Here is a 72,089-nt window from a genome sequence, read left to right as displayed (position 1 = left end):
CATCAGATTTGTAATTAAAATGTTGAAAAGTGTCCAAAGGAAGTGCATTTCATGAAATGGTGTGAATTGTGCCTAAGTGAGCATGCACGCAAACGTATTATATCTATTTAGACATGCGCCAATGGGTCACAGCCTCCGCAAGCACTCAATGCAAAAAGTGACCCTCCAAACCTCCATTTCATAAGAATTTGTCTAAAAACATAAAATATGGAGACTAAGAGCATATGCAAAATTTGGAAAGGTGTTTGGCCCTTGGCCACACCTCGAATAAAGTAAATAGACCTCAAATGAAAACTCATAACCTAAAAATACCTCCCAATGCAAAAAAAAAAATGATACCTAAAAACCTTAGGTTTCTCTATTGTCCCCTTTAAAAGCAATTTTCCATGAATAATGCATAAAGGTGAATCTAAATATAAATTGGCTCTTGGCCACATATTACACATTCAAAATAAGTATCAAAAGGTGTACTTACGTGCACATTACATGACTTGAACAATAAACACACGTGTTTGACATAGTAAGCAAAATGGAACAAGATATGCTAACATGTGCATATTCTAACATAGCAAAAAATACTCCAAGTAGTCTAGCAAGTCTAAGATTGTTATGTATCCCACATTATGGCTTCTTTACCTGCAAAACACCCATTAACTTAGGGGTGAGTAAACAAGTTTACTCGTAGGGAATGTATGGGTTTATCTTTGTACCAAGTTACAATCCAATACCATTTAATTCATGCTACCAAGTGACAATAGAACTTTCAACATAACACAATGGATTGTAATTTCATAAAGTTACCAACTTGGAATTTAAATGCGAAATCAAACCAGAGTGGATACTTGGACGTCACGCCGGATCAAACCGACAATGTGATTACTTTAGGGTTACTAGCCCATGGGTAACCTCCCTATGTGCACACTAGACTTGTAAAGGGACTTTCCCCCATACTAGAACCATGCCCTAGCCATAGTCATAACAATGACATCCCCAAGCTTCCAAAATCAACATTTTGTGCACATTACATATATGTATCAACATAACATATATATATACAATGTAAAGCCATCAACATGCACAAATCAATTTTGGAAACACAATACATGCCCTAAGTTCTCAACTAAAATGGCATGAAGAATATTGAATAATCATTCTGCAATTTGCCACTAATTACAACAATATCATTCAACAACAAGAACATTGCCTTACAAGTATGATATAAGTTTAAAATCATAATTTAAACAATTAAATAAAACAACTAAATTCCCTAGATTTCACTTCTCATCCAAACATACTCAATTTAATATATGTTGTAGTACATGTGATGGTTATTATATAAATCACTTCAAAACTTGATCTAAGTCATGGGAGCATATAAATAAAAAATAATTAAATTAATTCATTAATCCCTCTAGATTTTAAAACAACTCTAAATGACCTCAAATTAACATAAGTTATGAATCAAGCCATGGTCATGTTATTTATCAAGTTTAAAGTGAATTACATACAAGTTACAATTAATCATTTATTTCTCATTTTAATACAAGACAAACATATAACTTAGATATCACTATAGGAACAAATAAAATCACTTGGAAGATAAATGATAACACCCCCTACCTTACAACAGGATTGTTCCTCTTGAATCCAAGGCAACCGAGCTTAAAAATGAAAAACTAAACAAGGGTTTTGTAGAGGGGAGTGGTAGGAACCTAAAGTATTCCAAGTTCAAAGTTCTAGGATGACTGAAAGGGCACCAAAAATGAAGTTAAATCTACTAGTCAAGCTTTTCTCCAATGGTGGCTTCCTTAAGGTTCTTGAGAGGAAAGTGATGAATGAATTAAAATGTGCAAACCCTAAGCTAATTTGGTGGGCTTCTCCACTCACTAGGTGCTCTTGCACTACCTCTCACACACACACTAATGCAAGACTAAAGGTGAGTCCTACACTTGTCATGAATCCTAGTAAGCTTCCAAGATTAAATATTAACCCTACACTTGTCAACCATCCATGCCAACAAGTGCACCAATCCTAGGACAACAAGTGGGTGAATCTCCACCCTCCATGTGTCATGAAACTAAGCCTCCAAGTCGTTTCACCACAAAATCAACAAGTGGCACCATAGGAATGTGACACTTGTCACATTTTTCGTAAATTGCAAAAAGGTCCTTTTTAAAAATATCTTCCAAATTAATTTACAAAATGGTTCCTAAGATAAAAAATAATTACTTTACTTAATTACCCAAAAACCCCACAAGTTATGGATAATTACAAAAAGTCTTGTTTTCATGGCTTTTACAAAGAAAGTAAGCATTTAATATGCATTTCTATAAAAGTAAAAATGTAGATATCATGGAATTTAAATATCATGGACGTATGCAAAACCGGAATCAAATCCGAGCACAAAAAATGAGGTTATCGAAGTAAAAGTGAAAAATAAGAAGAGGACGAAATAAGGAAAAGACGAAACAATAAAATTTTCGAAAAAAGGAAAGAAAGAAAAAAGACTGAGTCGTTACAACCTACCTTCCTTAAAGGGATTTCGTCTCCGAAATCGAGCCGTACCTAAAAGAGAGAATAAATAAGGATACTGAGAGCGAACCTCCTGTTCGAGCTCCCAAGTAGCCTCCTCAACACCATGATATCTCCATAAGACCTTAACCAAGGGAATGGTCTTGGTCCGCAAGACCTACTCCCGTGAATCAAGAATCTGGATCGGACCTTCCTCGTAGGTCACGTCCTCATCAACAACCACATCAGTCCACCCCAGAACATGCGATGGGTCTGGCTCGTACTTCCTCAACATAGAGACATGAAAGACGTCGAGAACCCTATCTAGGTCTGGCGGCAATGCCAAACAATAAGCAACTTCACTGAAGCACTCCAAAATCTCAAATGATCCGATGAACCTAGGAGACAACTTGCTAGTCTGTCGAAATCTCAGGAGCCCCTTACGCGGAGAAATCTTAAAAAAGACATGATCCCCTACCTCAAAAGACAATGATCGCCTCCTTCTGTCTGCGTAACTCTTCTGTCTACTCTGTGCGGTAGCCAACCGCTGCCGAATCAACTTGATCTTCTCTATAGTCTTAATAACAATGTCGAGACCCAAGGCAACTATATCATCAACCTCGATCCAACAAACTGGAGATCTGCAAGGTCTACCATACAACGCCTCAAAAGGTGCCATGCCAATACTGGCCTGGTGACTGTTGTTGTAGGCAAACTCAACCAAAGGCAAGTAGTCCTCCCAACTACCCCCAAAATCCAAGATACAAGCCTGCAACATATCCTCCAATACTTGAATGGTGCGTTCCGACTGTCCATCAGTCTGAGGATGGAATGCCGTGCTAAAATGAAGCCCTATGTCAAGAGCCTCCTGAAAACTCTGCTAAAAGTGAGAGATAAACCGCGGATCCCTATCCGAAACAATGGATACAGGAACCCCATGAAGCTTGATAATCTATCTCACATACAGTCCACTTAGTCTCTCTGCACTATCTGTCATTACCATGGGTAAGAAGTGAGCCATTTTAGTTAACCTGTCAACTATGACCCAAATGACATCATTCCCTGCCTAAGACCTTGGAAGTCCCGTCACGAAATCCATAGTGATATGCTCCCATTTCCACTCAGCTACTGGTAATGGTTGCAACAATCCTGCCGGTCGCTGATGCTCTGCCTTCACTTATTGACAAGTAAGAATTGTGAAACATCCCGTTTCATGCCCTGCCACTAAAACTGTCATCGCAGATTGTGATACATCTTTGTACCACTAGGATGAACTGCGAGCCCAGAGTGGTGGAAATCCCGAAGAACGTCCTCACGACAAGACAATGGAACAAACATCATCCCTTTGTACCTGAGACCACCATCTGAATATAAGGTCCAACCCTCTACATTCTCGCCGCCTGAAATCCGAACATAGATGGCCTTCATCTCTCCATCCTCCAACTGTGCCTCAATAACTCTGCTAACAAGTGCCGGTTGAGCCACAAGGCTAAACAAAATAGCCGATGAAACATCTTCATAACACTATAAACCAAGATCTGTAAGCTCTTCTAGCATCTTCCATCTGTGAATGGAAATGCTAGCAAGAGTTCCCCGTGACTTCCTACTCAATGCATCGTTCACCACATTTGTAATGACCTGAATTTTTCGGATAATTTTTTTTCCGTTGTCTTTTCCCTTCTGAGTTTGGTTTCTTGTCGATTAGTGTCATCTCGAACGCTCTGGAGTGATTTCCAAAACTCTTTTCTATGGATTGACAACTTCCTTTGAGGACCGAGTCATTCCCACATTTTTCGTTTCTCGACACTATTCACTTTTTGTCTTTTTCCCTATTCTGACTTTTCCTCATTTGTCACTCTATTTGCGTAACCACACTTCTTGTGTTTGGAGTTGGTTTCTGACTTCACGTATCTTCATTCTCAGTGGTTTCCATGAGATACGTATCATTACTTTTGTGAGAAAGTACTCTTGTTGCTCCCGATGCCCATAGGGGCATAAATGCAAAGTTCTTTGGAAACTTTTTCTTTTCTTGGGGTGTTTTTCATAAATATCTTTTGAAGATATTTTATTTTAGGGGTATCTAAGAAAATATTTTTGGAAGATATTTTCATTCTGGGCCAGTTTCGCAGTTTTCACTTTTTAGAGGGGCCATTGTGCAATTAATGAAAGCTATTGCTCAATTGTTTTGAGCCTGGATCCTCGTATGGGATTCATTTTCATATTTCGTTGAGTCGTGGCCTCTTAGAATTTCCTCCTGGATGAAGTTTTCCAGTTTCAGGGTTTCTGGCCCCAATTTGCGCCAAACTTGTTTTGGGCATAACTCTCTACTCGGGACTCAGTTTTTGACGTCGTTTCTTCCGTTGTTCATATTTTCTCATTTGGAATCTTTTTGGTTCACAGATTTTTTCTGTTTGAGTGCGTCTGCTTGAATTTCACTTTTCCGAACTCGGCGGGGCCCGTTCGAGGCACTTTTTGAGCTTTTCTATAAATAGGAGGTCTTAGAAAGAAAAATTAGATTTTTCTCTCTCTCTCCTCTCTCATGGCCGGTGCAAGCTTCATCCATGGCTGCCATCTTCTCTCTCCTCTTTTGGACTTCTTCCCTTCATTAAAAAGTGGTGATGCCTTTGTGTTTATTGTTCCCCTCGGCGAGGCCTACGATTCCAACCAATTGGAATCTCGTTTTAACCATTTCTTGAGTTTGGGTTTGAAGTCAAGTTGTGTTTTTGATGGGGCTTCCTTGGGATTCATGTTCGTGGTGTTGTCCCCGACAAAACCTAGGAGTTTTGTCGGATTCGGAGCCGATTTATTTTGGTGGGGATTTGAGATTTCATCTGAAATGGAGGTAGGGAATGTTTTAGGATTTTATATGTGTTGTATTGTGTGTTTTCCATATTTATACAACCTATATGCATGCCATGTATCAAATCTAGGAAATTTTAAATATTTAATTCTTTGTATAAGATTTAATTTACATGATAATGAGAGACTTGGTTTTGAATTGTGGCATGTTAGAAACTCTTGTTTTAATATGTTGGTTAACATATATTAAAATGGAATTAATTAAATAAGAATTGCTCTTTTTAATTAATATTTATCTTTTGTGAAAGATTAAAGTTCATGGCCATACCTTGCATGAAATTGAGTTGTATTGTGCTTCTAAATTGAGTTTTGGCATGTTTGTTAACATACTTTAATTTGAGAGCATTTGGTTGAGTTTGGAAATCTAGAGACTTTAATTAAGGGAATTAATAAAAATCTATTTTGGTGGTTTCATGGGCCTAATTAAGCTTGTGTGTGAATATATGAAATGACCATGATATGTCTATTAACATATATTAAGTTGGGGCCAATTGGAAATGATTTGAAATGTAGAGAGTTTAGTTTATCGTGTGTATCCATGGATCTAATCATGTTTTAGAAGTTGTTTCTATTTTAAGAGCATAGATTTAGACTTGTGATGTATTCACTAGATTGTGTTATATGCATTGAAGAGCATTGTTGTTAAATTTATATTCATGAGAGTATGTTTCTATATGAGTATATTGTTGGCTTATGATTTCGTAGCATTATAGATATGAAATGCTTATTATGCACAATTGAGAGTTATATTGCTAACTTGTTACTATGTAGTAGTAATGCGTATAAGTTGTTAACTTATTTATTTGGAAGTTGCTTTGGACATTGTTAAGCTGTGATGGCTAGGGTTTGGCTCTAGTACGGGGACAAGAGTCCTCTAAGTCAAAAGTTCGCGCGTTGGGTAGGCTGCCTGGAGGTTAGTAGCTCCAAATTAGCCCTATAAAGTTCGCACGTTGGGTAGGCTGCCTGGGGGTTAGTAGCTCCAAATTTGCCTTATCTCAGCGAAAATCCGAGCTGTGATGTCCAAGTCTCCCACTATTTGTTTTCGCATTCAATTCCAAGTTGACAATCATGTTTACCTTGTTAACTTGTGGTTTTGGCTATTGGCGATTTTGATGTTGTTAAGTACATCCATACTAAATTGCTATATTTAGTTGATTTCACACTTTTAGATTTCTAGTTGATAACTTAGAGAATCTATGTCTTGATGTGTGGTATTAGATATTCTGATTATGCTAAATTGTTATGTTTAGTTGATGTTGCATTTTAGACTTCAAGTTGATATCCTTGAGAATCTATATGTTGTTGCTTGTGTAAGCATGCTCCTATGTTGTTGCTTTGTGAAAGCATGAACCTATGTTGATAAAATTGGATAAATGAGGTGATTGATGCTAGAAATGATCTTAGGTAACTAGGATGCTCCTTGAATCTCACCTTTGACATAAGCGTTAGATGGAATGAACCACAATGATTAAATCATGCAAACTTGTAAAACGTAGGTCGATGCATGCTCATTTCCTACGAGTAGCTTTATGTTACTCACCCCTATGATACTGGGGTATATTTCAGGTACAAGAATCAAAGTTGTGGTCTTCATTATGCTTAGATGGTTTGTGGACTTGGAGACTTCCATTTTTGTGAAGGCTGGCTTGGAATGCCAATTATAGTCTTATATGTCAACATGTGTACATTTGATTCCTTATATGTAATGTGTACATTAGTACATTCTTTACAATGTATTTGACATGTATGAGTTGAGGCTGGAGGCCAATGACATGTAAGTTGTATCCTATGTAAATTTTGATTTCATGGAATATTATGAAAGTATTGAAAAATATTGAGTTTTTGATTCACCATGTTTGCATTGGGTGTGTGAATTCTATTTTGATTCTTCCATTAGCATTCATTAATCATGCATGAAGTATGGCCAAGGGCCAAACGGCATTTTGAAACCATCTCATGATTTTAAATTCCAAGTTTTTGTTTCAAACTTCGTTTTTGGCATTTTGGCCGTTGGGGGGTCATATTTTGTATCGGATATATTTTTGGGCCATGGACCATTGTAGCATGTCTTACTAGGTAAGTTACGTTTGCGTACATGGTCGTTTCCGGGCAAGGATTCTTCTTTGGTGAAATGAGCCTCCTACGGACTCATTTTTCACTTTTGTTGCATATTCTGACCTAAGGGTATTTTGGGAATTTCCTTTGGGAAATAAATTCCATTCTTCACATGGTTGATTAGAAAATATGATTTTAGGGGGGATTTCTTTTTTGTGTTTTTCCAGAAAATGCCATGTTGGCATCGGAAATCGCATCTGAAGTTCAGTTCTCAGTTTTTAAATTTAGCAGCTTTTTGGACCCTCTGGATCGGTTTTCTTGGGAGGGCATTTTGGGTATTTCACTTGTGTTACGTAGAAAACTAGATTTTGAGGGGGGTGTCTTCTTTGAGTTTTTCCTAAAAATGTCATATTGGCCCTCAAATTTCTATTTTTCCCGGAAAAACCCCTGCTGCCAGGTTTTTGGGCTGCCCATTCTGCCTCCTTCACATGTAAACGATTACGAGGGGTTTTGTAACCGGTTACATGTGCATGGGCAGTGTTTTTGGTGAGATTTTTGGCTTCCTAACCGGTTAGGAAGGTCTTCTAACCGGATAGATGTTCTTGGTTGCCATTTTTTTGACCGTTTTGCCCCTTCTTCTTCCATTAGCCATATCTTCTTCATCCGGACTCCGACTCAAGTGATTTTTGAGTCGAAGTTCATTGATTTTTCATTGTCTTTCCAATGGTGTGCTCGGTGGCACCCACTTTTAGGCTAGAAATGACAATCTTACCCCTAGGTGTATTCTTGTCCGTTTTTGAAATGTTATTTCCGCATTTGATTCATTTGGGTCCCGTGACCTCGTTAGGGTCACAATGGTGTCTTAGAGTCATGTTGTATCTTTAGAGACCATTGTTTATCTTTTGCTTCCGTATTTTAGATCCATTATTAGATCATCTTTTGGTTCATCACTGACGCACCGAGTTGAAAAATTTGGGCTGCCGCAAGTGGTATCAGAGCTCCTAGGTTCGAAAACCTTTGGACGATGGGTTTTGGGTGCATATCATGCTTTATTTGCCATGCTCTATCTGTTTATATGCTTTATGATAACATGTTTTGGTTGATAACATGTTTATGTGTTTACGTGTTACATGTTGTATGTCGTTTGTTTAACATTGTTTTATTCTAATGTAAAGAGCACGACCTGTGACGTATGCTAGATTAGAATTGTATATGCATAATTATGTTGCATACTTGACATGACACGGGTTTGGTCATTGAGGCACGAGTTGAGGTTGATGGTGATTGTAGTCACAGTTTCGTGGTAATATAGGTTGTTATTGACCTAGTATTAGTTTTGAGGTAGGTGGATGGTCACCTTTTGTTTAGGCTCTTATTAGATGAGTCATTTGGCGTTACCGTAGTGGTGGATTTGTTGGTTTTGGGCCATTATGAGGTTATGGACCTCTTAGGATCCTTGGTTGATCAGGAAGATTCCTCTGGAACTTGCATTTTTCGTGGGTGGGTATGTTTGTGGATGGGTGCATAGCACTGTCATGCTACCGTACTGGCTAGCTACAAGCGCAGTTCGGGTCGAATCAATGTTGGTTTTGTTTTGATAGGCGCTGTCCTTTAATCGGTGATGATGATGGTTATTTTGGCGATCAGTCGTGGTGATTGATTTAGTTGTTATTGGTATGGCTGTAGTTGCCATTTTCCTTGAGGAGTTCTTGCGTGATGACGCTTTTGGGATCAAGTCGATTAATTGATGTTACGAGTAGTGAGAGCACTGCACTGTTAGTGTCACTTGTAGTGTCACCTCTAGATTCTGAGATGGATTGTTAGAGTTTTACCGTTGTGGTAAGGGCTCACGTTTGCTTTGAGACAGGTTGTTGTCGCATTGGTTTTGGAGACAGTTTATGACTAGGAATTTTCCTTTCTTTTCTTAGACACTCTAGGACACGATGTCCATAGGGTGCATTGTTGCATTATTTTATCTTATGCAATTTCGTTTACTACCATGTTAGTAGTATGATTTATGATATTCTGATGCATGAATAGGTGGAGGTATATCCACATTTGCCTTCTTATTGTGTGGCATTAGCATGCCTTCTTTATATGCTTAGAGATGCCATGTTGTTACTATACTTTTGTGAGATGCTTTTGTTACTGTACCTTTGATTTTTATCTATGTGAGTAGATTTTATTTCTGGTAGTTGCATCCCTTGTCATATGCATGACTTCCAGGTTTGGTTTTCCCATTCGTTTCCCTCGGTCGTACGTAGTGTGTATGCGGATTTCCACAAGGGTTTTATGTTGGTTCATGTAAGGGACTTCACAAGGAGTGAGTCTCTTCTTTTCGTTGTGTTGTGCACTGTTTTGGGGTTGGTTGGTCCATGAGAATCATCGTTGTTGTCTTGAGTCCTTGGTGAGGATTTGTTAGATTTTGGTCGGCTTACTTTTGTGTAGGGGGTGAAGTCTTTAACCTTGCTGTCTTTTGTTTCAGAGACAGAGTCAAGGTGTTGTCCTTTTTAGGACTGGTGGCTCCCTTTCTTTCGTGTCTTTCCTTGGGGAGTTTTTGCCGTGGTTGTTAACGGAGCTGTGTTGCTCAGAGTGAGTTAATTGGTGTGAGATCATTTTATGAGGACTTGTGTCCATATCATTGAGGATTTGTTTGATTGTGAGGTGAGCTCGATGCTCTTTTGAGAATATCTTTTGGAGACTTGTTTCCATTGACCTGGATGTGGTTAACTTTTAGGAAAAGTTTTGGAGGATTGTTGTTGGATATGGCTTGTTGTGGAGTTTCTCGTCCTAGTTATGACTAGGCATAGTTTTGAGGAATTGTAGTTCTGATGATTGGTTGTGGATCAAAGATTGAGGAATTTTGATTTAACTTGGTGTTTCCAAGTACGGTTTTAAGATAATCATTTGTGACCTTGGTTGTTGGTATTTTGATGTGTGTGCCACTTGGTGGACTTGTATTTTGAGGATTTAGTTATCCGTGATAGGGATGTGGATCTGATGTTTGATTATGGTGATTGGTCTTGTAGTTGATCAGTTTCAGGGAGAAATGTAGGCTTTTCGATGAAATGCCTTATGGTGAGGTTCTTTTTGATCTCTGGAAGTTTTGATTTGCTTCTCAGGCTCTGGATTCTCGATTGATGTTGTTGGTAGTAGCATTTTGAGACATTGGAGTTGTTGGTTTTGTTGTGTTGAGGATTTTGGGCCTTAAGCATAATGGTGCCTGTGACATTGTTGTCAGGGTTTGGGATTGGCCGAGATGGTCCGGCCGGACATCTTTGGATCATATCTCAACTCTCACAAAATGTTGGTCTCCGTAGTGCTTTTACCAACGATCATTTTTGACATTGATGTCATTTGTATCGAGAGGTTTCTTGAGTAGACCTAGTGGGGGGCAGGTTATGAATTAGTGCCTTATACTGTCATGCTACTGTACAAGTTGTGTGTTGTAGGCGAGTACTAGTTGCTGTCGATGCTACTTTACTGAAGAGTAAGTATGGCCGGGCACTAGATACTGTCATTGCTACCACACATTCGAGTACGTCGTGGGCGAGTTCTGGTCGCTATTCGTACTGCCACGTTGTCTCTGTTCTGTACCCTGATTTGATATATGGTTATCTTGGAGTTCTTTTGGTGGTTGTTTTTGGTTCCTTATGATGGTTTGTCAGGAGAGATGCTTACGGTTGTTGTTTTCTGTTCTTTTGTCTGACCTTGGGTTCAGTGTGTGAGTTCTGACTTGTCGTGTGGCCATGTGGTCACTTTTCCCTTGAGGGGTTGTCTTGTTATGAGCACGCGCGTACAATTGACAGTGGTTTGTGTGTTCCTTTCAGCTTGGAGGTCGCTGGTGTGGCGTGTTGTGTGGGGTACTCGGAGATGTACTCCGTAGTTATCCTGGTTTTTCCTTTTTGTTTTATTTGGGCTGGATTTCGGGGACGAAATCCCTTTAAGGTGGGAAGGTTGTAATGACCCGGATTTTTCGGATAATTTTTTTTCCGTTGTCTTTTCCCTTCTGAGTTTGGTTTCTTGTCGATTAGTGTCGTCTCGAGTGCTCTGGAGTGATTTCCGAGACTTTTTTTTGTGGATTGGCAACTTCCTTTGAGGACCGAGTCATTCCTACATTTTTCATTTTTCAACACTATTCACTTTTTGTCTTTTTCCCTATTCCGACTTTTCCTCATTTGTCACTCTATTTGTATAACCACACTTCTTGTGTTTGGAGTTGGTTTCTGACTTCACGTATCTTCATTCTCAGTGGTTTCCATGAGATACGTATCTTTACTTTCGTGAGAAAGTACTCTGGTTGCTCCCGGTGCCCATAGGGGCATAAATGCAAAGTTCTTTGGAAACTTTTTCTTTTCTTAGGGTGTTTTTAATAAATATCTTTTGAAGATATTTTATTTCAGGGGTATCTAAGAAAATATTTTTGGAAGATATTTTCATTCTGTGGCAGTTTCGCAATTTTCACTTTTTGGAGGGGCCATTGTGCAATTAATGAAAGTTATTGCTCAATGCCTTGTTTTGAGCCTGGATCCTCGTATGGGATTCATTTTCACATTTTGTCGAGTCATGGACTCTTAGAATTTCCTCCTGGACGATGTTTTCCAGTTTTAGGGTTTCAGGCCCCAGTTGCGCTAAACTTGTTTTGAGCATAACTCTCTGCTCGGGACTCAATTTTTGATGTCGTATCTTCTTTTATTCATATTTTCTCATTTGGAATCTTTTTCATTCACGGAGTTTTGCTGTTTGAGCGCGTCTGCTCGAATTTCACTTTTCCGGACCCGGCGGGGCCCGTCTGGGGCACTTTTTGAGTTTTTCTATAAATAGGAGGTCTTAGAAAGAAAAATCAGATTTTTCTCTCGCCTCTCTCATGGACGGTCCAAGCTCCATCCATGGCTACTATCTTCTCTCTCCTCTTTTGCACTTCTTCCCTTCATTAAAAAGTGGTGATGCCTTTGTATTTATTGTTCCCCTCGGCGAGGCTTATGATTCCAACCGATTGGAATCTCGTTTTGGCCATTTCTTGAGTTTGGGTTTGAAGTCAAGTTGTGTTTTTGATGGGGCTTCCTTGGGATTCATGTTCGTGGTGTTGTCCCCGACAAAACCTAGGAGTTTCGTCGGATTCGGAGCCGATTTATTTTAGTGGGGATTTGAGATTTCGTATCAAATGGAGGTAGAGAATGTTTTAGGATTTTATATGTGTTGTATTGTGTGTTTTCCATGTTTATACAACCTATATGCATGCCTTGTATCAAATCTAGGAAATTTGAAATATTTAATTCTTTGTATAAGATTTAATTTACATGATGATGAGAGACTTGGTTTTAAATTGTGGCATGGTAGAAACTCTTGTTTTAATATGTTGGTTAACATATATTAAATTGGAATTAATTAAATAAGAATTCCTCTTTTTAATTAATATTTATCTTTTGTGAAAGATTAAAGTTCATGGCCGTACCTTGCATGAAATTGAGTTGTATTATGCTTCTAAATTGAGTTTTGGTATGTTTGTTAACATACTTTAATTTGAGAGCATTTAGTTGAGTTTAGAAATCTAGAGACTTTAATTAAGGGAATTAATTAAAATCTATTTTGGTGGTTTCATGGGCCTAATTAAGCTTGTGTGTGAATATATGTAATGACCATGATATGTCTATTAACATATATTAAACTGGGGCCAATTGGAAATGATTTGAAATCTAGAGAGTTTAGTTATTTTGATGTAATTAAATTCTATCTTGTGTATCCATGGATCTAATCATGTTTTAGAAGTTTTTTTTATTTTAAGAGCATGGATTTAGACTTGTGATGTATTCACTAGATTGTGTTATATGCATTGAAGAGCATTGTTGTTTAATTTATATTCGTGAGAGTATGTTTCTATATGAATTTATTGTTGGCTTGTGATTTCGTAGCATTATGGATATGGAATGCTTATTATGCACAATTGAGAGTTATATTGCTAACTTGTTACTATCTAGTAGTAATGTGTATAAGTTGTTAACTTATTTATTTGGAAGTTGCTTGGGACATTGTTAAGCTGTGATGGCTAGGGTTTGACTCTAGTACGGGGACAAGAGTCCTCTAAGTCAAAAGTTCGCGCGTTGGGTAGGCTGCCTGGTGGTTAGTAGCTCCAAATTTGCCTTGTCTCGGCGGAAATCCGAGCTGTAATGTCCAAGTCTCCTATTATTTGTTTTCACATTCAATTCCAAGTTGACAATCATGTTTACCTTGTTAACTTGTGGTTTTGGTTATTGGCGATTTTAATGTTGTTAAGTACATCCATACTAAATTGTTATATTTAGTTGATTTCACACTTTTAGATTTCTAGTTGATAACTTAGAGAATCTATGTCTTGATGTGTGGTATTAGATATTCTAATTATGCTAAATTGTTATATTTAGTTGATGTTACATTTTAGACTTCAAGTTGATAACCTTGAGAATCTATATGTTATTGCTGGTGTAAGCATGCTCCTATGTTGTTGCTTTGTGTAAGCATGAACCTATGTTACTAAAATTGCATGAATGAGGTGATTGATGCTAGAAATGATCTTAGGTAGCTAGGATGCTCCTTGAGTCTCACCTTTGACATAGACATTAGGTGGAATGAACCACAATTATTAAATCATGCAAACTTGTAAAGCGTAGGTCGATGCATGCTCATTTCCTACGAGTAGCTTTATGTTACTCACCCCTATGATATTGGTGCATATTTCAGGTACAAGAATCAAAGTTGAGGTCTTCATTATGCTTGGATGGTTTGTGGACTTGGAGACTTCCATTTTTCTGAAGGTTGGCTTAGAATGCCAATTAGAGTCTTATATGTCAACATGTGTACATTTGATTCCTTATATGTAATGTGTACATGAGTATATTCTTTACGATGTATTTGACATGTATGAGATGAGGCTGGAGGCCAATGACATGTAATTTGTATCCTATGTAAATTTTGATTTCATGGAATATTATGAAAGTATTGAAAAATATTGAGTTTTTGCTTCACCATGTTTGCATTGGGTGTGGGAATTCCAGTTTGATTCTTCCATTAGCATTCATTAATCATGTATGAAGTATGGCCAAGGGCCAAACGGCATTTTGAAACTATCTCATGATTTTAAATTCCAAGTTTTCGTTTCAAACTTCGTTTTTGGCATTTTGGCCGTTGGGGGGTCATATTTTGTATCGGCCATATTTTTGGGCCATGGACCATTGTAGCATGTCTTACTAGGTAAGTTGCGTTTGTGTGCATGGTCGTTTCCGGACAAGGATTCTTATTTGGTGAAATGAGCCTCCTATGGACTCATTTTTCACTTTTTTACATATTCTGACATAAGGGTATTTTGGGAATTTTCTTTGGGAAATAAATTCTATGCTTCACATAGTTGATTAGAAAATATGATTTTAGGGGGGGTTTCTTTTTCGTGTATTTCCAGAAAATTCCATCTTGGCATCGGAAATCGCATCCAAAGTTCAGCTCTCAGTTTTTAAATTTAGCAGCTTTTTGGACCCTCTGGACCAGTTTTCTTGGGAGGGCATTTTGGGCATTTCACATTGCGTATTTTTTGATTTTTCTACCATGTCACATAGAAAACTAGATTTTGAGGGGGGTTTCTTCTTTGAGTTTTTCCAGAAAATGTCATCTTGGCCCTCAAATTTCCATTTTTCTCGGAAAGACCCTTGCTGCCAGGTTTTTGGGCTGCCCATTCTGCCTCCTTCACATGTAAACGGTTACGAGGGGTTTTGTAACCGGTTACATATGCATTGGCAGCATTTTTGGTGAGATTTTTGGCTTACTAACCGGTTAGGAAGGTCTCCTAACCGGTTAGATGTTCTTGGTTGCCATTTTTTTGACCGTTTTGCCCCTTCTTCTTCCGTTAGCCATATCTTCTTCGTCCGGACTCCGAATCAAGCAATTTTTGAGTCTAAGTTCATTGATTTTTCATTGTCTTTCCAATGGTATGCTTGTTGGCACCAAATTTTATGTTAGAAATGATGATTTTGCCCCTAGGTTCATTCTTGTCCGTTTTTGAAATGTTGTTTCCGCATTTGATTCCTTTTAGTCCCGTGACCTCGTTGAGGGTCATAATGGTGTCTTAGAGTCATGTTATATCTCTAGAGACCATTGTTTGTCTTTTGCTTCCGCATTTCGGATCCATTATCGGATCATCTTTCGGTTCATCACTGACGCACTGGGTTGAAAAATTTGGGCCGCCACAACATTGGCCTTTCCCTGGTGATACTATAATTCAAAATCGTAATCCTCCATAAACTCAACCCATCTGCACTGTCTCAAGTTCAAATCCTTCTAGGAGAAGAGATACTTGAGACTCTTGTGGTCGGAGAAAACTTCAAACTTCTCCCGGTACAAATAGTGTCTCCACCCCTTCTGGGCAAAGATAGTTACTGCTAACTGCAAATCATGTATTGGATAGTTCAACTCATGAGTCTTCAACTGTCGAGACCCATAAGCAACCACCCATTCTGTCTGCATCAAGACACAACCCAAACCTTCTCGTGAAGCATCACAAAAGATCACATAACCTAAACCACGTTCAGGAATGATCAAAACTAGAGCCGATGTCAACCTGACCTTCAACTCCTAAAAAGTAAACTCACATGCCTCGTTCCATATGAACTTGACCCCCTTACTGATAAGTTGAGTCATAGGTGCCGCTTAACGAGAGAAATCCCAAACAAATCTCCGGGAATAGCCGGCTAGGCCAAGAAAACTCCGAATCTCAAACACTGTCTTCGGATGCTCCCAATCCATCACTGACTCAATCTTCGTTGGATCCACTGCAACACCGCCCATTGACACAACATGTCCAAGGAACTTCACTTCTGGTAGCCAAAATTCAAATTTTTCGAATTTGGCGTACAATCGATTATCCCTAAGGATCTGCAACACTGTCCTCAAATGATACTCATGCTCCTCCACCGAAGCTGAGTATACAAGAATGTCATCAACAAAGACTACAACGAACTGATCAAGATGGTCACTAAATACACGATTCATCAAGTCCATAAAAGCTGCTGGAGCATTGGTCAAACCAAATGGCATCACTAGAAACTCATAATGGCCATACCGTGTGCGGAAAGCGGTCTTGGATACATCCTCATCCTTAACCTTCAACTGATAGTAACCCGATCTCAGATCAATCTTCGAAAAGCATGTCGCTCCCTTCAACTGATCAAACAAGTCATCAATCCTAGGCAAATGATACCTATTCTTGATTGTGACATGGTTCAACTTGCGATAATCGATGCAAAGTCTCAAAGACCCATCCTTCTTCTTCGCAAAAAGAACCGGTTCTTCCTAGGGAGAAGCACTAGGACGAATAAAGCCCTTAGCTTTCAAATCATCCAATTGAGCTTTCAGCTCATCAACCTCTACCAGTGCCATACGGTATGGTGCCATAGAAATAAGCGCAGTGCTGGGAATGACATCGATGGCAAAGACAACCTCCCGAAGAGGAGGGAGTTCTATCAACTCCTCCGGGAAGACATCCAGAAACTCGTCTACAACTGTCGAAAAAGCGCGGCCCAGACTGCTACCCTCGTCAACTAACAGGCTAGCCAAGTAGGACCTGTGGCAACTCCAGTCACCGATACTAAAAATCATCGTTGGGTGGGAATCACTCCGATCTCCCACGAAGTGAAAACAATCCCCCACAGGAGTGCAAACAGACACTTGCCCACGGAAGCAATCAATCGTGGCACGAAAGAAAGACAACCAGTCCATCCCAAGAATGACGTCAAAACCCGTCATGTCGAAAACAACAAAATCAAACTCCAACGTCTGTCCAGTTATCTCGATAGCACAACCCCGACAAACACGGTCCAAAAACACTGGACCACCAACTGGTGTGTCAACACAAAGGAAACCATCTCGCTGCGTGACCTCCAAACCAAAAGAATGTGCAAATGATGCAGATATGAATGAATGTGATGCACCTGTGTCAACAAGAACTCTAGCCCAAGAACTGAAAACTAGAAAGATACCTCGAACTGTAGAAGTCCCTACGGAGGTATCGGCCTGTGGCAGTGCGTAAGCTCGTCCCTGAGCCCCCGACTGCTGTGAACTGCCCTGCTGAGCTGACTGATGTCCGAAAGTAGTAGGTGTAGGGTTCCTACCCAGATACGAACTGACTGGTGCAACTGGCTGTGGTGCTTGAGGCACCCTGAAACCTGACTGTGCAACTGTCGACTGTGCCGGTGTGGCCTGTGGGCCTGCGCCACTCTGTGCCCTATTCTGTAGGCGTGGACACTCCCTCTTGAAATGTCCAGGCTGCTTGCAGTAATTACAAACCCCCTGAAGTCCCTAAGTCGAAGCTGAAGACTTACTAGTCTGAGAACGACTGCCCTGAGACTGCAACTGTGGGCAACGAGGCTTGATGTGCCCCGACTGCTGACAGTGGTGACAAATGACTCCCCGGACTGACCCCAAAGATACTGGACCTGCAGATGCAGACCGAGCCTGCTGTGACTGTCCCTGAGTGCGTGAACTGTCCCCAGCCTTAGCCTTCTTCCACTAACCCCCAACGGATACTGATAAAGCCTCTCCACGTGGCTGCTTATATGAACCCCTGATCCTAAGCTGATCTCGGTCCTCTGCCTCAACTAGTATAGCCTTCTGTACTACCTCCCCATAAGTCCTCAGATCCAACACTGAAATCCGTAGCCTAATATCAAGATGTAACCCATCATGAAACTTTTTCGCCCTGACCTCATCGGTGACTACCATCTCCGATGCATAGCGGGAAAGAGAAGTGAAGCATGTCTCATACTCAATGACACTCATCCTGCCCCTGATAGAGACCTGTAAACTACACTTTCATATCATGCCTCATAGCCCTTGGAAAGAAGCGGTCAAAGAACAATGTCCTGAACTCCTCCCAAGTCATCACCTCCACATTATGGATATTGGTCATAGACCTCCACCAGATATCGGCATCTCCCATGAACATAGAGGCTGTCAAGGAGATCCTCAATTGGTCTGTAGGTACTGCCATGCTATCGAGCTTGCGTACCATGAGATCAAACCATGCCTCTGAAGCAAGCGGATCCATACTCCCTACAAACTGGTCGATCTTAACCCTCTATAACTTCATGAAGTAGTCCAATGCGTCATTAGCAACTGGTGCCGGTGCTGGTGCCGGTACCGAAATATGTATCCCCACCATTTGCTGGCGAAACATCACCTGAATGGACTCTGACATCCCTAGAGCCACTCCCTGTGCAATCTGCACCTCATAAGTCGGAGCTCGTGGTGGATTTGGACCCGTGCCACGAACTGGAATCCTAGGCCTCCCTGGACCCCTCGTAAACTCGGTGTCATCCACCTACTCCTCAACGCCTTGACACGAAGACTCCCCACATGTGACAACCATGATGCTAAGCATATGAAATAAAAGAGGTCAACAATAACACAAGTTATTTTAACTAAATGCAACTCGTACTATGAAAGTAAGAAAAACGAAGCAAGATGAGGTATGTAACTTACGGTCATGATAAAGCAGTCAAGGAAGGCTGTTTAAACAGTTAAACACTTAAGCAATATGTCAAACAAGGATGCTTCTTAGACATATAAGCATACAAATATAGAGACATATCATAATAACAAGTATGTCACCAAGAAACATGTAATCATGTTATAATGCCAAAAACATGTTATAAAAGGTATGCTAATAAATCAAAGTACACTAACAAAAGCATGTTATAGACCCAAAACCCCGTCCTAAGGTTTTCGAACCTAGGAGCTCTGATACCACTTGTAACGACCCGAGTTATATTCAACCCGGTGCATTAGCAGTGATCTGAACGTAAATCCAACAATGAATCGGAATACGGATGCAAAAGGTAAAACAATGGTTTCTAGGGATACTACATGTCTATAAGACACCAAGGTGACCCTCAAGGAGGTCACGGAACCCATAGGAAACAAGTGCGGAAGCGCCGTTTAAAAAATGGACAAGAACAAAGCTATGGATAAAATGGTCATTTTATAGAGAAATGGATGCTACCAAGTATCCCATTGGAAAATCAATGAAAAATTAATGAATTTAGACTCAAGAATCACCTAATTTGGAGTCCGGATGGCAAAGATATCAAGTCCTGAAGTCGAAGGAAGGGAAACCCTATCCCGGTTCAAACCAAATTCTGACACTACTTCACTAAAACATAACTAACTTGAGCTAAAAATGGAATTTGAAGCTTTAATTGGTACCATTGGAAAGCTCATTTTCACGCGGTCAGTTTAAACTCAAGAACAGACCAATTCGAAGTTAAAACGAGTAAGATATGGCCCGTTGAAGAAGAGTGTCCAGTGCAGGAACAATGTCCACGGGGGCCCGCCAAACACGGCAGATTCTCATGAGCACCCACCAGAACACTGCAGAGGCCTGCCAAATGAGGCAGTGGGGTGGTCTGGAACCTCAAAAATGCAGAAACAGTGTTTTTAGCAGAAAATTGAGGTTGGGGCATGGTTTTTAAGGTCAAGATGACATTTTTGGGAAAAACATGAAGAAGAAACTCCACCTAAAATCATATTTTTAATGCGATGGAGTTGAGAATGAAATGTATTTGTCAAGGTAAAATCCCGAAAATGCCGTTGCATCAGATTTGTAATTAAAATGTTGAAAAGTGTCCAAAGGAAGTGCATTTCACGAAATGGTGTGAATTGTGCCTAAGTGAGCATGCACGCAAACGTATTATATCTATTTAGACATGAGCCAATGATTCATGGCCTCCGTAAACACTGAATGCAAAAAGTGACCCTCCAACCCTCCATTTCACAAGAATTTATCTAAAAACATAAAATATGAAGACTAAGAGCATATGCAAAATTTGGAAAGGTGTTTGGCCCTTGGCCAAACCTCGAATAAAGTAAATAGACCTCAAATGAAAACTTATAACCTAAAAATACCTCCCAATGCAAAAAACAAATGATACCTAAAAACCTTAGGTTTCTCTATTGTCCCCTTTAAAAGCAATTTTCCATGAATAATGCATAAAGGTGAATCTAAATATAAATTGGCTCTTGGCCACATATTACACATTCAAAATAAGTATCAAAAGGTGCACTTACATGCACATTACATGACTTGAACAATAAACACAAGTGTTTGACATAGTAAGCAAAATGGAACAAGATATGCTAACATGTGCATATTCTAACATAGCAAAAAATACTCCAAGTAGTCTAGCAAGTCTAAGATTATTGTGCATCCCACATTATAGCTTCTTTACCTGCAAAACACCCACTAACTTAGGGGTGAGTAAACAAGTTTACTCGTAGGGAATGCATGGGTTTATCTTTGTACCAAGTTACAATCCAATACTATTTAATTCATGCTATCAAGTGACAATAGAACTTTTAACATAACACAATGAGATGTAATTTCACAAAGTTAACAACTTAGAATTTAAATGCGAAATCAAACCAAAGTGGATACTTGGACGTCACGCCGGATCAAACTGACAATGTGATTACTTTAGGGTTACTAACCCATGGGTAACCTCCCTATGTGCGCACTAGACTTGTAGAGGGACTTTCCCCCGTACTAGAACCATGCCCTAGCCATAGTCATAACAATGACATCCCTAAGTTTTCAAAATCAACATTTTGTGCACATTACATATATGTATCAACATAACATATATATATACAATGTAAAGCCATCAACATGCACAAATCAATTTTGGAAGCACAATACACGCCCTAAGTTCTCAACTAAAATGGCATAAAGAATATTTAATAATCATTATGTAATTTGCCACTAATTACAACAATATCATTCAACAATAAGAATATAGCCTCACAAGTATGATATAAGTTTAAAATCATAATTTAAACAATTAAATAAAACAACTAAATTCCTTAGATTTCACTTCTCATCCAAACATGCTCAATTTAATATATGTTGTAGTGCATGTCATGGTTATTATATAAATCACTTTACAACTTGATTTAACTCATGGGAGTATATAAATAAAAATTTATTAAATTAATTCATTAATCCCTCTAGATTTTAAAACAACTCTAAATGACCTCAAATTAACATAAGTTATGAATCAAGCCATGGTAATGTTATTTATCAAGTTTAAAGTGAATTACATACATGTTACAATTAATCATTTATTCCTCATTTTAATACAAGACAAACATATAACTTAGATATCACTATAGGAACAAGTAAAATCACTTGGAAGATAAATGATTACACCCCCTACCTCACAAGAGGATTGTTCCTCTTGAATCCAAGGCAACCGACCTTAAAAATGAAAAACCAAACAAGGGTTTTGTAGAGGGAAGTGGGAGGAACCTAAAGTATTCCAAGTTCAAAGTTCTAAGGTGAGTGAAAGGGCACCAAGAATGAAGTCAAAGCTACTAGTCAAGCTTTTCTCCAATGGTGGCTTCCTTAGGGTTCTTGAGAGGAAAGTGATGAATGAATTAAAATGTGTAAACCCTAAGCTAATTTGGTGGGATTCTCCACTCACTAGGTGCTCTTGCACTACCTCACACACACACACCAATGCAAGACTAAAGGTGAGTCCTACAATTGTCATGAATCCAAGTAAGCTTCCAAGATTAAATATTAACCCTACACTTGTCAACTATCCATGCCAACAAGTGCACCAATCCTAGGACAACAAATGGGTGAATCTCCACCCTCCATATGTCATGAGACTAAGCCTCCAAGTGGTTTCACCACAAAATCAACAAGTGGCACCATAGGAATGTGACACTTGTCACATTTTTCTTAAATTGCAAAAAGGTCCTTCTTGAAAATATCTTCCAAATTAATTTGCAAAATGGTCCATAGGACGAAAAATAATTACTCTACTTAATTACCCAAAAACTCCTCAAGTTATGGATAATTACAAAAAGTCTTGTTTTCATGACTTTTACAAAGAAAATAAGCATTTAATATGCATTTCTACAAAAGTAAAAATGTAGATGTCATGGAATTTAAATATCATGGACGTATGCAAAACCGGAATCAAATCCGAGCACAAAAAATGAGGTTATGCAAGTAAAAGTGAAAAACGAGAAGAGGACGAAATAGGAAAAGACGAAAAAAGAAAATTTTTGAAAAAAGGAAAGAAAGAAAAAGACCGGGTCGTTACACTTGGTGAGCCCCCACAGAAGCTCCCGTAGTCCTCCGCGGGTGCCCGCCTTGCCACCGCGGGCGCCCGCCAATTACTCCAGTGGCATCCTCTCGAAGCCAGTCCTCCACGGGCGCCCGTCGGTATCCCGCGAGCGTCCGCCAACCTGCAGAAAGTAGTTTAACTGCTCCTATTTTTTAGAATTTTTGTCTCCTTATCTTCATTTTGTGTGGCTTAGCTTGATACAGAGGGGGGAGCTCGGGATTTGGGAGGTATGGTGAGTAGGTTTTTGTTGGAATAAAGAAAAAAGCTCACATCTCATATCTCATATCTCAAGTTTTGGAGGAGGCTAAGGGCTAGAGAGGGAAAGGAGTGTTCTTGAGTTTAGGGTGTGAAAATGGAGAGTGGTTCTTCCTCTTCTTCTTCATACTTTTTAATTATGGGTAACTAACTCCCTATTTAGGGAGGTAATGAAGCTCCATCTTGTAAGCATTGCTCTATTTTGATTTATATTTGGGGAGTAATGTATATGTGTGATCTTTCCATGAACTAGAGCAATTTATGTTATGTAAAGAACTCCAATGCTTAAATGATCATTTTGGGTTAATTATCTTGTTTTAGATTATTTTTCTCTCATGATTATATTGCTACATTTTCATAGTGACAATGGGTATGAGTTCATGGAAGTGTTTTTGTTGGCATGATGTTTTTGCTTAGGGCTTTCCTTTGATAGATTTTTCTTGATTTCTATTTCATGTGCTCCTATTATGAGATTAAGGGCTTGATGATCTATGGCTTGGTGATCATGTCTAAGGTTGCATCCTAGTTTAGGTGACCAAAACATATAGTGCTTTGATAGGTTATTCTTGCCTATTGATTTCATAATTTTCTTGAAGGAAATATAGCTACTTTATGTTGTTATATTCTATGGTCATTTATATATGTTAATTCCCCAATGTAAATCATACCATAGCATGCTTATTGATAGGTAGTGGATTCACCTCCCTAACTCCCATTTCTTATTGTCTTTATCTCGTACTCCCTTGCATTCTCAATTTATGCACATTTTAATTTCTACTTTTAGTGACAATCCAACAAATCCTCTATATACCCCTTTATAATTCTAAAAGATGATTCTAGTTACTTAGGTTGCCATAAACTAGCAGTCCCAGTGGTTCGACATACCCAACCAATAGCCCTATTTTACAATGATTTGTGCTATTGCAAAGGTTGATGTATAATTGACAACCGATCAATTTTTGGCGCCGTTGCCGGAGACTTGCACACGGTTTAGCAACCAAAGTTCTAGGGTTAATTTTGGTTTGATTGTCGATATTGTGATTTGTGAATATTTCTTGTGCGGTTTTGACCATCTTGATGTTGAAAGTTGTTTGTGAGATTCTAGGGACTTGATGCTTGCTGAGGGAACGCTAGCAATTTTATAAGTCTAGAGGACTCCAGGTAAGTCTTTTGGCCTTTTAGTTTCGAAATTGTTAATATTGTGTATGTATAATTTGGTAATAGTTAAGTTGTGAAGCCCTTGTTGAGGCTATTTTCTTGTTTATTTTCAATTGCAAAGCATCTGTCCTTGTTGTGGCCATTTAATTTCTATCTTAATAATTGAGGAGGAAGGGAACATTGTATGTGGAGTTGATGGTGATGATTTATTGTATTGATTGTGGGGTGTGTTGTTGATGTTTGACCATAGATCACTCTTCCTACCAACTCTAGAATCTCCAGTTGATATAAATTCTCTTGTAAGAACTCTTAGACGAACCCTTAGGGAATCTTCTAGCATATGAGAGCTTGAAACTGAATTTAACACAATGGATGAAAATTTAGGAAATGTCAAAAATAAGGGGATTAATAATGATAGGGCCTAAATTCCAAATGTGGTTCCTATGACTCTAAGGGACCATTTCATCCCTACCACTTATGCTTCTCCCCCTTGCATAGTGATGCCAAATATTGAGGCCGCTCAATATGAAATCAAATCTAGCACCATCCAAATGCTTCTATCTTTCATGGCTTTGAAAATGAGGACCCTTATAAGCACCTTGATGAATTCCTTGAAATATGCTCTACCATCAAGTTGAGGGGCTTTCCTGATAATGCTCTCCAATTGCATCTCTTACCATTCTCATTAAAAGAACAGGCAAAATATTGGTTGAACTCCCTTGCTGCCAATTCCATCACCATATAGGCTCAACTGCAGCAAGAATTCTTAAAGAAATATTATCCAGTGAGTAAAACTAATTTAATGAGGCGTTCCATTCTTAGCTTTTCACAAAGCGAGGGGGAACAACTCCATGAGACTTGGAAGCGATTTTAAGACCTCTTAAGGAAATGTCTGCACCACTTAATTCCAAAATGGCAATTGGTGCAAGCTTTCTATGCTGGGTTAACCAACCCACATAGGTTCATGGTTGACTCATCTTGTGGAGGGATGTTCATGTCTAAAAGTGCAGATGAGGCATGGACCTTACTTGAAAATTTGAGTGAAAACTCCTTGCAGCATAACTCTCGTAGTGATCTAACCTCGACCAATACAAAGAACACCAACCCTTGTCAACCAAAAACACTGAGGGTGGAATCTTCCCAGGTGGATGCCATAGCTTATAAATTCTATTAATTGATGGCACCATATCTCTCCCCATCTTTGTCTCAAAATTCGGCAAGTGTGGTTTGTGCATCATGTACTAGTCCATTCCATCTTTCAGAAGATTGTCCCACGCCGGAACAATTTCCTAATTCTAATCAAGAGCAAGCAAATGCAATGTTCTCAAGGCCTGAAAATAATCCATATTCCAATACTTACAATCCCGGATGGAGAGATCATCCGAATTTCTCTTGGAGGCAACAAGCCCACACAAAATTCAAATTTTCAAAATCAAGGGCAACAAAATCAGCCCTCTTCTCAATTTCAGGCCTCCTCAAGCTACCGTCCTCCATACAATCCAAATGTCTCCAATCAACCGCATGTGTTCTCAACTGATGAGATCGTGGCTACAAACAATCAAATGATGGAATCATTGAATAAGCAAATAATGGATTCCAACAAGCAACTCTTGACATCTTTGCAACCCACTCTCCAAATGGTTCATTCTCATACTCAGTCTATAGCTAAGCTTGAGAATCAAGTGGGCCAAATAGCTAACTCCATGAATCAATTACTCCAAAAGGATAAAGGTAAGCATCCCGCTCAACCATTTGAAAATCCTAGAGGGATGCATGTGATTGATGAATCCCCTCCTCCGAGTGGGCCAATTCATGAACAAGTCCAAGCAATCACTACCCTTAGGAGTGGTTGTATTGTTGACAACAAGGTTGATGGAAACAAGGATTAGAAAAATTCTCCTTCAAAAAATCCGAGTCCTAGCTCTTCTAATCCAAATCCTTCTCATGAAAATCCCAAGCTTGTCACCCAAAATGTGGAAACTTCTTATGAGCCTAAAGCTCCGTTTCCTCAACGTCTCTAAGAGTCGACACATATTGGGAACAAGAATTGCAAAATTCAAGCCATGTGGGAAGTTTTCAAGCAAGTAAAAATCAACTTACCTCGCTTGGATGCTATAAAGTAAATCCCTCCCTATGCAAAATTTCTCAAGGATTTGTGCACTCAAAAGCGCACTTCCAAAAATCATTTGCCATAGAAAGTGAGATTAACTAAAAATGTGAGTGCAATCATTCAACACAGTGCTCCTCTAAAGTATAAGGATCCGGGTGCCCCAACTATCTCGTGTGTCATTGGCGACAACAAGATAGAAAGGGCCCTCCTTGACCTAGGAGCTAGTGTAAATTTGATTCCATATTCAGTTTACTTACAGCTTGGGTTGGGAGATCTAAAGCCAACCTCCGTGGTCTTGCAGCTTGCTGATAGATTGGTCAAGTACCCACGAGGCATTCTTGAGGATGTCATTATCAAAGTGGACAAATTCTACTTTCCGGTAGACTTTGTGGTTCTTGACACGGAACCGGTCCATGACCCAAAGAAGCATATTCCCGTGATCCTCGGTAGGCCATTTTTAGCTATGGCTAACGCTCCAATTAATTACCGAACCGGGGTGATGGATATCGCCTTTAGAAATATGCAAGTCAAACTCCACATCTTCCATACAACTAAACATCCTTCTGATGAGCATGATTGTTTCCTTATCGATATGGTAGATGAAGTGGTCGAAGAATCGCTCCCCTTCATTCTAAGCAAAGATCCTTTGGAAACTTGCATGTCTCATTTCAACTTCTCAAACTTTGATATTGACCAATCAATCCAAGAAGTCAATTCCTTGCTTGACATTAATGCTGTCATGGATACTCCTCCTTGTAAAATTCCAAAAGAACCGCTTCTTCAACTCTCTTCTACTCCTCCGGTCCCTTCCTTGGAGTCTCCTCCACAACTTAAGCTAAAGCCGCTCCCGGCTCACCTCAAGTATGTGTTTCTTGGTGCTAATCAAACTCTTCAGTCATCATTGCTTCTGACCTTTTAAAGGATCAAGAAACTAGCCTTTTAACGGTGCTACAAGAGCATAAAGAAGCTATTGGCTGGGTAGTGGCTGATTTGAAAGGAATTGACCCTTCTATTTGCATGCATCGCATCCAAATAGAGGAGGATGCTAAACCTTCTAGAGAGGTGCAGCGCCGGTTGAATCCCAACATGAAGGAAGTGGTCATGAAAGAAGTGATCAAGCTATTGGATGCAGTAATCATCTACCCTATCTCCGATAGCAAATGGGTGAGTCCCACTCAAGTTGTTCCTAAGAAATCCGGCCTCACCATCGTTGAAAATTCCGTGGGAGAGCTCGTGCCACAACGCACCACCACCGGTTGGCGTGTGTGCATTGACTACCAGAAACTTAACTCTACCACTAGGAATGATCATTTTCCACTCCCATTCATTAATCAAATCCTAGAGAGGTTCACCAGCCAAAGTTTTTATTGTTTCCTTGATGGTTATTCCGGCTATAACTAAGTGGCAATTGATCCGCAAGATCAAGAGAATACCACATTCACATGCCCCTTCGGAACCTTTCTTATAAACGCATGCCTTTTGGGCTATGCAATGCACCGGCCATATTCCAAATATGCATGATGTCCATATTTTCAGATATGGTTGAAAAATTCCTAGAGGTATCCATGGATGACTTCTCCGTCTTTGGATCCTCCTTTGACTTGTGTCTCCAAAATCTATCTCTTGTGCTTCAAAGGTGCAAGGAAACAAATCTCATTCTAAGTTGGGAGAAGAGTCATTTTATAGTCTAAGAAGGCATTGTTTTAGGACATGTCGTTTCAAAAAGGGGAATTGAGGTTGACAAAGCCAAAGTGGAGTTAATCTCTAATCTCCCTCCTCCAAATTTGGTCCGTTAAATCCGTTCCTTCCTTGGACATACCGGTTTCTATCGTCGTTTCATGAAAGATTTTAGCAAAATCTCTCGGCCCTTGTCTAATCTTCTTGCCAAGGATGTTCCATTCAATTTTGATGAAGCCTGTATGGAAGCTTTCATGAAACTACGCACTCTTCTCTCATCTGCCCCAATCATGAAACCGCCTAATTGGTCTTTTCCATTTGAGATCATGTGTGATGCATCAGATTATGCTTTAGGCGCTGTTTTGGGCCAACGTGTGGAAAAACTTCCATACGTTATCTATTATACTAGCAGGACTCTCTCCGATGCTCAGTTAAATTACACCACCACTGAGAAAGAATTGCTAGCTGTGGTGTATGCCTTGGATAAATTTCGTTCCTATCTTCTTGAATCCAAGGTTATTGTCTTCTCGGATCATGCCGCTCTTCGGCATTTACTCGCTAAAAAAGAGACCAAACCCTGTCTAATTCGATGGATACTCTTACTTTAAGAGTTTGACATTGAAATCCGGGACAAAAAAGGGACCGACAATGTTGTCGCAGACCATCTCTCTCGTTTACTCATTGAAAAATCTTCTGAATTTGCTGCAGTCCGTGATTCCTTACCGGATGAGCAACTTTTTCAGATTTCTCATTCCAATCTCCCTTGGTATGCGGATATTGTCAACTATCTAGCGATAGGCAAAATTCCATCCAATTGGTCCAAGCAAGAAAAAAACCGATTCTTCTCCTAAATTAAGCATTTCTTTTGGGAAGATCTAGAGTTGTTCAAATATTGCCTGGATCAAATCATTCGGAGATGCATTCCCGACCATGAAACCACAAGCGTCCTAAATTTCTGCCATACTCTTGCTTGTGGGGGACACTTCAGTGCCAAAAAGACCACCGACAAAGTCCTTCAAAGCAAATTTATTGGCCATCCTTGTTTCGAGATATATACAATTTCTATAAATCTTGTGAGCGTTGTCAACAGCTCGGATCCATGTCCCAGAGAGACATGATGCCCCTCACTCCCATCTTAATCATAGAAATTTTTGATGTGTGGGGGATCGACTTCATGGGATCATTCCCATTTTCTTATGGCTATGAGTACATTCTTGTAGCGGTGGATTGTGTTTCCAAGTGGGTTGAAGCCGAAGCTACCAAAACTAGTGATCAACTTCATTTAGTCCAACATTTTTAGTCATTTTGGTACGCCCCGGGCAATTATGAGTGACGGTGGAACTCATTTCCAAAATCGTTATCTTAAATCCATCCTCTCCAAGTACTCCGTCCTCCACAAGGTTGTCACACCTTACCATCCTCAAACGAGTGGTCAAGTGGAAGTATCTAATCAGGAGATTAAGCACATCTTGGAAAAAATGGTTCTACCAGACCGCAAAGATTGGTCATTAAGACTAAACGATGCGCTTTGGGCTTACCGGACAGCTTATAAGACACCCATTGGCATGCCGCCATATCAACTTGTCTTTGGCAAGGCATGTCATCTCCCCGTTGAACTATAGCACCGTGCTTATTGGGCCATAAAAAGGCTCAACTTTGATCTCAAACAAGCCGGCTCTACTCGTAAATTGCAACTCAATGAACTTGAGGAACTTCGAAATGATCCGTATGAAACCGCCAAAATCTATAAGGCAAAGACTAAAGCTTTTCATAACAAGCACATTGTCAAAAAGTCTTTTGCCCCTGCACAAAAAGTTTGGCTTTTCAATTCTAGATTAAGACTCTTTCCCGGTAAACTCCATTCACGTTGGGATGGTCCATATGTCATCACAGCCGTCTTTCCTCGTGGTGCCGTCGAACTCCAAGATCCTACTAATGGATCTCTCTTAAAAGTTAATGGCCAATGGCTTAAGCCTTACATTGATGGCATAATCCCTTTTTGAAAAGTTGAGAAAGTCCTATTGACGGACCCAATCTACGAGGATTAGTGCACCATGCAATGCCTGGTTCGTCTAGCTATCGACAATAAATTTAGCACTTATGGGAAGCAATTCTTCCAATTTCCAGACTTCCCTCCTTCAAGTTGCCTTGGCTAAAATTTTTTCGGAAATTCGCTAAGTATAGCCAAAATGTGACCTTTTATGGAATTGTCTCGAATTGCATTCCAAAAGTCAAATGCGGTTTTCTTAGTCATTTTAAGGTCTCGGTGCAATTTTTGGACTTTTGCAAGGTCATTCCGGTAATTTTCTCGATGAATCCAAAGATAACGGGAGATTCAGACCTCAAGTCTAGCATTTTTGAAAATGTGCTTCAATTCCTGTTCTGCAGGTTCTACGAGGTATCACGGGTCCTTAGCCACTTAAACTTTCAAATTCGGTTGTTTTTTACCCTGGCCCAGCCTTGTAAGGCCATCTTAAGCTGCACAAGGCAGCAGTAGAGAGGCCCCACGGGCGCCTGCCAAATGAGGCAACACGCAAACCAGCTCCTGCGGGGTCCCGCTAAGCCCTCGCGGGCCCCCGCTATCCATTCCACGGGCGCCCGCCGCCTTGGCAGTTATTGTTTTAAATGGGCTTTCAAGCCCATTTTTCCCTCTTTTATTCTCTCTTTAACCCTTCTCCCTCTCTACTCTCGCCCCCATCCCTCTCAAACCCTCAAACCATCCTCCAATCTATCTCTAACCTCCTCCCTCATTCAACTCACCCACCATCTTCTATCCTCCCTCATTATCTTGCATCATCATCAAGCATAAAGCAACTTTGTTCTTCCACATTGGGTACGTCTCTCTTCTCATTTTGTTTCTTTGATTTTATGATCAATGGAGGATGAGATTGATGTAGGAAAGGTTGTAGAATTTGTTGGGGTTGTGCATGGTTGATTCTAGGTACAAATTTTTGGGAATTTTCACCTTTCTAACCTCATTTTCCTCTCTTCTAATTTCTACTGCACGCCAGGTGTTTGACAAAAGTCCTGAACCAATTTTCTTCATTCCAATGGCTCCTAGGGTTATTTCCAAGCGTGTTCGGTCATCCGAGGGCCCTTCTAATGCTCCTCTGACCCCAAATTGGGCTGAATGGCCAATTGAAACCGAAGCTCGATTCAACATTGCACCTACTTTCGAGAACAATTTGGAGACCGCATGGTCCGTCCACGAATTGAGGGCCCGTGGCCTCGCCTCTCTTTTCAAACCGCGCACTCATTCTTACTTCCCGCGTGTGGTCCATCTGCTCGATGCCAACATGGTCCACTCATGTGAGGAACTGGACAAAATCAAAACCACCATTGATGGCTATGATTAAGAATTCGACTTGGACGACCTTGCTATGGCAATGGATTGCCCCTTGGTTTTGCCGGTGGATGAGGCGGGCCTCGCCCTTTATGTTGAAGGTCCCAATCAGCTTACCTTAGTGGACATTGTGGGAGAAATTTGTCATGGTCAATTCACTGAAAACAGAACCACAAGCACCAATAAATCTTTCTTACCATGCCGGCTATGGTTTCTAGATTTGGTCCTGGCCAAGAACGTCCTACCCGTGCCAGGCCATTCCGAGCGAAAAGGGGAATTTCTGAAAACCCTCTACTATGCTGAAAAGGAGTGTTGGTTTTGTGTCCCACAACTTGTCTGGGACCAATTGCTAAAAATCTACAATGAATTAATCTAGGTTCGATCGCGCACCACCACCACCTGGGTATTCCCATTTCCATACCTTATTACAAGGTTACTCAAAAATATGGGGTTCCAAGCTCCCCGTGGTGAACAGAAAGAGAAAGATGTGTTGAACTTCAACCTTGGGGTCTGGAAGTCCAGTATAGCTTAGCTTCAGACGTCCTGTCAAGCCCGCATTGGTGACAAGTTGGATTGGGGTGCTCCGGCCCCCCCTGTGGCTCCTGCTCCTCCTCATCCTGATGCCCCCGCTTCTCCAGCTGCCCCTTTTGTCCTACCACCGGATGTCATGACTCGCGTAGACTATCTTGCCTTGGATGCTCATCTCGATGCCTTTTCCTTGCGCTTTGATGCAATAGAGGGTGCCGTCCAGAAAACTCAGGAGAATCAAGAGATTCTGCAGGCTATGCTCCAGTCATTGATTGACCGTGCACCTGGCCCACCTGGTGCCTCCTCCTCTACTCCAATGGTGGAGTGATTTCATGTTTTTCTTCTTATTTCCTGTTTCAGTAGTACTTTTTAGACTTATTTTTTGCCGCGTTTGGCATTTACTTTTCAGTTTTTCTTTGGCACTTATAACTGCATCACTTTTACTATTTTGCATAGCTTATAGTTTTTAGTCAAATAAATTACAGTTATTTTCATTGAATTTGGATTCATATGATTCTTGCCTTGTATAGATATCTTTTGACAGGTTTTTGAAACCAAGTTTGGGGGCATGCTCAGGGAATTTACGAGCTGGCCTATTTTTGCACCGCCACTCCAATCCAATCATCTTGGTACTATTGTTCCTATCCCCCTTTGTTCATTCTCTTTGCTTATCCTTTGTCTTCTCACATTGGGGATAATGTGACATTCAAGTTTGGGGGTGCATGTGCATGCTATTACATTTTTGGTGCATGAGCATGTTAGTGCAGTTTCGATATTCTTTGCCCATTTGATATTTTTGCTCATTTTTTATGCTTGTAAGTTAATAAAATCATATCATTTAAAGGGAACTTTTTGAAGGTTGAAGCATGTGCTTAATACTTTGTGTATAGAAACCAAGACTTTTTAAAAAAAAAAAAATAAAGAAACTTTTGAATTAAACATGGTGATTCATAATTGGTTTGTATAAAAACTTCAATTAAATTTTCGTCGGATTTCATACTCTGTTATGCTTCACGTTGCACATTTGCACACCGAAAACCTAATTGTGAGGTGTGCTCAAATTGACCCTGATCGGGACTCAGTGATCTGAATTAATGACCCTGATGAATGGATATCCTTGGCATAATTTAATTAAAAAAATAAATAAAAAATTTCAATCAATGACCAGTCGAAGTTCATAGCCTTTCCAACTTGAGTTATAAAGCCCTATGAATGTTTCTACATTTAGCACCCTAAATCCATCTAGCTTGGGAGTTGTTGGCCTAACACTTGTTACATGGGTTGGTTAGAAAGTTTAAAGAACTTAGACATTGCACGGTTGTTCAAAAATAAATAAAGATGGTTCGTCGAAATTCGTAGCCTTTCCAATTCGAGTTATTAAGCCCTAGGAGTGGCTTTACACTTAGCGCCCTAAAGCCACCTGGCTTGGGAGTTGTTGGCCCAACACTTGCTACATGGGTTGGTTAGAAAGCTTAATGAATTCTCGACATTGCACGACCATAGTAGGTGATCTTTGGTGTTGATCAATAAAATTGTCAATAAGCAACAAAAGTTGTTCAGTTAATAAAGTTATGCCTTGGAAACCTCATTTACAAGGAGATTTAAGGATGTGAAAATGTGTTCTTGAGATTGGAAAAAGAGGGTAAAAGCCACATATTAGGAAGCCGGCTCACTTTCACTGAAGCTAGAGTTCATGTTATTCAAGAGATGACAATTGAAGTGTTTATATAGACCTTGATGATTGATGCATTTAAGTTGAACTTGTTTTGCCAGTTTGTGTTAAGGCTTCATATATGCAAGGTAGTCTGTCTAATGTCTATCTTCAAAATTTTCTGTTCTCCAAATCATAGTTGAGCTTCGTCGATATTTTTGTTTCATGATTGATGCATGTATTAGCATTTCATTAGTCGTCATTTGCATTAAGCTCTTTGTCTTGTTTTGCTAATGGACTAACAAAATGTAAGTTTGGGGGTGTGATAAGCGCCGAATATTACATATTCAAGCGCCTTTTCTTCCATTAGTTAAGTCCATTATTAGAGGATAATGTACAATTTTAATTTAGTTGTGTATTTCTTTTTGATTTCAGGTATTTTTCCCAAGAATGATCAAAGAAGCGGTCTTGACAACTTTTTGTTGAAATACGTGCGCCGTGTTGAGGAGTCATCTTTTCGACCTGACTTCTTCTGTTGCTATTTTGTGAAGTCATGACTGAGTGTTCATCATGGAAGTGCGTCCACGGTCCGGCGTGAAGAAGGCTTGCAAGAAGCCTTGTTAATGTAGCAAAGCCAAGCTCCCACGGGTGCCCGCCGCACCACCGCGGGCGCCCACCGAACCCCTCAACTCTCTAGCTGCTTTCACGGAGCCTTGGTAAGCCCCTATAGAAACTCCCGCAGCCCTCATCAGGAGCCCGCCGTGCCACCGTGGGCGCCCGTCATTCACTCTAGTGGCATCTTCTCGAAGACAATCCTCCGCGGGCGCCCACCAACCTGCAGAAAGCAGTTCAACTGCTCCTGTTTTTCAGCATTTTTGTCTCCTTATCTTCATTTTATGTGGCTTAGCTTGATGCAGAGGGGGGAGCTCGGGATTTGGGGGTATGGTGAGTAGGTTTTAGTTGTAATAAAGAAAAAATCTCACATCTCATATCTCATATCTCAAGTTTTGGAGGAGGCTAAGGGCTAGAGAGGGAAAGGAGTGTTCTTGAGTTTAGGGTGTGAAAATAGAGAGTGGTTCTTCCTCTTCTTCTTCATACTTTGTAATTATGGGTAACTAACTCCCTATTTAGGGAGGTGACGGAGCTCTATCTTATAAGCATTGCTCTATTTTGATTTATATTTGGGGATTAATGTATATGTGTGATCTTTCCATGAACTAGAGCAATTTATGTTATGTAAAGAACTCCAATGCTTAAATGATCATTTTGGGTTAATTATCTTGTTTTAGATTATTTTTCTCTCATGATTATATTGTTACATTTTCATAGTGACAATGGGGATGAGTTCATGGAAGTGTTTTTATTGGCATGATATTTAGGAATTTTGATAATCTATTGCTTAGGGCTTTCCTTTGATAGATTCTTCTTGATTTCTATTTCATGTGCTCCTATTATGAGACTAAGGGCTTGATGATCTATGGCTTGGTGATCATGTCTAAGGTTGCATCCTAGTTTAGGTGACCAAAACATGTAGTGCTTTGGTAGGTTATTCTTGCCTATTGATTTCATAATTTTCTTGAAGGAAATATAGCTACTTTATGTTGTTATATTTTATGGTAATTTATATATGTTACTTCCCCAAAGTAAATCATGCCATAGCATGCTTATTGATAGGTAGTGGATTCACCTCCCTAACTCCCATTTCTTATTGTCTTTATCTCGTACTCCCTTGCATTCTCAATTTATGCACATTTTAATTCCTACTTTTAGTGACAATCCAACAAATCCTCTATAAACCCCTTTATCATTCTAAAAGATGATTCTAGTTACTTAGGTTGCCATAAACTAGCAGTCTTAATAGTTCGACTTACCCAACTAATAGCCCTATTTTACAATGATTTGTGCTATTGCAAAGGTTGATGTATAATTGACAACCGATCACCAATCGGAGTTTTAAAAGTTGTTCGGTAAGCTCATAATACATCATTTAGTCTGAATGACCAATCCTTATGATCTGGCTTAACCGTTTTTTCAAGAATTCTCTTAATTTCACGATTGGATATTTCAACTTAGCCATTTGTTTGGGGATAATAGGGAATGAAAACTTTATGAGTGATGTAGTATTTGTGTACTAAAGTACGATAGTACCTATTACATGCTTATATATGTGATTTGAGGTTATGTAACTTGAGTTTTAACCAGAAAAGTGACTATAACAGTTTTTCATCTTTTAAACGCTCAAATGCTAGGGTTTCACAAGTGAAAAGCCTTATTGAGTTGTGATTGTGATACACCTCGCTTGAACCATTGAAAATATCATTTGAGCAAGTGTACAATGGTGATACAATGTTGAGGGAACTATCTTCAGGTCAGTGACAATACAAAATTCTAATTTTGCCCTTCTTTCACAAATTCTGCAGAATGATGTGTAGTTGTTGTTGTTGATACATTAAAATGGATTTTCACTCTTATCTTGTATAATAGTTTGAGTATTGTTGTAATACGCTCTTTTATATGTAATTGGTGAGCTGTGAGATCTTGTAGGGTCCAAGTAGGGTTGCTTAGGACAAGAGGAGTGCTGTTAAACACCAAGTAGAGCTAGTATGTGTGTAGAGGCTGTGAAAACTAGTGTTTCATATTGTACAAGGGTGTATGCAGAGAGTAAGACAGCTGAGTGTGTAACTACTTGCATACAACTAATGGAGATTGCATTGGTTGCAACCAAAAACTAAAGTTTTTGATCTCTAGTTGAGAGAGATTTTCCTTAGAAAATCTAGGTGTACTTATGGTTGAATGATTGAGCATTGTGTGTGTATTGAAAACACTAGAGTGTATTGAAAACACACCTAGTGTTGAAAGAAGTTACGTTAAAGAACTAGTTCAAGCCCCCCAATTTTTCTTCTCTTTGTTCATCAATACTGTTAAGCAAAAAACATATATATATATATATATAATAAAAAAAATTAAATAGTGAGGTTCTTTTTTAATTTTAAAAGTTTTCCTCAAGGTCTTTTGTGAATTTTGTAGGAATTTAATCAAGGAAATTCTATAATTATCGATATCATAATTTGTGTGTAGAAAATGAAAATAATAGAAATTCAATAGCAAACAATGGGAGGTTTTTGAAATTCAAATAACATAAATCGCAGTGGGTGCAATTGCCTTCATTGGTCCCAATGTGGCTTTACCACTGTCCAATTCATTATTTATTGGTATGAGAGTGAATCAATCCCTAATTCAAGGCGCTATGCTATACGCAAAAAAAAAAAAAAAAAAAAAAAAAAAAAAAAAAAAAAAAAAAATCTGGTTCATGTCATGATCATTAACATATTTTTCACAGTTAAGGTAAACGAGTAAATATGGTTCTCTGTTGCAAGCCCGACTGCCCGTGTGGTGTTAGAGTGCAGTAGGAATGTAGTAGAAATTATATAGATTTGGAAGGGACAATATTATATATAATATAAATGTGGTCAGAAAGGCATCTCAACAGCTGCTAAGTAGGAATTTGGTAGAAATTATTATAAACTATAATTATTCGTGTTAAGCCATTAATCACAAATAAACATGAATCCCATAATCTTAGAACTTCATTATTTTCACATAGTATATAATGCATAAATAAATATAGTTAGATACAAATACCTCGATCTGTGACTGCAAATATCGTAGAGATCAAGTCCAACATCGAGATCCTTTCTACCATGAACTAATCTACAACTCTGATCAACAGGCAAATGTGGAAACTAGTTTATCTCTCTTAGCCTTTTGCACACATAAAACTTTTACGTGTTGTATCATTAATCGTACATAATTGATGGAATATATGCACTTTTATAAAGGCAGAGAGAGGACCAGTTTTCCTTTTAGTAACATAATTCTACTTTCCATCAAAGTAAGGAATAAGAAGGAAAACACTTTTCCAATAAGTAATTACCAAAAAGGTAATTATAAGTTGAACAAGAATAAATAATATTAATTGATATCTATTTACTTAGCCACCAAGTAATATGTCACATGTCAAAATCATGTGGGCCACAATTAAATAAATAATCTTACATTCTCCCACTTGGCACATATGATAACTTCTGTAGTGGTTTAGTAAAATAGTCATTAGTGTGCACCATAAATCAAATTAAGATATTAATATGGTTATCATAAATACCATGGTAAATAAACTGCCAATGCGAGTCATGGCGGTTATATGTCCGTAAATGACATAGTCCGTTCCATATACCACAACACTTGTAACCTATTCAACATAGTCTATAAATGAGAAATATCAATAATAATCTAACAATAATGTCTTTTCCAAGACTATTCCTATTACCATTTATTAAAGCAATACGTACACGTACATTAATTAATAGGAAATATTAAAAACACATTTAATCAGCGCAAAATGTCAAATATATATATAAGCACTGTTAAACAATCCACAATTAAAAAATAATCATCATTGACTACATTCAAGACCCATTCTTTTAACATGTTCCATAAATGTCTTGGGTGGTAGTCCATTTGTTAATGGATTGCAATCATAAGTTATGTGCTTATATATTCAATAGACATTCGTTATTTCTAAATATCTTCTTTAATGATAACGTATTTCAACTTTAGAATACCTATCATTTTTCATACAAGAAGATCAACAATTGCAGCATAAATTTTCAGCAATCTGAAAATGGTACCCATAACTCCAAATCCTGAAATAAATTCAGAAATAATAAATTGTAACCTCAAAGCATGCTACTAATTAAATAATTCATAATAGACAAAGTAATAAAAAATTACTTTATACTTTTTCATAATATTGTTCTTCCAACCAAAAGAAACAAATAACCAATTAAAAAAAAATGTCTTTCTAAGTGTGAGCATATAATTTTTTATCACATACCAACTTGTATATACATCAAACTCCACAATATATGCATATGGAATATTTTTCGCTTCTTTACCTTCTAGCTAATTCATTCTTTGAGATTGCATTAGGCTGGATTTATCCCCTTTTATGTATGAAGCAATACTGGTTGAATAATGTTCCATATCAAATCTTTCTAGAACTCCTTCAATATATACTTTTTGAGACAATCCTAAAAATCCTAGTGATCTATCATGAAATATTTCTATTTCTATCACGTAGGATATCTCATCCATATATTTCATTTCAAAGTTCTGATAACTTCATATAATAAACTACTATCACTACTAGTAAATAAAATATCATTAATATATAGAATCAGAAATATAAACTTATTCCCACTAACCTTCTAGTATATACACTAATCAACAGTGTTTTTCTTAAAAACCAAAAGAAATAATGGTATCATTAAACTTAATATATCATTGTTAGGAAGCTTGTTTAAATCCATATATTGGCATCTTAAGTTTACAAACCATGAATTCTTTACCCTCTAATATGACGCCTTCAGGTTGTTCCATATGGACTTTCTCTTATAAACTTCCATTCATAAAAGTTGTATTCACATTCATTTAATGTAACTTTAAATTATAATAAGTTACTAATGCCATGATATTTTAAAAGATTCCTTCTTAGATACTAGAGAGAAGGTTTCTTTATAATCTCTTCATTCATGACACTAATCCATTTAGTAAAATCATTACTGTTAATGGCTTGTGAATATGTAACCGGATCCGTATATATCTCACTATATATCAGAAACAAATTCTTGCAGATATATCACATAGTCATCCGGAATAGCAAATCTCCTTTCTCTTTCAGATCGTCTTAATGTTATTCCTTATGATTCTTCTACAATCTATTCATTGGTGACAATCTCATTATAGAGTTGTTGATCATTCAATTGTTTTTCGTTGTTATACAGTTCAACAACTGAAGGAACAATTATTTCCTTAGAAGTTATGGGTAAAGACATTTGTACCCTAACTTCTGGAATGATCAAATTCTTATTTTTATCACTCCCACTGATTTCACCATTCTTAATGAATCTGTCATTACCGGTTTCAATAATTATCGTACTATGTTTAGGATAGTAAAACTTATACCCTTTAGATTACTTAACATCCATAACATTATGGGTAACGAGGAATTACTTAACATACTCCTAACCAATTCCATAAGAGTACGATTACGCCTTACAGCTACACGCTTCTACTGTGGCATGTATAGCAAAGTGTATTAAGCACAAATGCCATATATTTCAAGGAGTTTAACAAACGGTTAGAGTATTAACCCGTTTCATCATATTTTCTATAATATTCTCCACTTCTATATGACCTTATGATTTTCACTTTTCTATCTAATTGTTTTTCAACCTCATTTATGTATACTTTAAGAGTTCAAGAGTACCCACTGATTGATATTTTTCATACAACAAATAGATATATCCATAATGTGAAAAATCAACTATAAAGGCAATAAATACTTTTCTCCTCTAAAAAATGGAACATTAGAAGGTCTACAAATAATAATTTTAAGAAATTATGTACTTATTGTGGCTCATTTATTTGTGTATTTAGTTTGTTTACCTTTAATACAATTCACATACACCAAAATTAGTAAAGTTTAGATTCAGAAGAATCACATTCTTTACTAATTTTCCTAACCTTTCACTATATATTAACCTAATCTTTTATGCCACAAGAAAGAAAAAATTTCTATTAATTGAGCTACGCTTAATTCTGACATTATGATGCAAGATCAAAAGGTTTTTAATAAATAAACTATCAAGTTTGAATTTACAGAAATCATCAACAATAATACCGTAACTCACAAATTAGAATTTCTTGAATAAACATCATTATCAAATTAAAATTAAAAACCATTAACTTAAAATTTTGAAATAAAATCAAATTATAGGAAATTGAATAAACATAAAAAGTTTAAAATAATTTAAATAAAATCCACTGTCTAACATTAAACATAATGTCATAATGGTTTTAACAAATTTTTATTTTATTTTCCCAATTATCATAAATAAGAAATTCTAATTTGAATTTGTGGTTTAGGCCAAAAAAATTATTGCATCTATTAGAAACATAAATATTAGTACTTAAGTCAACCTATCATATATTAGAAATAATTTCAATAAGTAATTCGAAATATACAAAAACCAAAAGCTTACCATTCTTTTTCGAATAATTCTTTATATTTCATGTAATCTTTCTAAAAGTGTTAAATACATTAATGACACTTTTTCATTATTACATTCCTTTCTTTTAGTAGATTGACTTAAATCTTTTAATTTTGGGTGTTGCTCACTTAATGCCCTTTCAGGCTTATTCCCAAATTTATTTCTAACTTCTTGAGTCATGAGATGAACTTAATGATTACTTGCTACTTAAGCCTTGTCTCCTCCTAAATTAACATAATAGTCAATTCATTCACTACCACTTGTCTTAATAGTGTTAATTCGAAATGACCCATACTAAATAAACAAGAAACTGAGAATAAATTAAATAAGAAAATTCTCATTCAAAATCATCCATAAGGTTCTCAATTTTACAGCAACATTAGTCATCTAAAAATACGATCATACATGGTACGAGTATCAACAAAAAATGCATAGTAATTATATCAATTATTAATTTTAGTTTTTGATATTTATTTACAATACGAAAACATTCTTATAATCAAATATTCATTAGCACTATCACTATGGGGAACAATTATAAGTATCATAATTCATGAAATATTGTAATTATGTTTACTACTAAAATTAATATTCATCAACCATTATGGTTAGGCCACTTTGGTAGCTACCAACCTTTACATAATATGAATATTAAATTAGATAGTAACTAATTTATGATTAATTATGTCTAGTACAAAAATTAATATTCATCAATCATTATGATTGGGCCACTTTGGTAGCTACCAATCTTCACATAATATGAATATTAAATTAGACAGAGATTAATTCATTATTAAGTTATATTTACTACTAAAATTAATATTCATTGACCATTATGGTCAGGCCACTTTGGTAGCTAATAACCCTTACATAATATGATTATTAAATTAGCTAGTAACTAATTAATCATTAATTTACCCATTTAATATTATACACACATACTTATACTGATCGATCCAAATTTAGATAAGTTCGATCCCAGAAACTTAATAGTCCAAAAAATTAATAAAAAAATATCCTTTTACTTTATATACATAATAAAATATGTTATTTTTACTTTCAGACTTGAAGATTATAATTGAATCAATTTAAAATTGATTCTCCAATATGTATGTATGTATGGGTACAAAACGATAATTTATTTACAATTAGATTAAATTTTTAAACTTACACATATAAATAAATACATATACTTTGTGTATTTAATTATTTATTATTTTTTAGATAATTAAAAATAAAGTCTTTCATACTTTATACAATTCAAATCACGCACGAAGACCAATAATCCATTATGCATGAAATTAGTAATACTTTATACAATTCAAATCACGCACGAAGACCAATAATCCATTATGCATGAAATTAGTAATACTTTATACAATTCAAATCACGCACGAAGACCAATAATCCATTATGCATGAAATTAGTAATACTTTATACAATTCAAATCACGCACGAAGACCAATAATCCATTATGCATGAAATCAGTAATACAAATTGCATTGTTTGTCTATTTATAAACATTCTGCATCTTGCTTGAAGTATAATACAAACTGACGATTCACAATATGTACTCAAATTTATCATAATCCATGAATAGCCCATGAGACTAATAAATAAACACATACAGTGTATATGTAATTCGAAAAGAAAAATTAATTATATAGTTATTTAATTTTAGATTATTTTTTATACATATATTATTTATGAAAACTTTAGTGAAAAATAAAGAGTTCCTAAACCATTTGCTCTAATACCACATGTAAACTATAATTATTCGTGTTAAGCCATTAATTACAAATAAACATGAATCCCATAATCTTAGAACTTCATTATTTTCACATAGTCTATAACGCATAAATAAATATAATTAGATATAAATATCTCGATCTGTGATTGCAAATATTGTAGAGATTAAGTCCAACATTGAGATCCTTTCTACCACGAACTAATTTGCAACTCTGATCAATAGGTAAAAGTGGAAACTGGTTTCTCTCTCTTGGCCTTTTGCACACATAAAACTTTTACGTGTTGTATCATTAATCGTACATAATTAATGGAATACATGCACTTTTATAAAGGCAGAAAGAGGACCAGTTTTTCTTTTAGTAACATAATTCTACTTTCCATCAAAGTAAGAAATAAGAAGGAAAACACTTCTCCAATAAGTAATTACCAAAAAGGTAATTATAAGTTGACCAAGAATAAATAATATTTATTGATATCTATTTACTTAGCCACCAAGTAATATGTTACATGTCAAAATTATGTGAGCCACAATTAAATAAATAATCTTACAATTATATATATGTACGATAATATTATATGACAAATGATGTGAAAAAAGCATCGAAACAGCCGCCCAAAACCTTCAATTATGCAAATCCCTAAAATTAACTTATAATTTAAGAAGAAAAGGCTAAAACGTGGTAGGTTGATTGCTGTACTTAAATGTGCAATTTGTATATATAAATACATGTATATAAGCATATCCAGTCTACCGTAGTTACACACACAGTGACAGAGAGAGAGAGAGAGAGAGAGAGAGAGAAGATGAGGAAGCTATCTATAGACCTAATGCTCTGCTTAGTGGTCATGGTGATGCCTACGGTGTATGGAATTGCTCAAGAGCCCAAAGCAGTTGAAGAGTGGTTCCAAAAGCTGAGTCCCAAGAAGGAAAAGGAAACAAAGCTTCACTTCTATTTCCATGACATAGTAAGTGGCAAGAACCCAACTGCAACGCGGGTGGCCCAGTCCAACTTCACTGATAAATCCCCCACCTTTTTCGGCATGGTTGTGATTCTGGATGACCCACTAACGGCAGGGCCCAAGCCCACTTCCAAGATCATTGGTCGAGCCTAGAGAATCTATGCCTCAGCTGGATTGAAGGAGTTAGGTCTGCTTATGACCTTGAATTTTCATTTCACAGATGAAAAGACAATGGTAGCACTCTCGCGGTTCTAGGCCGGAATCCAGCACTGAATTTGTACAGGGAAATGTCCGTCGTCGGTGGGTCAGGTGCTTTTCGACTCGCCCGTGGAATTGCCAGTGCAAAGACGTATTGGGTTAATACTACCACGGCTGATGCTATTGTTGAATACAATGTCATAGGTCTTCATTATTAGGCCTTGGTTGGATGACAAGTTCTTCTTAATTTGCCCTTGTCTTATATTTCATCAATTTTTTATGTTTTCAAAAGGGCCAGCTCCTTCAAATTCAGTCAAATAAGGTAAAGTGGATTCACTAAAAGAAACCCATTTTAAGTTGGGTATGTTTTGTTGGAATCTAGTATGCCATGCTTTTGTTGTATCTCTTGGAGTTTATCAGGGAGTTTTCGGACTTTTCAATCCTATTGTTTTTCTTGTTAACCTCTTAGGCTTGTTTGGATTATTAATTTAGAAAGATCCCTCTACAATTTCTAATTTATATATGATACGGGACTCAAAACAGAGGCCCTATGACTAATTTCATATGCCAAAGAGTCAAAGACTGAGTGGTCAAAAAACAGGCACAATGGGTTTGCGGCCTATCACACCCAAGGCCGATTATAGTTTGAATAGAAAACTAAGTTGGAAACAAATATTTTTACTTACTTAAATTGTCCTTATTATATTAAATAGCATAATAATAAAATAAATTTGTGTTTCACTGATCATTCTTCACCCCATTATTTAGCTAATTATTGATTTCTTATTTTTAATGTCTAATTGACCTGTAATAAGGTGCATGAATAAAAATATATACAAGTTGAGAAATTTTATAGTTCAATAATTTTGTAAAGGAATGAATTTACCTATAATGCTATCAATAACACAAAAAAACTAATGCGTGTGTGTATATATATATATATATATATATAAAAGGATGGACATTTTAAGTTAATACAGACCCAATAAACTAATATTTATTTGATTTCCATATCTAATGGAAAACAATGATCCATAGGAGAAGTCCTTGTTGATGTGCAATTCTCTCAAACCCAATTAAAAAAAAAAAAAAAAACAAATTGAAATTGTGGGTAAAATAGGAACCTAGAAAAATAGTTGCTCATTCAACGTGAAAATTTTGCTTTTGCATGTCTTGTATATATGAAACGTTTTGAGGGAAAATAGTTAGTTGCAAAAATCTTTCAATTTGACCCCCCCTCCCTCTCTCTACCCCCTTTCTATTAATATCCGCTTTCCTTCTTACCTTAATTCATTCCTTAGCCCCACGTCTTCGGTTTCATGGGCTTTTCTTTGTTTTGGGCCTGGTCAGCATGGCCCTTGACATGGGTTTAGTAGCATGTTGACCGGATAGATCATTTTTCTTGGGATGGGCTTTTGAGCTGTGGGATACCCCCCAATTTTGGAACACGGGTTGATCAGATCCGCACACAAAATTAAGGGATATCAAACAATTAATATTTAAAACAAGCACATAATACAAAAGGATAAATAAAGAATATATAAAATGTTGAAAGGAAAACTAAATTAATAATTTAATAATTAAATCCTCAGAATAAACTCCAATAAATAATAAATTCCTCTGATACCAATAATTATACAAAATACAACTCGGGAATCTATAGCATGTGGACCCCTAATAAAATCGCAACTGAAATAACAATAATAATTGTCTAAGTCTGAATACTGAAAATAAAGATATAATCCTACGTAGATGAATGGAAGAGTGATAATAGCTAGTCTCTGCTCTGCACAAACAAGGTCTACTCCTGGTACTGATGATGACTTGAAAAATAAATAGTGAGTCAAGCCCACGAACAATTGCACCTTCATCCTCCCTTCTATAAATAGAAGACATCATGCAACCATAAAATGGCCCCTTATTCTCTAGGAAAATTCACATTTGCCCAGAGATGCTCTATCTCTCTCTAGAATTCACTCTCTCTCTCCATATATATACACATACACATATACACACACACACACACACTCTCTCTCACACACACAGACACCAAGAACACACAATATTTCTCTAATCTCACACATACACCTCTTTCATCTCTCTCTAACCATTGAGAAAGAGATTCACCGGTCATTGAAGCCACGAAGAATAGAGCACGATCATTAAAGAAAGTGGGGTCACGATCTCTTCCTTTTCTCCTCTATAAATAAAGAAATTATTTTTGCATTCTTTAGTTTATTATTGTTCTCTTTTTATGCATTTTTACAAGCTTTGGGATCATTATTTTTCTATTGATGTGACACACACACACACACACTTGCACACGCGTGTTCTACGACCACATGATGACATTCCTGTAATACCCCTAGTTTTAAAAAGGATATAATTTAAATTTTATTATTTATCTTATTGTTTAAGTTATTAATTTTATTATTTTTAGGTGCTTACGTAGTTATGTGGTTTGATGGTTATGTGAAATTGAATTAAGTGTTGTGTGGAATTATTTGTTAATTGATTTTGATGAGGTGTGTGTTTAATTGTAAGTTTTATTTGCTAGATTAAATATGTCTTTTATTTTAGTTTAAAAGGATGGATTGGAATATGAGTAATGGATCGACCCAAAGGGGTTTCATGGACTATCTGAATGGAGTTGATTGTGGGTACGGATATTTACCCATATATGGATGGTTGCATGGATTTATATGGTTATATACGTATATAAGGATAGGTATTATTTTTATCAATAATTATTTATTATTAATACTAATAATGGTAGTTTAGGTTAGTAGGTGATAAATACATATAATTATAAACTATGTATATATTTATTTATCACGACATTGTAGTATTATGTATTATATTTTTTTATTTTTCTTTCCGGACTTAGTTTTCAATTAGGACTAGGGTTGGTTTCTGTTTAAACTATAAATATATACGATGGTCTGCAATAGGGTTTGAAAAACCCTTATAGCAACAGTAAGGGATAGGAGGATACAGAGAGGTTTTAGAGAGAAACTGAGAGAGAAGAAGCTAGGGTTTTGGCCAAGGATTGTAGGTCGGACCAAGGAGGAAGGTTGAGGGCTGTTCGAGGGTTTGAACCAGAGCAGAGGAGTTCTTGACGACAGTCACGATCGCCAAAAAAACTTAGGAAGACGGCGACGAGGTTTTGATTTAAAAACCACACAGGCAAGTTCTATTCGGTCTCTCTTCCCTTGGCCTGTGTTCTGTGCATACCTAGATGATCTCTAGGAATTTAATAGGACGTTAATTGAATCTTGTATGTGTAATATATGTTAAATTGATTATCTGTTATATGTTTAATTTTGTCTGAAATAATTCTTGCAAGTTTGGAAGCTCGTCGTCTATTTTTAAAGCATAACAAATTGATATTGTTTTAATTGTGGTATTAATTCCTACTATTATAAACAAGGGGCTGGGATTATACTGGATATAAATTAGACTGTTAAGACCATTAGAGACCTTAACATAGATGAATAGAATCATCAAAAGTTGCCGGAAATGAAGCAGAAGACGCGTAGTAGGCAAAGAGGCGGCTCCTTTAGCAAATAGGAGGCTCTTTGATAAAAGAGAAGGCTCTTGATTTGAAAAAGAAGGCTCTTTGATAAAGGAGAAGGCTCTGGATTTGAAAAAGAAGGCTCTTTGATTTAAAAGAGAAGGCTCCATGGTGCTTAGAGCTTGCTCTGTTGGTTAGAGAGTAGGCTCCCTTGTTTTCCCTTGTTTTAACGAATTTCGGAACAGTTTTGGGCACTATTTTGGACGTGTTTGGGATTCTGAATTATTCCAAGGACTAGACTAAGAATTTTAAAAGTAATTTCAAGGGATTTTAAACTCTTTAATTGCATAATTTGATCTGTAGAGCAAATGGAATAAACAGTATAAAAATAAGCAACCATGCACGCTTTAACGAATAGGAAGGACTGAATTGTGTAATCTTGTTTTCAAAATAAAACAGATTCTAGCATGGACCCTAAACATGATATTATGCTGTAATTGAACCCACAGTGCATAATTTATTTGTATATGCTAATGGTGTTCACCGTGTGGAAGTTTTAAGCAAATGTCGCACACGGTTGACGGTTGTAAAGTATTTAGTTGCTTACATTTATTTTAGCAACCTAGATGACTGGAGTATGATTTTTAAAGTTGTTTTAGGATGCTTAATAGGGTCTTATAGATATTAGATTTTGTTATGTCTCCCCTGGATTTAATTGAACAATTAATTATATATTTTCTGTCAATTACATTGATGTTGGTCTGGATTTTAATTGAATAATTAGTAAATTATATTTTGTCAGTTACACGAATGTATACTAGATTTTGAATTGATGAACTATTAAATCTTGTCTCATCAATTACATGGATGGATTCTGGATTTTAAATTGACGAACGATTAAACATTGTTTTGTCAATTGCATGGATATTATTATGGATTTTTAGTTGACGAACTGTTTAAATTATGTTTTTATCAACTATATGGATTATGTGGATTTTATTTGATGTACTGTTTAAAGTGTTGCATCATTTACGGATCATATGCATTTTATGCACCGGTAATGGGACGGTGGCATATGGAGGGATGGATTAGATCAAAACGCTAATCCCTACCCATTTATACATACGGAATGGATTAACTAAAACAGTTAAATCCTACATGGTTTCATGTCCTGTCAACTAAACAGTTGAACGACATATTGGATGGTTGTTTACATTTTTGTGTTAGGAAGGATAGGGATTAATTGAAACAGTTAAATCCTAATTATATGTCGTATCTGGACGACGAACAGTTGACCGACTCAACATTGTATTTAGGTGGAATTTATATATATAATTATGGTACCGCGATATAAGCTTGAGTCTTATAGTTGACGGTTAGGGAATCTATACGCAGTAGGATGCGTAGCTGGCTATGTTGGTTGAGGTATACCCTGTTAGGCTTAGGTAGTCATGCCCACTCAGGTGCATTTTGCATGTTGCCTTCTATTCAAGTTGAGACCCTCATCATAGTCCAGTGAGAGTCCTGTAGTATGGATATATATATATATTTTTACGGACTATATAGATATGGTTGAGACATCTAGGATGTATCTGCGTATTGGGTCTCTATTTGGATTGTAGTTAGAGTAGAACTTATTCGTGGGCTTGACCCACTATTATTTTTCAGGTATCGGACAGTTCCAGTCTTAGAGCTTGTTCGTGCTGAGCAGAGACAGTCATTCATTGTTCCGACTGCGTAGGACTGCTACTTATTATTTAGTTTTGGATTGCCTTGTTTAGTTTAGTTTTTCTCCAGTTGGGTTTTGAATAGGGGTCCACCAGATGGATTCCTAGGTTGTATTAGAAATGGAGAAGTTGAATGTATCGGAATAGTTTCTTATTTATAAAATTTATTCTGAGGTTTCAGTTTCTGGATTATCATTTTAGTATTCTTTTCAGCAAGTTTATTTATTCCTGTTTATCTTAATTGTATTCTGTATTCGTTTATTGCTAATTGGTTTGATATCCTCGGGTAATCGAGCGTGGGCTTGGCCAACCCGTATCCGGAAATCCGGGGGTATCACAGTTGGTATCAGAGCACTCCAGGTTCAAGTGTCCTTAGGAGTGTTTTTCGTTATAAGACTTCCGCATTGCGTCTCTTAAAACTTAGAGCTATATTATGATTCGTTGTACTTTATTTACGGTTCATTAGTTGGAGCGGATGTCAATTACATTCCATAGTTATGGAATGGTTGACACTGGGAGGAGGATTGGATTTAAGGTGAAAGCAATGAAGACCCGAAGGAGTAAAAGAGTACATTGTCAAGTTCTTTGCCAGAAGTAGAACTTGGGATCGAAGTTTTAGTTTCGGGGTTAGCATTACTTAGAAAGTATCAGCCAAGGAAGAATTAAGGGGTAGGTTTTAGGTCACCGTATATCGGGGCCAACACAACTTCAGTTGTTCTAAAAAAGGAGACAATCAAAGAGTAGGAGTCCGAAGAGGATTCTAAGGGAGGAGATTGCAGCGTATCCAAGAAAGAGGATACTATATTTTTATGATGAAGGATCGCACAAGTAGAATTGTGAATGATACTAGTAGAGTTAGTGTGAACCAATCTGCATATAGTTAAATTTTCGTATCATCTCTAAGGGAGATAGATAAAAAGGTACTCTTCAGGAGTTTAGGAATCGGATGGAGTTCTTATCAGAATGAATCAATGATTTTATATCACGTTTCAGAGATTATGGGGATTAGGGTGTGATGTTCTAAGTTGCTTTATAAAGCCACGTTAGAAGGTTTGCATTCCGCGTATAAGGAGGATGATGGTTAAGCCCTTTGTGGTTTTGCTTAGGCAATCGATTGTTGCTATTAAGCTATGTTCAAGGATATGTTTCGAGGTGGGCTGATTACCTACGAAACTGTAAAGGGAACTTTTATGAAATAATTGGACAAGTGGAGTTCAAAGGTGGTTTTCTTTTCTAGAATGGATGATGTTTTAAGTAGAATTATATTTTGTGTTATTATGTTTTGTAATATGTGTTTCATTTTTGTTGGTTATTCAGGATTCGAAATATGGTTTAGTTGGGGACACAAGTATGTGATCAGCCAACTATGGTTTTGATAACATGGAGTAATAGCGCAATGTGCGCTAGGATTGTGAGCATATGGTCATAGGATTTAGTAGAAATAGATAATTCTACCCAATATATTGGACCTAGACATGCATCGGTATGGTATGCTATTTGGGATGTGATAGTTCAACTATCAATACGAGTCAAATAAACTAAAATGATTAGTTTGATATGCTCTATGCTAGATGTGGATTCATTTTTACAGCGCCCAAATAATGGTGGATGTAATGTGGCGGTATTCGTGAGGTTGCGGTAGATAAAGATCACTGTAATGCCGCTATGGTTCGGACGGAGGATTTCACGCTGGTAGGTACTTATTAGAATGACGCCGAGAGAGGTTAGTAGACTGACTAAATTTTCATCAGTCTATTCGTAACCAGGATATTAGGCATGAGGGTGTCATTTGGAGGAGTTGCTAGTGTTGCACTTGGAGGAGGAACTAAAGTTTCTACACTGTATAAAATGTGGAATTTTTTTTTTTTTTTTTAGGGTCATCATTTGCAACAATTGGCTGTTGCTATGACATTTATGACTGTATGGAGGATAGAAAAAGTTCCATATTCATTTGAAGAGAGACAAGGAGTCAAATTGACACTTACATACATTAAAGAAGTAGGGTTTGTCAAAGATAGGATGGTGAGACCGATCACTTATATCAGGAAGAGGTGCACAGTGTGTGCAAAACTCATAGTTTATTGACTTTTGATAAATGGAATTACCGATTGACTTTTCATATCGGTTGGTTTATCACGGATCAGTATGTAAGAATTTAGTTGCCAAGTTAGCTTTTATAGATGCTACAATTTAACAATGGGTGCAGATGAAAGCTGGTGGCACCGGACTAACGGTACTTTTTGTAGACAAATTGGAGAGAGGATGTAAGGACTGAGGTTCACAACTCTTAGTTTTTTAATTATTTTCTGGTGAAAACATGATGCTTTACGGTGTGAAGCAGACGTTTGGAGGATAGGCCGGGCTACTGGAGGATTAGTTTCTATTAATGTTGTTGGAGTGAGTGCGATATAAATTTTCGTCACTTCTTGTCAATGCACTCGGATGCTTATAAGGTACATCAAGACATCGAATGTCTAGTCAGGTGAACCGGTTGATGTAAGACATGTTTAATTGGTATATCTGGATTGGTTGGTTTTAAATTAATGTTATGCGTATGATATGCATGCTAGGACTATGTGTGATTTAGTTCATCGTTAAGCTTAAAATCGGTAAATGGTTGAATTAAGGCATGGTTGACTTGCCAAAGTATAACTAAATATACTTAAGATGGCATGGTTAATTTGCCAAAGACATGGTTGAATTATCGGCATGGTTGATTTGTCAAGTATAACAAAATATACTTCAGGCAGCATGGTGGATTTGTCACAGACATGGTTGAATTGTCGACATGGTTGATTTGCCAAGGTATAACTAAATATGCATAAGGGGGGCATGGTCGATTTGCCAAAGTATAAATAACTATACTTAAGGAGTCATGGTTTAGTTGCCAAGTTATGAATCAATATATTCGTACTGATAGAGCTGAGTCCACATGAGACCGGAAATGAATTTTAATAGCAAATAATTCAGAGTTTCGTGAATTCCGAGGACGGAATTCTATTTGTTAGGAGGGAAGAATGTAATACCCCTAGTTTTAAAAAGGATATAATTGAAATTTTGTTATTTATCTTATTGTTTTAGTTATTTATTTTATTATTTTTAGGTGCTTATGTGGCTATGTGGTTAGATAGTTTCCTGTTTTATGTGAAATTGAATTAAGTATTGTGTGGAATTATTTGTTAATTAATTTTGATGAGGTTTGTGTTTAATTGTAAGTTTTATTTGCTAAATTAAATATGTATTTTATTTTAGTTTAAAAGGATGGATAGGAATAGGAGTAATGGATCGACCTAAAGGTGTCTCATGGACTATCTGAATGGAGTTGATTGTGGGGACAGATATTTACCCATATATGGATTGTTGTATGGATTTATATGCTTATATACGTATATATGGATAGGGTATTATTTTTATTAATAATTATTTATTATTAACACTAATAATGGTAGTTTAGGTTTGTAGGTGATATATATATATATATATAATTATAAACTATGTATATATTTATTTATCACGACATTGTAGTATTATGTATTATATTTTTTTATTTTTCTTTTCGGACTTAGTTTTCAATTAGGACTAGGGTTGGTTTCTGTTTAAACTATAAATATATACGATGGTCTGCAATAGGGTTTGAAAAACCCTTACAGCAGCAGTAAGGGACGGGAGGATACAGAGAGTTTTTAGAGAGAAACTGAGAGAGAAAAAGCTAGGGTTTTGGCCAAGATTGTAGGTCGGACCAAGGAGGAAGGTTGAGGGTTGTTCGAGGGTTAGAACCGGAGCAGAGGAGTTCTTGATGGTAGTCACGATCGCCGAAAAAACTTAGAAGGATAGCAACGAGGTTTTGATTTAAAAACCATACAGGCAAGTTCTATTCTGTCTCTCTCCCCTTGGCCTGTATTATGTGCATACCTAGATGATCTCTAGGGATTTAATAGGGATGTTAATTGAATGTTGTTTGTGTAATATATGTTAAATTAATTATCTGTTGTACGTTTAATTTTGTCTAAAATAATTCGTGCAAGTTTGGAAGCTCGTCGTCTATTTGTAAAGCATAACAAATTGGTATTGTTTTAATCGTGGTATTAATTCCTACTGTTATAAACAAGGGGCTAGGATTATACTGGATATATTTTAGACTGTTAAGACCATTAGAGACCTTAACATAGACGAATGAAATCATCAAAAGTTGTCGGAGATGAAGCAGAAGACGCGTAGTCGGCAAAAAGGCGGCTCCTTTAGCAAAGAGGAGGCTTGTTGATAAAAGAGATGGCTCTTGACTTGAAAGAGAATGCTCTTGATTTGAAAAAGAAGGCTCTTTGATAAAAGAAATGGCTCTAGATTTGAAAGAGAAGGCTCTTTGAAAAAAGAGAAGGCTCTTTGATTTAAAAGAGAAGGCTCCGTGGTGCTTAGAGCCTGCTCTGTTGGTTAGAGAGCAGGCTCCCTTGTTTTCCATTGTTTTAACGAATTTACGAACAGTTTTGGGCACTATTTTGGACTTGTTTGGGATTCTGAATTGTTTCAAGGACTGGACTTAGAATTTTAAATGTTATTTCAAGGGATTTTAAGCTCTCTAATTGTATAATTTGATCCGTAGAGCAAGTGGAATAAACAGTATAAAAATAAGCAACCTTGCACGTTTTAACAGATAGGAAGGACTGAATTGTGTAATTAAGCCCACAGTGCATAATTTTCTGTATATGCTAATGGTATTCACCGTGTGGAAGTTTTAAGCAAATGTCTCACACGGTTAGCAGTTGTAAAGTATTTAGTTGTTTACATTTATTTTAGCAACCTAGATGACTGGAGTATGATTTTTAAAGTTGTTTTGGGATACATAATGTGACAACCCTGGTTTTTAAGCCAGCGTGTGCTATGATGAACCATAAGGATGATCAGATAATGGATCCGAATGTGGAAGCGAAGACAGAAAACAAGACTCTAAGAAGTCAAAGTGACCTTCCATGAGGTCGTGGAACTCAACAAGAACTGATGCGGAAGCAAAAGATCGAAAATATGATAAATAAGCCCCCAGGGGCAAAATAGTCATTCCTGAAAACTGTAGATTCGGGTGCCACCGAGCACACCGTTGCAAGGACAATGAAAAACTAATCAAGATGGACTCAAGAATCGCATGATTCGGAGTCCGGACGAAGGAGAAACGGCATGACGATGAAAAACAGACACTTAAAGCTTTAAGGGAAAATTGGTAATTATCCAAGAAGAACCGGGTGTAACCGAGCCACCGTTGGAAAGATAGCGAAAAATTAGTCAAGTTAAAAAAAAAATTCACTTGAATCGGAGTCCGAACGAAGGAGAAAAGCCCAAAAGAAGAATTGACGTCGCGGCGGCCCGACGAGGGGCCATGACAGCCCCATGCGCACGCCCATGCGCGCGCCCATGCATGCTGCGCGCGGGCTGAGTGCACCATGGCGGGCAGCATCAGCCCAAAAGCTGCTATGGGGTTATTTTCTAGAAAAATTCAGATCAGAGGCTCAATTTGGAGGCTTAGATGAATTTTTTTGCAAAAACATAAAGAAGAAACCCCCCTCAAAATCGAGTTTTCTACATGACTCATGAGGAAAATCGAAAAAAACTCAATGAAAAATGCCCAAAATGCCCTCCCAAGAAAACTGGTCCAGAGGGGTCCAAAAAGCTGCTAAATTTAAAAATTGAGAGTTGAACTTCGGATGCGATTTCCAATGCCAAGATGACATTTTCTGGAAAAACATGGAAAAGAAACCCCTCCTAAAATCGTGTTTTCTATTCAACCATGTTAAAAGAAGAAAATAAAACCACCGTGAAAGGTCCATAATACCCTTAGATCAGAATATGCAAAAAAAATGCGAAATGAATTCACAAGAGGCTCAAAACACAAACGATAAGGTTTTGCCCGGAAACGACCATGCACACAAACGTAACTTACCTATTTGGATGTGCTACAATGGTCCATGACTTAAATATACCACCGATACAAAATCCGACCTCCCAACGGGCAAAAAGGCAAAAATGAAACTTGGAATGAAAACTCGGAATCCAAAAATACAAAACGGGGTCAAATGACCATTTGGCCCTTGGCCACACTTCATACAAGATTAATAAGACCCTCTGAAAGAATGAGAATGGAATTCCCACACCCGATGCAACTATGGTGAAGCAATGACTTGCGATTTTTCAAGATTTTCACAATATTTCATGAAGTTGAAAAGTACATAGAACACAATATGATGGTCATTGGCCTCCGACCTCATCTCATAAATATAAAATACATTGAAAGGAGTGTACTTAAGTACACACTACCTACATGGAATCAAATATACATATTTTGACATATAAGTCTACAAAATGACATTTCATGCTAACATTTGCGTGAAATGGAAACTTGAAAGCTACACGACATCCAAGGAATGCTAGGCTTCACGAACCAAGTCTTCATACCTAAAATATGTCCCAGTATCGTAGGGGTGAGTAACATAAAGCTACTTGTAGGAGATGAGCATGCATCAACCTAGCATTTTACAAATTTATCACCTTAGGGTGAAACATGTTAAAGGGGCTCATGCCACCTAACGTCTATGTCCAAGTGAGACTCAGGGAGCATCCTAAGCTACCTTAGAGTCTAAGCAACAAGAATCATGATATACATACGTGTATGAAACGAATCATGGTTGGGATAATCCAAAGAACACGACAAGAAGAATGCTTGAGCATAGATTAACATGAATTGCATTTTCAATACAATTGAACTAGGTCTAGAGTAATCCATACAACATGACAAAAGCATATTTGAATACAAGTTAATAAGAATCACATTATCCATGCAATTCAACAACAAAAGAGCATGTTATACAATGCAACAAGGTTTAAGTTCTCAAAGCCATCAACTTAGAATCTAAAGCACAAAATAGCAGTAGTGGTTCATGCCACCTAACGTCTATGTTATAAATGAATCAATAGGATCAATCCTAAGCTTTATTAGAACGTCAAAACACGCTTTTCAATATCGATGCAATTTAACCAACATTGGAACTTTCAATACAACGTATAAAGCACAATTTTGCAAAGTTAACATCCTATAACTTAAAATGGAATGACAAATAAGAAACAACAAGTTACAACATCATCTAGTTATCAACTTGAAAATGAAATGCGAAATCAAACAAAGTGGATACTCGGACGTCACGCCGGATCAGACCGACAACATAGTTACTTTAGGGTTACTAGCCCATGGGTAACCTCCCTATGTGCGCACTAGACCATATAGAGGGACTATTCCCCCGTACTAGAACCACGTCCTAGCCATAGTCAAACAACAACATCCCCAAGTTTCCAAAATCAACAAGTTGTGTAACAACGCATATATCAACAGGAATATGCAAGATAATCAACTATCTACTAAGCACAACCAAATTTGGAAACCTATACAATACATGCTCTAAATCCACAACTAATATGATATGATAAATGTCGAATCTTCAGTGTGCGATTCGTTACACGCTATGCATGAATTATGTTAAATACGAAATGTGCAAATCATTACACAAGGCAACAATATATTCAATAAGGAAAACATATTCTCATGAATACAAACATAGCAACTATGTTATCCAATGTTCAAAACATAACCAAACGAATATACAACAAGTCTAAGTCCAGGATTTTGATATAGAAACGACTTTCAAACACAATTAAATCCATAGCTCAATTTGATAGAATTTAATTAAATAAAAATAATTAAATTCCTTAGACTCTAATCCAATTCCAAATAACCACAAATTAATACATATTAAAGAACATGGCATGGTCATCACATATATCCATTCTAAAACTCAATTAGGTTATTGGAATAACAAAGTAGAACTCTAATTAAATCATGCTAATTTAATTACCAAGGATCTAAAACAACTTCAGATAGTCCCAAATTAATACATACTAGTAAACAAGTCATGGCCAATACAAATATCAAGTTAAAAGCTTAGTTAAGCTAATGGGACCGCAAAATAGATTTTAATTAATTCTTTTAATTAAAATCTCTAGATTTTCAAACTTAACCAAATGCTCTCAATTTAACATATCTTAGAGAACATGCCAAGGACTAATGTAATATCACATTACAAGTTTATTCATTCAATTTAAGATCATGTGACTTAACCTTTCACTAAAGTTAAATATAAATTAAAAGTTGCAATTCTCATGCAATTAATCCCAATTTAATATATGTGAACAACTATACCTAAGCTTAATTTTATAGCATGCCACAATTCAATTCCAAGTTGTATATCACCATGAGGATTAAATCTTAAACAAGGAAATTAATTAAATGAAAGGTTTCAAAACCTCACTGAATATTCTAAATCAAATATATGTGAAGCTATACGGCATGTAGATCAAGAATATCAAGTCGGAATTCAAATGGAGTGAATAGTGCACTCGGGGCAAATTAATTAATCAAATTAATTAATAATTACTAATTTTCAAAACACCTCCAATTACTTTAAAATTCAACTATGTTGAAGAGCATACTAAGGCCTAATATAATATGCTAACACATATTAATTTCAAGCTAGTTAAGGCCATGTGAATTAATCTTTGACCTAAGATAAATATTAAATAAAATCTTTAATACTTATTCAAATGTTCCAATTTTTAATACACGACAATGAGCATATCAAGGGGCAATATAAAATCATGCTACATGTTTAAACCAAGTCATGAGCAACCGGGAAAATTAGATCCCGTACAAGAAAAATAAATAATAAAATCTCTAAATTTTATATTTAATCATGTAAACAAGTAGTATAAGCATCACAAGCATGCTATATAACAAGAATTTAAACCTAGAACATCCCCTACCTCAATTTGAGATGAAAATCTCAAAAGCCATCAAAATGGAACGGCTCCGAATCCGACTAAACTACTACGTTTTATCGGGGACAACGCCGTGAACATAACCCCCATCAAAGCCCCATCAAAATCATAACTTGACCTCAAAACCAAATTCAAGAAATGGTCAAAACTGAATTCTAATAAGGGGGAAAGGTAGAGCACGGCGAGGGGAACAACAAACGTTAAGACCGAAGACTTTCCATCAAGGAAAAGTGAACCAAAAGAGGAGAGAGAAGATGGCAGCACCCCTTGGGCTGCCATGGGAGCTCCAGGTCGTGCATGAAGAGGGGAGAAGATGAAAAATGAAATATCTCACCCCCCTTTTATAGAAATCTCAAAAAGTGCCTCGGACGGGCCCCACCGGGTCCAAAAAAGTAAATTTGAGCAGACGCACTCAAATGGAAAAACTTTGTGAACGAAAAAGATTCAAAATGATAAAATATGAACAATGGAAAAAATGGTGTCAAAAACTGAGTCCCGAGCAGAAAGTTATCTCCAAAACAAGTTTAGCGCAAACTGGGGCCAGAAACCCTGAAACTGGAAAACATCAACCAGGAGGAAATTCCAAGAGTACGCAACTCGAAGAAATGTGAAAATGAATCCTGTACAAGGATCCAGGTTCAAAAAAAGACATTTTGCAATAAATTTCATTAATTGCACAATGGCCCCTCCAAAAAATGAAAACTGTACTTATGGCCCAGAATGAAAATATCTTCCTAAAATATTTTCTTAAAAACCCCTGAAATAAAATATCTTCAAAAGTTATTTACGAAAAACACCCCATGAAAAGAAAATAATTTCAAAGAACTTTGCATCCATGCCCCTATGGACACCGAGAGCAACCAGAGTACTTTCTTGCAAAAGTAAAGATATGTATTTCGAGAAAACCACTCAAGATGAAGGCACGTGAAGTCAAAAACCAACTCCGAGCATGAGAAGTGAGGTTGTGCCAACAATGTGACAAATGGGGAAAAGACAGAATAGGGAAAATGACGAAATATCGCATAGTGTCCAAAAATAAAAAATGCGAAAATGACTCAGTCCTCAAAGGAAGTTGTCAATTCACATGAAAGAGTCTCAGAAACCAATTCTGAGCACTCAAGATGACACTAAGTGACACGAAACAGAGCTCAGAAAAGAAAATTAGACGAAAAAAAATCATTCGTAAAATTTTAGGAAAAAGGAAAGGAAGGCAAATGAGTGGGTCGTTACACATAATAGGGTCTTATACATATTAGATTTTGTTATGTTTCCCCAAGTTTAATTGAAGAATTAATTATATATTTTCTGTCAATTACATGTGTAACGGACCAAGTTTTTTAACCCGGTGCATCAGTGATGACCCGAAAGTTAACTCGATATCGGATCCGAAATACGGAAGGAAAAGATGAAACCATAGTCCTTTGAGATATAAATCATCTCTTAGGCACCAATGTTACATTCCATGATGTCAAGGAACTTAAGGAGAGCGAAGGAGGAAACTAGAGTTAGAACGGGCTAACTCCGTTAATGAAGGGCAAAATGGTCAATTCACTAATAAAAGGATAAAATTGACTCTAAACAAGTCAAAACGGTAAATACAACCTAATTTAATCATTTCAAAACATTCCAAGAGGTTCCAAGAACATTGGCCAAGAATTCCACAAAAATGCCCTTTCCCAATTTAAGCAAAAACTGACCCTATCTTACTAAAACATGAATAACTCTGACTATGACTAGAATCTAAGAATAGAATAGGTACCATTGGAAATTAGACTCAAAATACTTGAGTTTAGACTCAAGAATCACCCCATTTGGATTAGAAATGAAGGAGTTATGACCCTTTGAAGTTGGAGCTTCAGTGCTGAAACAAATCAAGGAAGGTAGGTGCAAGAGAACTATTTCGGTCAACCGAGATAGAGTTTTGGTTGACCGAACCTCATAGAAACTTTACTGAAGTTTTGTTTATAAAGTGAGGTTCGTTCGGTAGACCGAATTGGGCCATCGGTCGATTGAAATAGGCCATTGGTCGACCGAAATGGTCCTAAACAGTGAAAAAGCCTACTGGAATTAAAGATTTACTGTGCATTGAAGCTTCCAAAAGCCATCGGTCGACCGAAATGGAGTTTCAGTCAACCAAAATACCTCAAAAACCTGCTGTAAGACCTATTAAATGCCTAATGTGTTGAGGTTTAACCCATGCTTCAAATCCCCTCATGAATTGGTTCAAAAATGAAGTTTAAAACTGATTTTTCCTTAAGATTTGAGTATGTGAGTATGTTAACAACCTTGAAATGAATAAATGAATGTATTACAACAACCTATGGCCTTATACATGTTAATTATAAAGATTTCACATGTCAAATCCCCAATGTTGGATAAAATACATTTTTGTAGCAAAAGTTAGTACCAAATAAACACAAGTACTAAGGTAAATATGCTTGGCCCTTGGCCTCATTACATACATGCTTATAATATCAAAAGTAAGTACTTAGGTATCATTACACATTAAGAAAGCTATATTAGCTTTTAAAATACCATACATCCATTGTATACAAAATATGTTATCCAAAAATAAAGCATGCTAAATAAGTGCATGTCCATATACAAAAATGCTTCAAATGGCTCATGAGCCTCTCAGGATGGTGAGCATCCAAAAACATTGTCTCCTTACCTGTAAAACAACCCAAACCACTAGGGTGAGTAATCAAGTTACTTGTAGGAAGAAGCATTTGCGTATACCCTAAAGTTTCAATATCATTGCAAGATTAATACAGACGAATACAAGGGAACATTCCACTTAACGTCTATGTTCAATGTGTTCTAAGGGATCATCTTAAGCTAACTTAAATGATTCTTTAACAACACATATCAATATCAATGTACTTAACAACATCAATTCGCCAATAACAAAAATTACAAGTTACAATAAAGCATTGATTGTCAACTTGGAATTGAATGCGAAATCAATTAGTGGAAGACTTGGACATCTCATCTCGGACTAAACCAAGATTAAAATGGTTATTTTGGGCATTAACCCGCTAGGAAGACCACCCTAGTGCGCACTATCTCAATTGGGAAGAACTCATACCTCCCGCACTAGAGCTAAACTCTAGTCATGTCACTTGTAACATTGTCCTAAGAGAATCCAAAATATATCAAGTTCAAAACTCATACATAAATATTAAGGCATATATACCACCTTCCACGCACAAGTATTTTGAAACCACACAAACCATGTCTTAGGCCTTCCAAGTCTAGAATGGCATAATAAATGACAAGTACTCATTATGATATAATGTGCAAAACGATATTACCAACTTATCAATTTAACCATGCCTCAACAATAAGCTTTATATACTAGATTACAACATTATAGTATTATTAAGCTTCTAAAATAATTACAATTCCCAATAGTAATTTACTAAAATGTAGGATTAATATCACAATAGTATAGTAATTCAAATTAATAAGAGTCCTATACAACATTAATAATCCTACTCAAGATACATACACAATATACATGCTTAATTCAATAAATCCTAAGTCAATCGTAAGGATTTCCTATAGTATGCAGTACTACAATTCTAAAAGTATGTACACAATATATATTAAACCCCAAATGATTATAAAACACCTAGAATATAAACATACTACCACCCTTACCTCAATAGAGAATTGAATCTCTATAATCTAAGCAACCAAGCTTAAAAATGGAAAATAATTATAGGGTTTTGAAGATGGCAGCAAGAGAAAACTTTTACCTTCCAAGGTTTATGGTCTAAGGTGAATGGAAGGAGGCCAAAATGAAGAAGAAAGCTATTAACCAAGCTTTTCTCCAATGGTGGCTAGGTTTAGGGTTATGAAGAACAAATGAAATGAAAAAGATAAAGTGAAAAATGGTGAGTGGAAGGTCTAGGAATCCTCCACTCACTATGTGTTCTTACATTACCTCTCGCACACACACAATGCAAGACTTGTTTTGGTACCTACACTTGTCACAAATCTAAGGCTCCTTCCTAGGCTTAATCCTAAGCCTATACTTGTCAACCATCTAAGCCAACAAGTGCTCCAATCCTAGGCGAAGAAGTGGGTGAATCTCCACCCTCCAAATCGCAATAGATTATGTTTCCAAGTCACTCCACTCCAATGCCAACAACTGGCACCATGAAAATGTGACACTTGTCACATTTTTCCAAAAATTGTAAAAAGGCCCTTTTTTAAAATATCTTTCAAATTTAATTGCAAAAAGGTCCCTAAGACGAAAAATAATTATTTTACATAATTATACTAAAACCCCAAAAATCAAGAATAATTACAATTAAGTATGCATTCATGCCCTTTACGAAAAAGTAAGTAACTATAATGTATTTCTACAAAAGTAAAAATACAAATGTCATGGAAATCAAATATCATGGATGCATGCAAAACCGGAATCAAATCCGAGCACAACAAGTGAGGTTATGTACGAAAAAATAATAAATGGGAAAAAGACGAAATAGCAAAAAGACAAAATAGGAAAAAAACGAAAAAAAAAAAATCACCGAAAAAGGGAAAAAAAAGGAAAAATACCGGGTCATTACAACATGGATGTTGGTCTGGATTTTAATTAAATAATTAGTAAATTAATTTTTATCAATCACATGGCTGTATACTAGATTTTGAATTGATGAACTATTAAATCTTGTCTCGTCAATTACATGGATGGATTTTGGATTTTAAATTGACGAACGATTAAATATTGTTTCATCAATTACATGGATATTATTATGGATTTTTAGTTGATGAACTGTTTAAATTCTGTTTTTATCAACTATATGGATTATGTGGATTTTATTTGATGAACTATTTAAAGTGTTGCATCATTTACGGATCATATGCATTATATGCACCGGTATGGGACGGTGGCATATGGAGGGTGATAAGCGCCGAATATTGCATATTCAAGCGCCCTAAATTGCATTAGTTAAGTCCATTATTTGATTTTATTATGCAGATTATCTTCATTTGTGCATTTTTGTTTATTTTCAGGTTCATTGGCTTAAAAGAAGCAAGAATGACGTTTTTGTTGAAATTTTGAATATAAAGTGCTCAATGTTGAAGCTTGGCAGCAGTGGAACCTGACTTTTGTCACCATTTTTGACCTAGCAAACTCAAGAACTAGATTTCCATCATAACATGAAAGATTTAGATCTCTGAATCAGCTTTCCAAATCTTCAAGTGGTTTGTCATTCGGAGTTTGGACCAGAGAGTTATGATCTTCTTATTAGAGGTGCTCAGAACTGCCTGGCAGCAATGAGTTTCTGCCTTGATCTTCAATTTCGACCAACAAGACTTGAGAATTGGATCTCCACCAAAATATAAAGTTTTTATAGCTCTAAATCAGCTTTCCAAATCTTCAAATGGTTTGTCATTCAGAGTTTGGAGTACAAAGTTATAGCCATTTTACCAAAATAGGTCCGAGCGAAGCAAAACAAGCATGGAGCAATCTGCTCCATTTTCGAGTGCTCGAGCCCTATTTCGAGCACTCGAAATTCAGGCAGAATGCAGCTCGGGACTCCTCATTTTCAGCCACTTGCTTCATTGGTTTCCTCAATTTGAATCTCCCTCTTTTATGAAGTGGTTGGGAATGTTTTTGGAGGAGAGAAAGGGCTTTGTTGGAGGAGAGAAGGCAACCAAAGGCCACATATATCCTATCCTTCATTTTTAGAAGAGGGGAGGAGAGAGAAGAGAGGAAAGAGGGTGGTGTTCTTGAGTGCTACAGTAGGAGCTCAAAAATGGAGATGGAGGCTTCTTCTTCTTCTTCATTCCTTGTAGTCATGGGTAACTAAACCACACCTAGGGAGGTGATGAAGCCTCCCCTTGTTGTTCATGTTTTAGATTAGGCTATGTTGGGGATTATGATGTATACTTTTGGCATTTTCATAGTTAGAGCATATCATCTCATGTAATGAACTCTAACACTTTTAAATGATTAATGCGAGTTTCTTTTGCTTGTCTTAATGATCTTTGTATTAATCTTATTGCTTGCATTCTCATAGTGACAATGGGAATCAAACTATGATTTGTTTTCAAGGCATGTTGTTAGAAAAATGGATAGTCCATTGCTTAGGAATTTCCTTTGATGGGTTATGCTAGTTTCCTAACTCATGTGCTTTATCATTTGGTTATAAACTTGACAGTTCTTGCTTGAGTGAATATGTTGAGGGCTACACTTCAGTTTAGGTAGCTCAAATGTATGAATTTTTGAGGGATTATTCTTGTTTAATGATTTAATGAACTTTTCCAAGAGTGTATGGTAACATAGTGTTGCTATATATTCCATGACCATTTTATACATTGTACCTCCCCAATTTAGCCTTAGTCTAGCATGTACTTAGGGTGTAGTGTGGATTCATCTTCCTAGTATTTTCTACTTGTATCTCACTTCCTTTAATTTAATTGCAATTTATTGTTTTATGCATTTCAATTTCTTAGTTTAGTGACAAACACACAAACCTTTTATAAACCTCCCTCATCATTATAGAATGATTCTAGACATTTAGGTTGTATTAGACTAGCGCAGTCCCAGTGGTTCGACTTACCCGACCAATAGCCCTATTTTACAATGATTCGTGCTATTGCGAAGGTTGATGTTAATTGACCAACCGATCAATTTTTGGCGCCGTTGCCGGGGACTGCAAACGGTTTAGTAACCAAAGTTTAGGGTTAAATTTAGTTTGATTGTGCATATTTTTCGTGTGGTTTAACCATTTTTGTGTTGTAAGATTCTAGGGACTCAACCCTCGCCGTGGGAACGCTAGCAAAGTGTAAGTCTAGAGGACCCTAGGTAAGCTTCTTGACCTTTTAGTTTCACATTGTTATATATTGTGCATGTGTTAAGCTTAGAAGTAGTTAATTTATTTGCAAGCCCTTGTTGAGGCTATATTATTACTTTAATTTCGTGTTCAAGCATCGGTCCTTGTCGTGGCCATTTATTTTCTGTCTTAATAATTGAGGAGAAAGGGAACATCGTATGTGGAGTTGTGGATAATGAATTGCTTTGTTGATTATATGCTGTGCTGTTGATGTTCGGTCGTAGGTCACTCTCTCTACCCACAATCGATTCGCCCATTGATATCAATTCTCTTGAAAGAACTCTTAGAAGAAACCTTAGGGAATCTACTCTTACAAGGGATCTTGAAACTGAATTTAATATAATGGGAGATAATATAGGAAATCCGGGGAATGAAAGGGCTGAAATTCCTAATATCGAGCCAATGAATCTTAGAGATCATTTCATCCCTACCACCTATGCTTCTCCTTCTTGCATAGTAATGCCAAACATCGATGCAGCTCAATATGAGATCAAATCAAGCACCATCCAAATGCTTCCATCATTTCATGGCTTTGATAATGAAGATCCATATAAGCATCTTGATGAGTTCCTTGAAATCTGTTCGACCATCCGGTTGACAGGTTTTCCGGACAATGCACTCCATCTCCATCTTTTCCCATTCTCCCTAAAGGATAGGGCAAAATATTGGTTGAACTCCCTCGCTCCCAATTCCATTACTTCTTGGGCTCAATTGCAACAAGAATTCCTTAAGAAGTATTATTCGGTGAGTAAAACCAACCAAATGAGGCGTTCCATTCTAAGCTTTTCTCAAATTGATGGAGAACAACTCCATGAGACTTGGGAAAGGCTACAAGATCTTCTTCAGAAATGTCCTCATCATTTGATCCCAAAATGGCAATTAGTGCAAGCTTTCTATGCCGGCTTGACCGAAACCCATAGATTCATGGTTGATTCTTCTTGTGGTGGGATGTTCATGTCCAAGAATGCGGATGAGGCTTGGACCCTACTTGAGAATTTAAGCGAAAATTCACTTCAACATAATTCTGGTAGGGCTCCGACCTCAACCATTGCAAAGAACACCAACCCTTGTCAACCAAAATCAATAAGGGAGGAATCATCTCAAGTGGATGCCATAGCTCATAAATTCTACCAATTAATGGCACCACATTTTCCTCCTTCATTGTCTCAAAATTCGGCAAGTTCGGTTTGTGCTTCATGTACTAGTCTATTCCATCTCTCGGAAGATTGCCCCACACCGGAGCAATTTCCCAATCCCAACCAAGAGCAAGCTAATGCCATATTCTCAAGGCCCGGGCATACCCCGTATTCCAATACATATAATCTGGGTTGGAGGGACCATCCGAATTTTTCGTGGAGGCAACAAGCCCCACAAAATTCCTAATTTCAAAATCAAGGGCCTCAAAATCAGCCCTCTTCTCAATATCAAGGTAGGCCTTTCCAAGCCTCTTCAAGCTACCGTCCTCCTTACAATCCAAATGTTTCCAATCAACCTCCTGTGTGTCCAACTGACGAGATAGTAGCTGTAAACAAGCAAATGATGGAATCATTGAATAAGCAAATCATGGATTCCAATAAGCAACTCTTGACATCTTTGCAGCCTACTCTCCAAATGGTTCACTCCCATACTCAATCCATAGCTAAGCTCGAAAATCAAGTGGGCCAAATAGCTAATTCGGTGAACCAATTGCTCCAAAAGGATAAGGGTAAGCTTCATGCTCAACTATTTGAAAATCCTAGAGGGATTCATGCAATTGACGAAACCCCTTCTTCGAGTGGGCGGAGTCTTGAGCATGTTCAAGCTATCACTACCCTTCGGAGTGGTAAAGTGGTCGACAACAAGGTCGATGGAGACAAAAGTGAGGAAGTTTCTCCTTTGAAAAATCCAAATCCAAGCCCTTCCAATCCAAATTCTTGTCCAAATACCATTCACGGAAATCCCACACATGTCACCCCAAATGTGGAAGCTACTTATGAGCCAAAAGCTCCGTTTCCTCAACGTCTTCAAGAGTCGACACATTTTGGGAACAAGAATTGTAAAATTCAAGACATGTGGGAAGTTTTCAAGCAAGTAAAGATTAACTTGCCCCTCTTGGATGCTATCAAGCAAATCCTTCCCTATGCAAAATTTCTCAAAGATTTGTGCACTTAAAAGCGCACTTCTAAAAATCATTTGCCAAAAAAGGTGAGGTTGACTGAAAATGTTAGTGCAATCATTCAGCACAGCACTCCTCCGAAGTATAAGGATCCGGGTGCCCCCACAATCTCTTGCGTCATTGGTGACAGAAAAATCGAGAGGGCCCTCCTTGACTTAGGAGCTAGTGTGAATTTAATTCCATATTCAGTCTACCTACAACTTGGTTTGGGAGATCTTAAGCCGACTTCCGTAGTTTTGCAACTTGCCGATAGATCGGTCAAGCATCCACGAGGTATTCTCGAGGACGTTATCATCAAAGTGGACAAATTCTACTTCCCGGTAAATTTTGTGGTTCTTGATACGGAACCGGTCCATGACCCAAAAAAGTACATTCCCGTGATCCTTGGTAGGCCATTTTTAGCCACGGCTAATGCATCAATTAATTGCCGAACCGGGGTGATGGACATTGCTTTTGGAAACATGCAAGTCAAACTCCACATCTTTCATGCAACTCAACATCCCTCCAATGAGGATGATTGTTTTCTTGTGGATGTCATTGATGAAGTGGTCGAAGAATCTCTCCCCTTCATTCTAAGCAAAGATCCTCTTGAAACTTGCATGTCCCATTTTGACTTCTCAAACTTTGATGTTGATCAAGCCATTCAAGAAGTCAATTCCTTGCTTGATATTAATGCTATCATGGATGTACCTCCTTGGAAAATTCCAAAAGAACCACTTCCCCAACTTTCCACTACTCCTCCGGTCCCATCATTGCTATCTCCGCCACAACTTGAGCTGAAGCCGCTCCTGGCCCATCTCAAGTATGTGTTCCTTGGTCCAAAGCAAACCCTCCCGGTCATCATTGCCTCGAACCTTCAAAAAGACCAAGAGACCAACCTTTTAGCGGTGCTCCAAGAGCATAAAGAAGCTATTGGTTGGACAGTGGCAAATTTGAAAGGAATTGACCCCTCCATTTGTATGCACCGCATTCATATGGAGGATGACGCAAAGCCTACTAGAGAGGTCCAGCGCCGGTTAAATCCAAATATGAAGGAAGTGGTCATGAAAGAGGTGATCAAATTGCTAGATGCGGGAATCATCTACCCTATCTCTGATAGCAAGTGGGTGAGCCCCACACAAGTTGTTCCCAAGAAATCCGGTCTCACCGTTGTTGAAAATTCGGCGGGTGAGCTCGTGCCACAACGAACTACCACCGGGTGGCGTGTGTGCATTGACTACCGAAAACTTAATTCGTCAACTAGGAAGGATCATTTCCCACTCCCATTTATTGATCAAATCCTAGAAAGGCTAGCCGGCCAAAGCTTCTATTGTTTTCTTGATGGTTATTCTAGCTATAACCAAGTGGCAATCGCCCCCCAATATCAAGAGAAAACAACATTCACATGTCCCTTTGGTACGTTTGCCTATCAACGCATGCCTTTTGGGCTTTGCAATGCGCCGGCAACGTTCCAAAGGTGTATGATGTCTATATTCTCGGATATGGTTGAAAAGTTCTTGGAAGTTTTCATGGATGATTTTTCTGTATTTGGCTCCTCCTTTGACTCGTGTCTCAAAAATTTGTCTCTGGTGCTCCAAAGATACAAAGAGACGAATCTCATTCTAAGTTGGGAGAAAAGCCACTTCATGGTCCAAGAAGGCATTGTTTTAGGACATGTCATTTTTACATGGGGAATCGAGGTAGACAAGGCAAAAGTTGAGTTGATCTCTAATCTTCAACCTCCGAATTCCGTCCGTCAAATCCGTTCTTTTCTTGGCCATGTCGGATTCTATCGTCGCTTCATCAAAGATTTTAGCAAAATCTCATGGCCCTTGTATAATCTCTTAGCCAAGGATGTTCCGTTCAATTTTGATGACCCTTGCATGGAAGCTTTCATTAAACTTTGCACTCTTCTCTCATCCGCCCCAATCATGAAACCGCCTAATTGGTTTCTTCCCTTTGAGATCATGTGTGATGCATCCGACTATGCATTAGGGGCGGTTTTGGGCCAACGTGTGGATAAACTTCCGCATGTCATTTATTATGCCAGCAAGACTCTCTGCGATGCCCAATTGAACTACACCACCACTGAAAAAGAATTGCTAGCTGTGGTGTACGCCTTGGATAAATTTTGCTCTTATCTTCTTGGTTCCAAGGTCATCGTCTTTTCGGATCATGCCGCTCTTAGGCATTTGTTAGCGAAAAAAGAGACAAAACCCCATTTAATTCGATGGATCCTCTTACTTCAAGAGTTTGACATTAACATCCGGGACAAAAAAGGGACCGACAATGTTGTCGCAGATCATCTCTCTCGCTTACTTATTGAAAAATCTTCCGAATTCGCAGCCATCTGTGATTCCTTTCCGGATGAGCAACTTCTTCAAGTTTCACATTTCAATCTTCCATGGTTTACGGATATTGTCAACTATCTTGCGGTTGGCAAAATTCCAACTCATTGGTCCAAACAAGAGAAGGACCGGTTTTTCTCCCAAGTCAAGCATTTCATTTGGGAAGATCCAGAACTATTCAAGTATTGCCCGGACCAAATCATTCGGTGATGCATTCCTGAAACTGAGACCACAAGCATTCTAAATTTTTGCCATACTCTTGCTTGTGGAGGCCATTTCAGTGCCAGAAAGACCGCTAACAAAGTTCTTCGAAGCGGATTCTTTTGGCCTACCTTGTTTCAGGATGCATACAATTTTTGCAAATCGTGTGAACGATGTCAAAAACTTGGATCCATGTCCCGAAGAGACATGATGCCCCTCACCAACATTTTAATTGTTGAAATTTTTGATGTGTGGGGGATTGACTTCATGGGACCATTTCCATCTTCTTATGGCTATGAGTACATCCTTGTAGCGGTGGATTATGTGTCTAAATGGGTTGAAGTCGAGGCTACCAAAACCGATGATCATAAAGTCGTGATCCAATTCATTCAGTCCCATATCTTTAGTCATTTTGGTACGCCCCGAGCAATCATTAGTGATAGCGGATCTCATTTCCGAAATCGTTATCTCAAATCCGTCCTTACCAAGTATTCCGTCATTTATAAGGTTGTTACACCTTACCACCCTCAAACGAGTGGTCAAGTAGAGATTTCTAACCGGGAGATTAAGCACATTTTGGAAAAAACGGTTAGACCGGACCGCAAAGATTGGTCATTAAGGCTAAACGATGCGCTTTGGGCTTACCGGACAGCTTATAAGACACCCATTGGCATGTCACCATATCGACTTGTCTTTGGCAAAGCATGTCACCTCCCGGTAGAATTAAATGAACAAGTTGGCTCTAATCGTGCGTTGCAATTAAATGAACTTGAGGAATTGCGTAATGACGCGTATGAAAGTGCAAAAATCTATAAGGCAAAGACTAAAGCTTTTCATGACAAACACATCGTCAAGAAGTCTTTTGCCCCCGGACAAAAGGTTTGGCTTTTCAATTCCCCCTTGAAACTCTTTCCCAGTAAACTCCGGTCAAGATGGGATGGTCCATACATTGTCACTATTGTCTTTCCTCATGGAGCAATCGAACTTCATGATCCTGCAAAAGGATCACTCTTTAAGGTTAATGGCCAACGGCTTAAGCCTTGCATTGATGGCACAATCCCAACCCAAAAAGTTGAGGAAGTCCTCTTGACGGACCCAATTTATGAGGCTTAGTGCCAACTCTAACTTCGTCTAGCTATCGACATTAAATTTAGCAAAGCAAGGGAATAAATTCTTTCGATGTTCCAAGCTTCCCTACCTCCTTTCCATTGCCTGAGCCTTGCAATTTTCTGGGAAATGGTCTCGAAAAGCCAAAAGTTTGATTTTTCTGGAACGCTCTTCAGTTGTGTTCCAAAATTTTAGACTGGCTTCTTAGACCTTCTCCACTTTAATTTTTTATTCCCGGAAATTTCAACCTCTTTCCAGCAATTTCATCGGATCTTTGGCATGCTACTCATATGCATAGCCTCTCATCTTCAATGCATTGTTAGACCATGGTTCCAAAAATTCCATCCATGCATTAGAGTGATGTTGCAAAGTTTGAAATTTTTTCATCAAAAAAATCCCATCCATGCATGATGTTGTAAAAGTTCGAAAATTTTCCCAAATTCTTGCACTGTTTAAATTTTTCCATGCATTAGAAATGAAGTGCAAAGTTTGAAAATTTTTCATCATCCATGCATTGAAATGAAATGAAGTTCAAAAGTTAGAAATTTACTATGCATTGCAATGAAGTGCAGAGTTTGACAATTTTCCCTCCTTGCATTAGAATGGATTGAAGTTCAAAAGTTTGAACATTGTCCATGCATTAGAAAGAAATTGAAAAGTTTTCAAAATTTTCCATCCATGCATTACATTGGAATGAATTTGCAAAGTTTTAAAAATTTTTCTGAAATTTAATTCATGCATTGTGTGATGTTGCAAAGGTTTAAAAATTTTCCTACATTCATCCATGCATTGGAAATGTGTTGTATTTTGAAAATTTCTCCAATTTGATTCATGCATTAGCAAGATGTTGCAAAGTTTGACACATTTGTTTCAGCAATTGCATCCATTCAAAATGCTCACTGGGCCAAGATTCTAGTGCTCGAATGATCTAACCAAAATTCCATGAGCTACTGCCCATTTTTGGAGCACTCTAGCTTCCATTTGGATTGCTCCAAATTACCACACCAATTTTGCATGCTCACTGCCCAAGTTTGGAGCGCTCTAGCTTCCATTTGGATTGCTCCAAACTTCTCCACCATCATTCCGAGGTTGCTACTTATATTTAGAGCACTCTAATTCCATTTTAGAGTGCTCTAAATGTGAACCAATCTCATCCCGCTACTGCCTTCATTTAGAGTACTCTAGCTCCCATTTATAGTGCTCTAAATGTGAACCAATCTCATCCCAAGCTACTGCCTTCATTTAGAGCACTCTAGCTCCCATTTGGAGTGCTCTAAATGTGAACCATCAATCCCAAGCTTACTGCCTTCATTTAGAGCACTCTAAATTCCATTTGGATTGCTCCAAAAATTCAGCCCTTCATGTGCAGCTACTGTCTCCATTTCGAGCACTCGAATTCTAATTTCGAGTGCTTGAACCTCCATCCCAAACATCCCGAGCCCTCTGTCCTTATTTCGAGTGCTCAAAGGGCCTCTTCGAGCACTCGAACTTAACCAATCCCTCACACCTTTTAACCCCCAGCCATCCTATAACTCACTCCACCCCCAACAATCACCAACCTTCACTCCCCCTCTCGGCTCATCTCTCTCTCTCTCCCTTCACCCAAAACAACTCACCCAAACCTCACCTCTCTCTCTCAACCATCACCACCTCCATCAAGCCTTTCCACCACCTTTCCTCTCTCCTCAATCCTCTCGGCATCAACCACCTCTCTGAAACCTCTCATAACCTCCACCCACAACCACCACCTTTCTCTCACCCCACGTAACTTACCATACTCACCCACCTACCCTCATCAACCAACCACCACCCCATCATCTCACCTCCCTCTTCTTACCATTCTTCTTGCTCTAGGATAGAGTGCAATTCAGGTCAGTCTCTTCTACCTTTGTTTTTCCTGCCTTTGTTCATTCATGATGATTTTACAAGGAGGATGGGCTTGCAATGTTGGTGTTTTGTTATGTTGATGATTTGATGATGCTAGCTCTATGCTAGAGCTTGGTTTGCTTGTCAAAATT

The 72,089-nt window shown here is 37.6% G+C and overlaps 1 pseudogene; it reads left to right on the top strand.

The window, feature by feature from the left end:
* The first annotated feature begins 42,964 nt into the window (after nt 1–42,964).
* On the top strand, nt 42,965–43,536 carry LOC132298839 (dirigent protein 23-like; annotated as a pseudogene).
* Nucleotides 43,537–72,089: the final 28,553 nt, after the last annotated feature.

This window comes from Cornus florida, unplaced genomic scaffold (genome assembly GCF_030987335.1).
Source record: "Cornus florida cultivar Cherokee Brave unplaced genomic scaffold, ASM3098733v1 CherokeeBrave_3.0.0_Hap2_Chr03, whole genome shotgun sequence".
Lineage (NCBI taxonomy): Eukaryota > Viridiplantae > Streptophyta > Magnoliopsida > Cornales > Cornaceae > Cornus > Cornus florida.
This window is presented reverse-complemented; position numbering and strand designations above follow the sequence as displayed.